Below are 72,089 nucleotides of genomic sequence, written 5' to 3'. Positions count from 1 at the left end.
AAAAGAGACATTAAATATTTACTAATTGCATATTATTGCACTTGGGGTATTTTCCCCACAATGAGGTTTAAAGAGACTATTCAGAATTGTGGGGAGTGAAAGCAAAGGACTGTAGGTAAAAAAATCTTAAAATAAGACATGAGAGAGAGTTGTATTGGTTGGCTTTACATACTTTTATCAGTATGTCATACTGCTGTTATGATAAGCAGGGAAGAGAGAGGGAGAGAGGGAGGTGCTTTCCTTCACAATGCAAATGAGTACTGAAGTCAGGTGTCTGTTCTGATCTTCTTTCTGGAGAAGCCCTTCTCCTTCCCTGACTCCACAGAGCCCCTCATGAATTTCACTCTGCATCTGAATTTGGTGCTTAAACTGGTGTCTAAAGATGCATGTTGGAAATATTTCTTTACCAGGGACCACCAAGAATACTGAAGATATCAGAACAATGAAAATCTATGCTATTCTTGAAACACAGAATTAAAGACATAGAATTGATACCTTTCATCTGGTTTTGTGTATATATGAATTTTACACTCCTACCATTGATTTAGATGAATCCCTCAAAAATAATACACGAAGTTAATGTAATTATTATATTTTGGCTAGTAACTATCCAATATGTATTGCTAGCTTTTAGCAGCAAAACAAGTTATGTTCTGTTGCGTTGCTAAGTAGGGACTGGTAACATGGTTGGAGCTCAGGGAATGGCTGGGCTTTAGTTGTTTGGTGGGGAGCAACTGTTTTCATTTGTGTCACTTGTTTTTCTTGGGCTTTATTCTATCTTTGTTGTTTTCATTTTTCTTGCAATATTATTTTCATCATTATTATGAAAATATTAAAATTCTTATCTCAACCCATGAGTTTTCTCACTTTTAAACTTTCAATTCTCTTCCCCTATCCCAGTGAAAGGGAGTGAGCAATGTGAGTGGCTTTCTGGTGTTTAGTTGCCAGCTGGGGTTAAACCATGGAAAAAGAAATATTGCAATCAGCCTTATGCAAAAGGAAAGGTTATGCTTACTGATCATCTATGTATGATGACACAGGGGAAAAGAAGTCTGCAAAAGTGGGAAAGTGTATTTATATTAAGTAGATTCAGCTACAGAGAAGCAATTTTGGATTGTACAAGTTCTTGTAGAAAGCTGTGTGAATATTTTCATTCATCAGAGTTGCTACAGAGGTTCCTGTTAATTTTTCAAATATCTACATTAATGTAAATGATGGCATGCTAGGATTAGGAAAAAAAGTGGCTACAAGTGAGAAAGTAAGGAAAAGAGATTGTATTTTCCTACTTTTGCATGAAATTTTCAGAAACTCATTATTTCTGTGTTCTAAAATGTATTGTCTGGACTTTGGATGTGGAATGTGTAGAGAAAATATTGTGCAATATAAACCTTATGGCAAAAGGAACAAAACCCCAAAATAGTAGCAAGATTGAATTGAGAGACTGAAATTTTGAAATTGGAAGAAAACCCATGCCTCATCATTGCTTGTCATGAGAATTTTATCTGAAGCAACTCTTGAGGGATCAAGGATGAATTCAGTCTTTCTGATATTTTTGCTTTGTATCCAGCATTGTATCTGACATGCACAGGTACAAATTAGAGAAGAACTACAAGTTTTATCATGTAAATGATAAGAGCATATCAGAAGAGATCTTCAAAAGAATTTTGCCAGATCTCACTTGGAGTACTTTTGATCTATGGAATATCTTTTATAATTTCCTTTAAAAATATTAATCAAAAATAATTATTTTCTGAAACGCTTCTGTCTTTGTGGGTTTATTATTTTTTCCAGCTTTCTTTCAGCATTCTATGCAGGACTCACTTTCTCCTTAAAAGATAAATGCAGAGTTTGCTTACTCTGAGAACTACTAGAAACAGATTGATTTGCTCCCATCATAGCTTAATTTTCGAAAAACAACATTTTCATTGGCCTCAAATTAGTCCAACTTTTTTTTTTTTTTTTGTAAAATTTGTGCATAAAATTACAAGCTTTCTGTTTTAGTTTCACAGAGATTATAGAATAATTACAGCTTTTATCAGTCATTAGTGGCCATTTTCTTACATCAGTGACTACTTTCTGTTTGCAAATTGATAAAATGGAAGCGCAGCGCTATCTACTTTGGGAAGCTGGGTTAGGGTCCCTTCAGGATTTTGGATCATAATTTAAGTGCTGTTTCTTTTTTACTGTCAAGAAATGGAGTTCCTCTGCATTGTATGGGTGGTAGCAGTAAAGCCATAATCCAAAGCATATTTGGAATTAAGAGGATTGTGTATTTTTCCAGGAGAATAATTCTTAGGCGTACAATAAATACTAATAATCTGCAAAAGAACACAAACCATGTTTCTTGCTTCCAGCTCTACTGAAATGTGTGCTTGGAAACAAGTTATTGTTATTCAAAAAAGCAGGAATTAAGATCTCAGGTTGTGAATATATGAAATGGATTTTTTTCTAGTTAGTTGGACTACTTATATATGCATATTTTGCGATAATCTGTTAGTGATACAAATATGCGTTTGTGTCTTTCAGTAACTTTTAGTACTTCAGAAAAGGGGGTGAATAAAATTATGGTTTGTACTAGTTCATGCATTACCAGCAGTTGCTGATTTAATTCTTCAATTCTTGGTATGTTGAATCATCCAACAATAAGCTACTTTGAATTAGAATTCTAGGTTCAGATTTTGGAGCTACCTTTTATTTATTTTTCATGAATACACGAAACATAATACCATAATTTGACATTATTGAAACACAATTGATATGTAACTCTTCATTAACATTTTAACTGGAATTTTAGAAGGCAAAACAACTATTTCAAAGTTTCCTTTCTTACACAGTTTGGTAGTGTTTACTCACAATACTTTTGTACAAAAGCCTTCTTCTAGAACTTCAATTAGAATCAGCTTTATAAAATTATTTTCCCTCCACCTGCTTCTTTCCCACTTTTTCATTTCAGATGCTATCATGAAATCAGACTCATTTGTAATCACTTTGATTTCTTTGTGACAGAGATTTGTCTTTGTTTGACAAATTGTTCATATTAAACTTCCTACTCATTTATGCCTGAAATATACATTTTGTTCATCTTTTGAAAGGACTAGCAATTTTGAGGGGGAAAAAATCAGGGTTAAGTTTAGTTACTCAGATGCTTTTTCAAAACAAATGTCAGAATTTGGTTTAATTTAATGTAGGGCTTCATACAAAGGCAAGGTAAACCATATAGAGAACAAAACAAAAATCTTTTATTTATATGTCTGTAGTTAAGTTTTGGAAAAGTAAGTTTCTTGTGCTTGTATACATGTAAACTCTCAAGGACACTTTAAAGATTTAGTGGTAATCATACAAGAGCCAGTGATAAAAAAATACATAGAAATAATACATATTTTTTCCAACTCTATACACTTAGTTATTGGCAAAGATTTCAAAAGCATCCTATCTAGACATCTTTTCAGACAACATCAATAAATAACAGTATTTAACAGCCTCTTTCTTTTTGTATACACTGGAATCTATCAAGTATAACTTTTCCACTTACATATTTAAAATAATGTTTCTCTTTGAAATTGGAATTTCCAAATATTTTTACATGTTCAGACACAAATATAATGCAATTTGAAAACTTTTAAATATAACTCAAACTTGAAAACTTTTGTTTCACATATGATTCATAATCTACACAAATTCAAGCTATTAGTTAATTTCCACTGATATATATTTAAGTAGGACAAATCTTATTATATGCAGCTTCTGAATGATGAGAAATGTTCAGATTCTGTAATATCTTTACAACACGGAAATGAATTGTGATAGCAAGCCCTGGAATAACCTATTTTTATTTGTAAGGTATAAGTGAATATATTTAGATGACAGAACAACAGCCTACAATGCATAGCACTTAAGGACAGTTTCCAGTTAGACCATAGGCCTGATTTAAATAATTCTATAAAGTTGAGAATAAATTATGTAAGCAAATCTGTTTTATAAACCAACCTGTTTCAGCAGAACCAATATGCACCATGCCTGTTTAATCAGGTATGTTTACTTGCACATGTACAGCTCTTTGAGAAAGGGGAAAAAAAGGTTTTAACAGCAAATGTCCTACTTTTACCCTCTCCTCCCTCTATGCTAAGTTTGTAACAGGTTTACAACTGGCAAGGATGAGCTTCAAAAGAATGATGCTGAGGACAAATTCTGTGACTATGTGCCTTGTTCCGTCCCCACACCTCCAACCTCCACACATCCTCTTCCAGCACATCTGGATTGACTATGTCCAGGATATTATCACTTCCCTATCAAAGGAGGCCTATGATCAGGGTATACATCCAACACTGTACACAATGATACAACTGGGTTATAACAAAGTTACATACTAATAAAGATACTCTGTACAGTAACCAAATGTTTGATTTCTTTCAGTTCTCATACACTCTCTCCCCCAATCCACACCTGTATGGTATCAATAGGGTTTTTACTTTCTTCAAGGTCCTGCCTAAATGGCTTCCAAAACTCAGCCTGCAAAGACATTTTTCTATTACTGATGGTGGTTGGTGAAGGAATATTAGGCATGTTCAGTCTTACAAATGGAGGGGGAAAGGGAAAAAAGCTGATAGTCTCAGGTCCTTTGACATCAATATAGTCCTTGATGATCCACATGCAGAGACAGTGGGAGAGCTCCATCCTCCACAGCAATGGCCACCATGAAACCTGGGACCATGATGCCCAAAGACCTGTCAATGGGACTGTGTTGTACTTTTGTGTCACCTGTAGCACCACTGCCACTGTGGCAGCTCAGATACTGCATGATCCTCCAGATGTAAATATTGTTCTCTTCCACATCTAGTAGCTTTGAGTACATTTTCTGGATAAGTTAATGAGTTGTCAGGTATTGTATTGTTTTTTCTCCATAAGGTACCTACTTTATCTGCTGCTGCATGCCCTCAAGGAAGGGTATCCTAGGAATGGGTACCCTGGCAGCCATCTTTGCCTTTCTCTTGCCACAGCAGAGAAGGACTGAGAGTGGAACTGACAAATAAGGAGGTTTTGTCACTACCAGAAAATCACTGTAAAAAAATGAAAGTAAGTATTTAAATTCTTGAGAGCTTCTAGATGTTTTTCGACACTGTGAGTTTCCGTTAGCCATTCCTCTCACAACCCCTGATACAGTTGCATGATAGAAATCATCCTGCACCTTTCACTTGCTTAATGGGCCCTGTCTGATACTTTTCTCCCACAGTCTGCCTCTTTCACATTTCATCTACTAGAAGGAGCCTTACAGTAGTTCACAGGACCCTGGAGACCTGCTTGTGCCCTGGAAATCAGCAGAGAAGGGCTGTGCTCCTGGTAAACCTTGCTTGCAGTAGGGTTAGAGCAGACAGTTAAGGACTAAGATTAGTGTCATCTCTGTGGCTGGAGATGGAGTTACTGGTTAAGGTAGATGGATTTGTATAATGGAATGGTTTCTAAGAGGTATAAGGGAAGAAACTGGATGAATGAATGGCCAATTTACAGAGTGGTTTCCTCTTAGCAACCTCTTGCCCTGCTAAGTTTGGGGATTCAAACCTGCTAGCTAGCTGAATCCTCACATATCCTCACATGATAAACTAATCAGCCTTCATATAGTGACAAGATAGACAAGCAGATCCTGGTATCTCGTAACTTTTCCTGATCTTCAGAAGTATCACTACCTTCAGCTCTAAGATTTAAGAATCTCTTCTTCACCATCCTGGTTGCCCACCTACCAAAATGACCAGAAAAGGAACAGAAAATCTTTTAACCTTCTGCTAATTGGCTATGTGCTGATCTATCTTGAGATGCAGGGACTAGCAGGTCCTCCTACCATGTCTACCCAAGAACTCAATCAGAACTGGATTTTCATTTTGTATTTGCATGAATAGAAGATTTCAGATTTGTATTAACATTATTCAAGAACCAAAATCACATGGAGTGAATGGGGATAAAGAGCTCAGATATTCAAAGTATTTCTTTTTCAGGATGTACAGAGCCCTAAGATGAGAATTTAAAGTATGAAACACCTTAGGCAAAAGAAATTTAACTATTTGAACAAATAAGTCATTTAACTTTTGTCTTGTGCACACAGATTTCCCACTTCCTAGGCTGTATGTAAAACCTCAGGACATGGTAGATTAAAAAAAAAAATGTACAAATACTATTGCATTTTTTAGGATTAATGGAAGGTGTTCAAGATTTGCTAATTAAAGCCCATTAGTCTTTTGTAATAGTTAGATATATTTAAAATAAAGGTGCTTCCAAACAGTATACTTCATGCCAACAAATTCAAAATCTGGTACTTTCAACAATATACTTATTCCAAATAAATTGTAAACTGATGATTGCATGCAATACTATTTTTCTTGGCTGAAAGAACATGCCCATAAGAGCTGTCTCACACTATGAACACGGCATATGAAATATCACACATTACATCATTTTAAAGAGTCCTTGTTCACTTTCTATGGCTTCGATCTCTGCTAAAGGGCAATCTTCTGAGACAACAGATTGAGTTCAGATTGAAAATGAATAGTACCAAAGCAATATCCTGACCAGTTAAAACATAGACATGGTTTTTTGAAAAGGGTGATTTTACAGAGTTGAAAACAGTTAGGGACAAAATCAAGTGGGAGGAAATACTGAAACATAAAAGCATGAATTATGATTGGGAATTATTTAAAAATACTATATGAAATGTCAAAGCGTCCCACAAGTTTATAGTCATGAAAGAGTACTGCAGTAAAATAACCACCTTAGTTAAAATTAGATGTGAAAAATGGCAATAAAATAATTTTTTTTCAAAATTACAACATGCAGAAAAAAGAGAAGCATTCAGAAGAGAACAAAAATTCTGGAATGCAGCATTACAGTCTATGTATATCCTTTATAATTAAGAATGATAAGAACAAATTTTATAAATTTACTGAGAACAAATTAAATGTAAAATCTGCAATAACAAAAGCTGATACTAACAAAAAGTGCTAAAATTACTACGCAAAATTCACAAGTCATACAAATATTACATAAATATTCTACTTTAGTCCTTAAAAACATACAGAAAAGGAAAAGCTAATGTCTAAGTTTTAAGAAAGGTGTAATTTCTAAAAGCTGAGAGAGCTGATAGCCAGCAATATCAAGAAAATGGGACATAGGTCTCCATTCATTAAGTATGTAGGTACCTGACTCTGGCAGCTCTGAAAAAAGCAACTAAGCTCTCTATTGAGAGCAAAAGAATGGGTCAGTCATCATGGAATAGAAATCAGACAAGCTTTACGTTTGAATGATTGGCTGCCTTAAATAAAGTAATAGAAACTGTTTACCTCAGCAACCTGAGATAAAAAATACACAGCCTCAGTCAGATCCTCTGGCACATCAAGGTTCTGCCCAACACCATTGAAAAATGCCTTAGATTTCACTAAAATAGTGTCAGGGTGAAGTTTGGGGTAGTTTTTGACATATTTTTGACATATTTTTCAAGACCCTGGAAAGCAGCTTTATTTTTAAATCATGCTTGGAGGAGTGACCATAGTAAGAGTTAGGTGGCAATATATGACTACTTTCCAAACTGTGTGCATGTTTTCTATAATGACAGTTTAGTGTCACAACTACAAATTATTTCTGTAAGGAAGCTTGGATTAAGGATCTCCCTCCTTTTTGGTAAACATTCTAATCATTAGGGTACCATTTTTTGTAATTTTTCTCTCTTCTTACTGCCCAATTGACCTGTCATTATTTTGTGCAAAGATGTTACAATCAACTTGACCTCAGTGTAATTTCTAAAGTAATTATAAGGGTTTTTTTCTTTACAGAAGGAATAATGTTTACTGTTTTGGGGGAAGAAAGCTTTGTCTAGGCCTATAGTGCTTAATAAAATAGGCTCAAAAAAGAATGCCTGACTCCCAAGGCTCAGTGAGTGTATTGAACTCACATCCACAAGATCGCTTTCACCTTCCTTGCCTCCAAAAGCTCCAAAGCATTTATGGCTCAATGGATGGGCTTTTTATCTGTGTGGACACAAGTTTACACCATGCACAGCTTTCGTGCAGTGTGCATAGGTCAGCACCCACAAAGAACATAATTCCTTGTTATTCTCCATTTAGCTCCTCGCATAGCAGATTGGTGCTGGTACTTCTGTCATTTTTGTGACTTCTTTCATTTTTGTCACCTCTACATTTGCTGGTAATGTTCATGGCAGAGACAGCTTTTGATGCTAGTACTGGCCTGCTCATTGGATGTAGGGATCTCAGGGTCTTCTTTTGCAGATAATACCCATGACAGGCTGCCTGGAGGAATGATCTGGGCACAATCTGGCGAATGTCTCCCAAGTTTTAAGGACTGATGGTTCTCTGAGGGCAGGTCCACATCAGAAAACAGATTTATCTTGACAGCACTTTGTTTTGGGTTTGGAAGAGGGTCAGTGTGCACAGTTTGCTTTGTAAGAAAAACACTAATATCATGACACTTCTTTGCCATGTTTCCTGCAGCCTGCAGTGTAGGGGTTGTGGGTTCTGTCTGCCTGCATATTAGAAGACGTTCTGCTATGTGGTGTTGCTGCCCAGACACACAGAGATATAGCGATATCCTCTGCCATTGTTACTGAGATGTTACCTGATGCTTCTGCTGAAGCATGGCCATCTGAGTTGCTGTACATTGGGTGCCCAGTACTGAGTGGGTGTTCACCAGATCGCCATGAAAGCCAGTCTCTTACTACAAATTCAAACTGTAGAGAAACCTTGAAGCTGAACACCTGTGTCCTGAATTCCACCTGTTCATTAAGAGCCAAGAAATTGGCAGGTGCAAGGGGACAGGAGGCTGCTACTTCATGGGTAAACATGAGTGGAGCTGATATTGAAGGTTAAGGATATTAGGAGAGTTGGGAAGTTTTGGGGGAGAATATGTAACAGGTATTTGCCACTTAAGACAATCAAAATCCACTCTTAAGAGCATATCTTCCATTCCAGCACTGTGTGGTAGAAAGTGTTTCTCTCCTGTGCAGCAGCTTATGTGCCCTCAGATGGATCCAGAAATGATCATGGACCCCTCTGTAGCCGTGTATGGCAGGAATATTCCTACTTGGAGGGATGTATGTGCAAGCTGCACAGGGAAAGGTGTGTGAAAAATAGAGATAAAAGAGAGTGACTACTTTTTTCTGAACCCAATAATATCAGTATCATAGCTAATGTGATCATGTTCCCCAGAGATATACTGGGAAAACATTTCTGTTGGTGATGAGTCTTTTTTCGAGAGTGAAGGCTCAGTGACAGTGACAGTGACAGGTGGTAAATGGAAGTAAGATGACATATAAATAGACATGGAGGGAGATTTTTGGCAGACAAGATAATTAACCACTCAAACAATTGTGCTGGAACATACCATAGATTTTTTAAACACTCTTCAATGAACTACATCTTTAAACAACTATGAGCCTCATACAGAATCTTCTAGATAAGGTGGTCCAGCATGTAATAGGCAATTAAGCTGAATATATGACCCTAAAGGTTCATTTAGGTTGTAAAAGCTAGGAAGGTGCCTCTTGAAACTCCTTACTTGCATCCAGTGGTCAATTTTCATCATTCCTGTCAGTCAGTGAAGGTGGAAAATTAAAAACTGCCCCATTATGAGAGTTTTTTTTCTTAATACCTCATCAGAATTTTATACATTAGGATTGTTGGCTTCTCTACAGTCTCCTTGTTCTCTCTTTTATATCAGAGCTTGATAAAAGGATAGGTAATGCTGCTCCATCTCACTTTGACCCCATTATCACAGTCTAAAATCATTCTTGCCAGTCTGGAGGATTAGCAGTGTTCAGCATTTTTGTGGCTTGCATCAGTTGAAACAACACACATTTAACTCCTTCCTTGTATTTTTTTTCCATAAATATTCTCACTTTTATTAAAAAAAAATGTTAAACTGACTTAAAGCTACTGAATGTGATAATCTCTTCCTTTTGGATCATAATTAGGCTGGTAAGGTTAATAGAAAAATTATTCCTTGCATTTCAGTTTCAGTCTTTATTCAGAGTTTGTGCATGGAAACTTCTGTTAGGTATCTAAATGTCCCCTTCCTGAGCAGATAAGTTATTTTAAAGGTTTGTAGATGCTTAGGATACATTCATTCTTTTAAGCTGTCCTTTTCAGTATGCAGAATGATATGAAATACAAGGTATTTTCCAAGGTTCAAATAGGAGCCCACTATATACAGTATAACAAATTCTTCTTAACCTTCTGACTGTGATTTCATGGCTTTACACTTATGGAGGCCAATATTATGTTTCTTTCTGAAATAAAAGTCAATTACAGGTGTGGTTGTCAGCATAACAACTTTCTTCAGGAGAAAAGCAGATCATGCATTTTTTTGAGTATAAATTCAAATTAAAACTCCTCATCTATCATCTCTTCAGCTGAGGGCTTCAGATCACTTAATGACTGCTCCACTCTCCATATTCTTCAGTCAGCCACCATAGTTTGGATGCAGTTCTGGAAGCCTAGTTTGTAAAGAGAAAAGATCACAACACGAGATTTCCAGAAACAAGTTCAGGACAGAAGTTATTGCTGCAGCTTCTTTTGTCTCTCTGTTCTGTTTATCTGTGTGAAACAGGTGGCTGAAAACCATTTTCTAGTGTGGTAAGACAAATACCTAGCAACAGCTTCAGTGCTGTAAACTCACTGTAGTGTAAATATAACATTGTTCAACTTGTTTTCTGGTAGTACAATGATGTTTTCTACCTCAAGGTGCCTGGTGTCTTCTGGTAACCCAGACTAAATCTCAATGAATTTTTGAAATCATTATCTTTTTACATTAACAGAGGTTAACTCTCGAGGCAGTTCTCACGTGTACACACGGCTAAGTTTTACTGCTGAATAAATTCAAGTGTATAGCAAGTGCAGGCCTTGAGAATGAACTTAAGGGATTATTCATTAGAGTAGTGGTCAGAAACTCTAATCATCTGTGTCTCTGTCTTGTTCACAGACTCCAAGTTCAAAGGCAGCTATTGGTCTGTAGGGAATAATCAAATGCTGCATTGGAATCATAGTGGCTGAAGAGGTGCATTTTCTTCTCGCCTGTTACTATTGCTAATGCAAATTCATTAAAGCATTCAAGACTGAAGTGAGAACACCCTACCTACCCACAGAAGTTGTGTTCTGGTGTCTTTTATAAAACTGACCTGTAAGAACTGTGTCTCAAGTCAAATCATGGAACCATGCAGAACTTACTGTATCTGCTTTATTTTTGTAAATACATACTTTCTTAAGGTAAGGGATAGAGAATATTTTAAACTATTCAATATATTGAATATTTGAGCCATTTCCGAAGGGCTGATACCTAAGCAATTCCCCCATACTTACATTTCTCCCATCCTGGATTAAGATTGCATTGTTTGCAAATTCTCTGATCATGATTCGACATTATGCAAATTTGATAGCTGAAAAAAATATGGACGAAAAGCCACAGACATACTTGAAGAAAATAAAACTTATTCTCTTACACACTGCTCCATAGTATGAAATATTAATCTTGTAGGTTTTTTATAATATAAATTGTTTGTATTTCTTCTATTCTTCTCATAACAATAGACTTACTTTTTAAGTAAGTCCACTCATGATTCTGAACATCTATTTTCCATTTTACTGCTGTTCTCAATTTTCTCTGCAGGCATCTACAAGGCATGCCACACATTTTCTGTTTTCTTCTATGAGAAGTAAACATGAACAAAAAACTATGGCACAATTGTTCTGTATTACTGATCTTTGCATGATTTTTTTAAGCAAAACTGACTTGAAAAATGCAATGAGATTTGTATACTATAAAAATTACAACATATTCATTTTCAATATTAAATTGTTGTTTATAACATGTTGTTTCTAACATGCTAAACACTTGCTAAGATATCTAGTAGTCTTGCTAGGAACTTAGTAGTTAATATAGCTTACTCTCTTTGGTTAGCAAAAATAATTTTTCAGTTAAAAAAATAAATTTGTTCCATTTATTTGCACACTTAAGGGCAAAAGCCAGCTTGAAATTGTATTTTGGTATTTTATCTACCTATGTGAATTGCACAGCCTGCAACTCAAAAGTTAATGAACCACACAGGGCAGTTAGAAACCAATGGTCCATAGGAACTTTAATATATTGTACATATAACCCTACAGTTCCTCCTAATTCATTTATTTTTTGTTCTCTCAAGTGAGATATTTCTGCATTAAACAGAATCTAAATCAGCTGTGTATACACAAACTTGAAAATATATTTTCAAGTAAAATAATTAAATAGATGCAGCATAGCTAGATGTTAAAAACATGCAGATGTGAATTCAGAAGCATGCAAAAAGTTAATGTATTGATATGATACAAAAATTCTTTTCTATTTGTGTACTTCTCTTCTGTCGTAAGAATCAAACATCCAACAACAAGCTATGTTGAGCAATATGTCCCAAAACAAGGATATCTCTCTGAATGCCACAAAGGGCTGGAATGAAACTGAACTGCTAATAGCTGATGGCAGCTGTTTGCCTGCAGGTTTAATAAATCCCTGAATAGATGTTTCTCGGTGTCTGCTTCAAAACCTACTTGGCCTTCAGAGCTGACAGAGTAGCATCAATGGGAATATTACAATTTTGAAAAAAAGCAGTTCCAGCATACTAAACCAGACTTAATAAATCTCATTTCAGCAAAAGAAAGCCTTGCTTTTGAGTTACAATGAAATCCTGCAAAAAATTCAGAGATAACTTGTTTTTAATACAAAACAATTTTGAGTCTGGAAGGTTCTGAATGATCACCAAGTTTTTAGTTATGCCCATTAAGCACATGCAACTTAAAATACTTTAAAAATTCTATCATATGTCTATCAGTATGTGTGAGCTTAGTGAGAGAAGCAATGGAATTAATGTTCAGAATAAACGAGTGCTGTGAAAATACAAAGAATTCAAAACTTCCTGATTAAAAAAATCTAGTTATAATCCAAATGACAAAAACAGAGGAAAAGTATAATAATTTTGTGAGCCAAGATATTAGGATTTTTAGACCATAAAATTTTAAGTGAATTCTTACAAAACTACCAGAGTAAATAGCTAATAACAACATAATAACAAAAAAAACACAGTATAAAAAAACAAATATAGTGAAGTACTATGCAACAGATTTCTAGAAAGCATTTTGACACATTTTGTAGAAAAGTATTACATGTTTTAGCAGCTAACAATTGCTGCAAAAATTGTTGAGCCAACACAGAATGAAAAAGAATGAATCAGAAGTAGTGTTATGGCTGATTTTAGGAAAGACAATGCTGAACATTACATGCAATTTTATACAGAAATATAGTAAAGAGATATTTCTTTGCTACCACAAAATTAGGTCATTCTCAAAGTAAAAAAAAAAAAATATATATATATATATTAAAAAAGGTATTTTAGTAGCATTTCCAGTCCAGGGAATGTTTAATTCAAATATTGGCTGCCACCACCACTACATTGTTCTTAATTTAGTTCCTGTTGAATCTCTGGGACAAAGCTTTAACTATGACACAGAGTGAGAGTTCTCTGACTTACATCATCGGACACATTAGTGCACTTTTGCTCAAGTTTTCATTTCTTTGCAATTAGTAGTTAGCAATTAATAGTAGAGGCAATTTTTCATTTTCAGCAAAAAGGACAGCATTTTTGTAGAGTCCAACCTAAGTATAAACAGAACACTCAGCTGTTCTGTATTTTTTACTTTCATTTTTGAAAAATGTAAGGAACTTAGATTCTCAATGCCTTGTCTTTCATTTGCATCCTATTCTTTCAGTTATTTTACACTTCAAAATAAACCCAAGTGAATATAGTACAACAATTCACAAGCAGAAATATATGGAATCTCGTGAGAGTTGTCTGAGTGAGGACAAATATTATTGTCTGCATATTTTGCTTGATGAGTGAAGTACAGAGAGATGAAACTATCTGGCAGTAGTTCTGAATAGCAATAGCAGTCTGAACTCAAATATGACTTGCAGTATAGAGACTTTTAGACTGAAAATACTTTTGAAGAAATGCCTTACATAGAATATTCTTTAAATTTAAAGATTATCTGTTACTTTTAGAAACAGAGTCAAAGATAAAGATTGAAGTGGTTCGTGGAGAGTTTCAAAGAGGAAACAAAGACTCAATAAATTTAGGTGCTGACATTCTACTTTAGGAACCAATTGTAATACTGATTTTAGTTCTGAGTTTGTGACTAGAGCAGGAATGCAGTTTTCACAAAAATGTTGAAATATGAAATTGAGACTGAAATTGCTATCTGATTTTCTTCTAGATATTTGCTCATACAGTGCAAAGACAATGTGATAGACTGAAATGTTGGTGGTTAATGTCACAAGCAATTGGCCATTTTCAAAGCAAGAAAGTGCTTTGCTGATGATGTGCAAGGTAGCATCCAGGTGCAGAGGGGATGTGCACTCACCACTGAAGCTGCAAGCTGGGTTTTGAGGCAGATAAGGGAAGAGGAAGATAAGACACAGATCCTGCAAAATGAGATAGTGCTTTTTATGAAGCCAGTGTTCTCCCTTACAAAAGTGGCTCCCTGTAAATCTCACTGTACACCCCAGGGGAGGTAATAGGACATTTATACATAGGCTTGAGGGTGTTCATCCCTTCTGATGGGGCACGACTGGCTAGACTATGCAGGTAGTGGTCATGTCTTACAAGGGTCATAACCCATCACAACAAAAAATCCCTGATTATACACACTTATCTGGGCCCTTACACCAGAGGACTGTGCATGATCCACACTGTTGTAACAGACAGTGTTAAACTCCCCTCTTCAGGTGTTCCCACATGAGCATGAGCATTTATTAACCCACTGAACTTTGTGTTTCATGGACTTCTCCCACCCCTAGTCTTTGACCATCAATTTGACCAACTGACATAGAAATTGCAACAATCGAGTCTTGTCTTTAGGTCCACAGGTGATGATATCTTTCCTCTTTTCTATCCTTTGACTCTTATCCTTTCTTTCTTTCTCTCTTTCACTTCCTTATATATTTTCTTAATTGTTATTTTTGTGTTTCTATATTGCTATATTTCTACAGATAACAACAAAAAGGGCTACATACCTCATTTTCATTGCAACCAAATTGTTCTAAAATAGACCCTACATGTATATATATACCCATGTTTATATAAAGACACTGTTTCATTCAGCATCATATCACTCTAATCTGCCTCAAGGGATCTATTAACAAGCTCAGCTGCCCATGCCATCAGGGGTAGGTCATAACACATAAGAATTTTGACTCTAAAAATCAGGAAGAGCAGGACAAGGAAAATATAGTTCCTTTGAATTTATGTATATATCAAGGTTTTCTTCAACACAAATATACTCAAGTCCACTGAGAAGATAGAGGCCACAAGTTGCTTACTTGTGGAAGGATTAGGTGAGTTAAATCTGGTCTAATACTGCTTGATTTCATTTTGCTTGTCTGCATATGAAAATAAAGATATTTTTTTTCTTACAGTAGTACACACATTGGGTATTTCATAATATTAAAAAATGTCCAATCCTCTTATTTTTGACCAATGAAAAATTACAGGGATGTAAGATGACCAAGGCAAACTAAAACCAACAGAATTTCTACTGTTTTGACTGGGTGTCAATCATTAGTAATTTGTGTTTAAAAATCCAATCATGCCATAGTTACATTTTAAGCATAGTGTTTCATTACGATGATGATGATTTCATGACATGAACTTTCTGATGGTTATGCAATAAGAATGATCCACTAACATAGTAGAAAAGCTTTTCCCCACTTTTGCTCCCAAATCTGGCCCAGACTCCCAGTTTTCTAAGAGAAAAGGGAAAACTGGCACATGATACCAGCCTCCCTCCTGTGTCTATGCTGGGAAACAGAACTTAGGAAAAAAAAATATCAACTTCAGACTCTCTTTTAGTGGATACTACATTTTCTTAGATGGGAGATTCATCCTCAATGAAGCACACAGGACTACAGCAAACTTCTTGACCTACTGACAAAAATAGGTGAAGAGGTGCAGCATGTATGTCAATTAAAAAGGAGGAGAAACATTACCCTGCTGACCAGTGCAAAAGGGCACATCAGTGGATTACTCAATCCTCAGCCTGTCAGTCCATTAAGGTCACTAGGTTTTGAAGTGCTGTTCACTGCATTAAAGAGTACAAGGCTTACATGCACTTGCTCACTACTTCAGATACAAAGGTACAAGGACATCCTTCTAGTTCTTTTCAGGTTTCATATCCACATTTTCTTCAGTTTTCGTATCCACGCTTAGTCACAGTCCTGCCTCCAGCTGAAATATCCAAATTCATGAAACTAGATATAAGGGTTCTAATAGCTAAAACCCCACAAGGAGAAAGAAATATACAAAAATTACTGCTGCTACATAGCTGAAAGCATTGCATCGTTGCTGACAATCCCTGGGTTGAAGAGGCTAGCCTGCAATTCCATGAATTGAGACTTGATGATTATCATGTCCATTTCAATCTTTTTTTTTCAATCTTTTATCTTGTCAATGGCACCAAAGATTGTTTTTGTTCTTCAGAACAGGCAAAAAAAAACTCCTTCACATCTTTGCCAAGTAGGCAGCATTCAGAAATAAGAAGGGTAAAGCATTAGACATACTGCAATGAAGTAGGGAAACTTTCTCTTAATGCCTACCTCATTGTTGACTTTTTGAGTTTAGTATTCCAAAGGGCGGGATTTAACAATTATATCTCAAGAGGCAATTTTAAATATTACATGGATGGAGTTACATCCAAGATAAGAAGAAACATAAATGCTCTGGATGAACTTGGTTTCTTTGAAGAAAAAAATTTTGCATCCTTTTCCCAAGCTATTTAGTAATTATCTTGGAATAGTTTTTTCCTCAGTAGTCAATTTCTAAGGAAAATCAGTTGCTGATTTTCAGTCTTTTTAATTAAAAAACTTCAGGTGAAAGTCATAATTGCTAAATATGTTTTCATTGTTTTCATTTTTTATCATTTTCTAGAAATAAAGCTGAAGGTCCCTTGAAAAGTATACTATAGAATAGGAAAATATGGGGGAAAATTAGCTCATTTTCCAAGGCCTTTTCATGGTAATATGACCCTCCAAGCTAATTGTCTCGAAAGTAAAAAAAAAAAAGAAACTATTTAATTTATGAGACTAAATAAGATGTTATAATCAATGTCAAGAGAATGGACTGATTTAAACTTTCTTGATATACAAAGTGGATAAAGAATATGAAAAGATAGATAAGCCAATATATTTGACTTACATGGAGGATGTCTGTATATATGTATTAAATAACAGTTTTACATTATTATTCTATCCTATGAAATGGAAACCTCTTTCTGCCCTTGACACCAGTGCTACAATTTACATGGGTTCAGACCTTGAAGACTTTTTTTTCTTGGCATGAAATCCTACCTGCATAGGTATCTTCAACAAAGTTTTCATTGCTTTAAACTATTTGAATGTATGTGCATTACAAAATTAAGGAAATGTATTCTGGAAATACCATAAGGATCTCAGGGAAAAAAAAATATCCTAATAGTACTGGACCCTTGAGATAAGTGATAGGTGATTTGGGTTTTTTGTATGCTTGTGTGCAATTATGCCTGAAGAACTATTTTTATTATTTTTAGAATCCATTTTGATGATCACCTTATCTGTCAGACTGATCTGTCCAACAATGCTCAAACAAACCGTAAGTTTGTTTTGTATTCCTTAATCTTTGTATAGATGTAGAAATAATACAAATAACATCAATTCTTTTGACGATTGTGGAAAAGTGTCAAAAAGTGTAGCTGTATGTTTCAAAGTTTAGATATAAGTACTCTGAAATTTAACTTTTCCTTAACTTTCCTCAACTTTTCATTTGTGTATGTATCTAATAAATATTTTCAGGTGAACAGAGTTTTTTTTTAAATTTTCTGCTTAAATAGCATAAAAAACCTACAATGTTGGATCTTTCTTTTTAAGTTTTTTTTGGCTTGCAAAGAATTTTTAAAAGAGCATTTGTTGTCTACATGAGCATATTCTTTTTTGTTGTTAAATCAGCTGAAATGATATTCAATTACACAAGAACTTAAATTTCAACACTGACGAAGCTGATTAAAACCTATTCAATCAGGCTGTAGTGTGATCAAATATGGTCTGAAAGGTCAGGGCGAAAATAGCTTCCTATTTCTCCATCTGATGTTTATAATGTCTTAGGTTAAATCCATCTGAGAGAGATTTTGCTTAGACAGAATGATATGCATATGGAATGAAGAGGGTGGTAGATTTGCTTTTATGAGGAAATGCAAAGAAAGGGGTTTGGAGTATGATTTTGTTCTTCAAGATATGCAGAGCAAGTGAAAGGGAGAAAAAAAGCTGAGATACTGGGCAGGGGTGGGAAGAAAAGAATAAAACTGAAAAAGAGGGATAGAAATTACAGAAGTAAAGACAGCTGGTCAGACCAGTTATTTGCAATATGCCAGCATTTTATTTTTGTATTTTATTTCTTTTTTTTTTATTTGAAATAATCTGTTTTTCTTTATATGCTTCATGAATATTCCACCATTTCTCCCTTTTTTTTTTTTTTTCTTTTTTTTTTACTTCTGCATTTTTCATGCCTTTTGTCAAAATCTATGTCATTTTGGGAGAAAAGAGAATCTAGTTATGCACCTTATTCTTCCTGCCTAAATGAGAAGTTCCTGGAAATTGAACTTCTTGAGGGTCTTGAATGGTTTGAACCTTTCTGTGATCACTAATATTGGAAACATACTTTGATTTAGCACTGAGTATTAACCTAGTAATTTACCTTCTAGGAATAACAGTTTGACCATTAAGGACAGGAAAGATATTTTCTCCCCCTTTTGTTCAGTGTAAATATCAGTATTTTCCATGTTTTTTTCTGCATTTTTAATTTTTGGAATGGCTCATTGTTATACCTACATCAATTTCTACCTTTCCTGGAAAAATTTTTTCCTCTCCTCTCCTCTCCTCTCCTCTCCTCTCCTCTCCTCTCCTCTCCTCTCCTCTCCTCTCCTCTCCTCTCCTCTCCTCTCCTCTCCTCTCCTCTCCTCTCCTCTCCTCTCCTCTCCTCTCCTCTCCTCTCCTCTCCTCTCCTCTCCTCTCCTCTCCTCTCCTCTCCTCTCCTCTCCTCTCCTCTCCTCTCCTCTCCTCTCCTCTCCTCTCCTCTCCTCTCTTCTTCTCCTTTGAAAGGAAGAAAAAAACATTGACACAAATTACACAAAAAAAATTTAAAGAATAGATATTTCCTATATTGTCATATCTGGTTTTGTCTGCAGTGAAATTTTTAACTTTATCCACAAGTATAATTGCAATTCTCCTGTCTATGTTGATCAGAAACTACAGGCAGTATGATTGTGAGATGTTTTAATGTTTTCATTTGCATGTCAGTTTTGTAATTGAGTATTTGTAAATTCACACTGAATACTTTTAGAATTAGGGTCAGGAATGCTCTCGCTAAGCTATATGGCTCCAGTTCCCACCCTGGAGGGATCGCTACACGTCAGAGAAGTCTGTTAACAACAGCTGAGCAGAACCACAGGACTCCTCTGCTTTGCCAGTAGCTTAATCCCCTGTGCAACGTCTCTATCTGGATTTATGTGAGAGACCACTATTTAGCATTCAGTAAGTAGACAAGGCTGTTCTCCTACAGCGATGACCTCGCCGACCTACTAGAGGAAACCAAAAATTACACTGATCCATTAGAAAGATTAAGACAAAGACAATAATAGCCGTTGTGATTTATCTTTCTGTTTTTATGAGAAGTTCACAAGTTTGCCAAAAATGACAGACAGGAATAGATAATCTCTGCTTTTTATCACTCAGATCAGACAACCTTAATGTTGCCAATGAAAAGACAAATGCTATGCTTCTATTTGTGGAGGCCGAACAAAGAACAGATCATTCTTTTTCCCCTAGGAAACATAAAGTTAAAATTCTTTACTTTGAGGACCAAAGTAATAATTCAAGTGACATTTGGCAAGGTGAAACAAATAGACAGTTATTATTACTAATGTACATTTGTTTCAGTATTTGACACTGACAAGGTCAGAGAGCACTGACCATTTCTTCTACAGAACTTCTGCAGTCAATCAGGGTATGTGACTTTCAGTGAAATCTCTATTGATACAGGGATTTTGTAGGTGATATTAACATCAAAATTAGATGGAGCTTTATTTTTTTATAATTTGCTGGAAATTGATTCATCATTCTGTCAAATCAACGGAGTCTGATTATAGAATTATTTGCTGCAATCATTCCACATTTGAGGAATATCAAGGCTGGGTAATTAAAAATAGTAAAGCTCTGCAAATAATTTACCAATAAAGGTGAAATGGTGAGGTTTTGTTTTAACCCATATAGCAAAGAGGTTAAAAAAAAGTGAAGAGATGGTTTGGGATTTTTAAGGGGGACGTTGCTGAGTTTCTTGGGGGGAGGTTGCTGGGGTTTTTTTGGGGTTGTGTTTGTCTTTATTTTTAATTTGCTGCAGAGCTATGAATTTACATAGCTCAACCCTCCATGATGGAAGGATGGAGGAAGGAAAAGTTAATATTAAAAATGAAGTTTCATGTAGTTCCAATCCAATTCTTGTCAGGACTACATGGGAACAAGGAAATATTTTTTGTGGTAATTTTTTTAGCGTTAGAAATAATCTTTCAGGTTCTGTCAGAGGACCGTGTATAAATCTATTGCTCTTTTTTTAAAATGTTAGAGCCTATAGTTGTTCAACAAAATAATGTGTTTGAGTATGTCACTATGTAAATGTTTTTCATGCACTGTTCACCATGATAATTTACAATACTAATACTTAAACTGCTGAATAAATGAGGTTGGGAAGTCTAGTCTAACCCCTCTGCTCAAGATCAGCTAGAGCAGATTGCCCAGGACCATGTTAAGTTGTTCTTTAAATATTATTAAACCTAAGACTCCAAAATCTCTCCAGACAACTTATTCCACATATTTTTGGATATCAGCACATATAATACCCTAACTGATTAAAATCTGTACTCCTACAATGTGACTGAGATGGATCTGTGCCTGAATCCCCTTTTTTCATTTTGGTACTGGACACCTACTTTAAGGAACACTAAGAAATTTCAGAAATACCTCAGTTAATAGTAAGACGACTACAAAAGAAGAGCATTTAGTAGCATAGTAAAAAATTTGAGGACATTCTAAATTTTATTTTTATAAAATAATACCACTGTAATGTTCTATGTGCATATATATATCTGTATTGGTGTTTCTTTTTTGCAGAAAAAAACAAAACAAAACACAATACCCAGTAACAGATCATGGAGAACTAGCTTACAAGTCACTTGCATTTGTTGTTGCACAAAAATGAACATAGTTGACCATCATAACTTTAGGCAAAGACATTTTAAAATATTATCCTTTTGACTACTTGTGTCCTCGTTTGACCATTTTTTGAACATGAAATATGACTTAATAGGATGTGAATAATTCATAGAGTCACAGGATTGTAGAATGTCTTGTGTTGGAAGGAACCTTAAAAATCTTTTAATTCAAACCCCTCTTCCATGGGCAAGGATATCTTCCACTAGATCAGGTAGGTGGTGCAGGGACCCATCCAAGCTGGCCTTAAAGACTTCCAGGAATGGGGCATTCACAGTTTCTCTGGGCAACCTGTTCCAGTGCCTCGCCACCGTCACAGTAAAAATTTCCTCCTGATAACTAACATAAACCTACCCCCTTTTGATTCAAAGCCTTCATCACTTCTCCTATCACTACATGAACTTGTAAAAAGTCCCTCTCCACTTTTTTTTTATAGCTCTTCTTTAGGTACTGGAAGGTGCTCTAAGGTCTCCCCGGAGCCTTCTCTTCTTCAGGCCAAACAGCCCCAATACTCTCAGCCTGTCTTTATAGGTGAGGTAATTGCACTAAGCATTCTAAGAGGAGTAAGTTGAAAGGAAAAAAAAGCAACTTCTGAGTAACATTCTGTGATTTCTACCCAATTATTCTCAACTGAGTTCATAAAGATACTCTCCTGTGCATCATTGAACTTATTTGTTTGAGGAAGAAGCAATAAGAAACAGTAAGAATTACAGATTTTGAATATTGGTTTTAAGACAAAATGCAAAGATTAAAAAACTCTAATGAATTCTCTGAAGACTCCACTGTGCACTTTTTCTTTATTTAATCTTCCACAGCCAAGAAAATTGACAGAAATAGCAACCCAAAACTACTTTTGTATAAAAAGACCCCCTGAATAACATTTCTATTATAAATTTTCACTTACAGAACCATAAATAACATGAATACATACTGTGCGTTACACAGAATTGGTTTGCAATTTCTTATTCTTCTTACTACATCATGTAGGAAAAAAATCCTCACCTTGGACAAATAATGTAAAGCTTTTAGCACTCAAAAGTCAGAGTGATTTCTCACTTCTGGGAGCAAAATAATTCTGAATTGTTTAACACTCCAGAAATATCTTTTTACTTTATGATGATAGTACTTTAAAACAAGAGAGTGGGGGAGGCATGAACTTGATTCCAGACATGTTTGTCATAATTTAGAGGAGTTGCATGTAAGTCCAAAGGCTGCATGGAAAAAAATCGTGAAGGATTTGGGGTTTTTCTTTTCCTGAGTCCATGGTCTTGGAAAAAAAAAAATAACAAGTCTGTACTTGTTTGGCCTGTTAATCATAGTACAGGAAACCAAAGAGCTAAACCATCTCCTGCAAGGCACTTTTATTCAGTCTGAGACATATATAGCAGGTAGTTCCTGTCTGTACAAACAAGGAAGAAAGTTCTATTTGAAGCACTAACTGTTCTCATGATCCCAGTTTTCAATCTCTCAATTCACACCAGAGACAGACAAATTTTCTGTATCCTAATAATAATTCTGCAGAATGTCATAAGGATTTTTTGGTTCAGACCCTGCTAACTTTTACACACACTCATTCAATCAGAAAGATTTCTTCCTGTCCTACTACACAATGTGTTCTTGATCATAAATGAGCAATCACTGAAAGCATTGAACAAATCTTTCCAGGGAGGGTGTACTTCAGTGTTGCCAATGAACCATGCTAGAGAACCACTATTATATTTTTGAAAACTTTATGACTGCTGCTAGAGAAATCAGAGCTGTAAGGCATCACTGAGTTAAGTTAAAACATCCATCCTTATGAAAGGAAAAGAATGGGGGGAATAAAGGCCTAGCCAGTGTGTACCACAGAAACAGCTTTGAATCCTTTGAAGCTGGAACATCTCTGACACTTACCCTGGTTCTCAGTGATAATGAGTATCACAAACATGCCAAGGTTCTAGGGAACACAGAGAATGGAATATTATTCTATTTTTCACAACATTATACTTCTTGTTTTTCTGTATGTGGAATGTGGGATTAGCCAGCAATGTAGACTTTTTCTGTCCTTTGGCATAAACACATCATTCATCAGTGTGGGCACTGCACAAATGTAACACAGCTGTACATGCCTTCCCCTCCCTTAGCAGGATTAATGGCCAACCCTGAACAACTGGAATGTGCAGGCAACCTGACTACAGACTGACTACATTTGTAAATAGTTTGTACGCAAGGTAAACTATAGGGTTCTCAAATTATTTCTGAGAACTTTGTATTGTGCCTCCAAAAGACACTACTGAAACTTCTTGAACTATTCTGTCCCCTATGCATGTTCTCCAGGTGACCATATATTTTTCTCGTCTTTTCAAAATCTTTTCTTCCTATGTTCTTCATACCAGCAGTAAAGAGTGAAGATGAAGGATGATATCTGAATTAATGCCACTATTGAAGACTATGTGAAGAGCTGTGAAAGAGACTTGTTCAAAGTATGAAATACAAAACCTAGAAGATAATTTAAGTGACAAGCTCCAACTTTTATGGAGACAAATGGTTTCCTTAGCTTTTCATATAATGAAATGGTCTTTTATTAAAAACAAAAGATACATAATCTCAGATATTTTTCTAATTGGGCCATGCAGTCTAGACAGTTGCTTTGATTTCCTTCTTTGAATGCAGGGAATAGGTTGAAAGCGGTGTCAGAATAATTTAGGTTCTATTACATGATATGATTCATTTGAGACAAGTTCTGTTTACAATCTATTTTTCTCCTAAGAACTCAATTTTTTCACTATAAGCTTAAAAAAATCAGTATTGGGACAAGTACAGTTTAATCTATTAGTCAATGACAAAGATAATGGAATCAAGTGCTTACTTAGCAATTTGTCAGGTGACTCCAAACTGAGTGGGGCAGTTGACACATCTAAGTGATAGGATGCCATCCAGAGGGATGTGGACAAAATCAAGAAGTGGGTTCAAAGGGAATTTCATTTGGTTTAACAAGACAAAATGCAAGGTGCCACACCTGGGTCAAGGCAACCCCCACTATCAACACAGGTGTGGGGTTGAATGGATCAGAACAGAAAATACTTGCGTATCATAAATGCTAGACTACAAGGTTTCACCTGGTTTTGTCTTTGTTCTAGAAGTCATTTTTATTTTATGAAAAATAAAGCCATGCGTAGAACATACGTTGTCTTTTTCTCCTGACTCCTACATTAAGCTAAATAGGCCTCAAGCTGACTTTTTTTTTTTTTAAGGTAATCCCTTTAGATGAGCATTGTTAGCTTCCCAACATTGACTGACTGAAGATTCTCAAGCAACCTTGGCAGTTCAGTTTAAGGAAGTTTAAGCTACAATGCCTGCACCAGATATCTGGAACAGATAAAGGGATTTATAGCAATAAAGATTTTTCTGATATCCTCATCCTGACTCTTTGTAAGCACAAAAACTTACTTTTTATTTTAAAAAGAAAAAAAAAAAAAAAGATGTTTGAAGACACAAAAGATGCATTACACTTGCAGTGTCCTGTAAGCTGCAGTTTCTTATCACAAAAAGATTTATATCCCATGATCTCAAAGATGCATTGCTTTTTACAGATGCTCTTGCAGCTGGGGAGAAGGGAATGGTAAATGGTCTTCCACTTCTATAAAAGAGAGATAACTGGTTTGCTAAGTATTTTTGTGTGCAAAGTAATGGATCATATTAATCACATCCACACTCAAAGTAGAAATTTAAGAGGACTTTCACCTAATATATCTTCAACTGTACTTTGTCATTGAGTGGTAGGACATACACTAACATGAATTTGTGTGTGTGTCTAAGCGTGTATGTGTTCACACACACATTCACACATGGATTTGGAAGCAAGTGGGTTAGGGAAAGAGGAAAGTAACTTGAGACCTCTCTTCCAAGCTTTTTTATTCTATTCTTTAAGAAAATGTTCACCTGTAAATTGCTCTCTGAAAACACTGAATCATTTTAACTGGGACAGAGTCTTGCAATATATTTACTACATGCTCAGCATCAAGTCTCATTCAGCCTTGGGAATGATATAGGGTTATTATGAAATCCTTCCTTTCAGCACTGTGCAAGCTTTCTGTGGTTATTTTTTTCCTGTAAACAGAGTTTCAAAATTGAAATTAGTTATATTTAGACAGCAATAATATGATTATGCTGTCATGATTTTAAAGGGTTTAACCCCAACAAGAGCATCTTTCCAGAGGCAAAGGGCTTTCTGCAATTACCAGTGGAGCCTGCATAAAATTTGGGAGAGTGGAATACTGTCATTGAACTCTAAATTCTGATGCTGGCAGTTTTCTCAGCTTTTTGGGGAGTCAGTCTTATTCATGGCTATACTGCAGAAATTCACCTTAAAAGTGGTAAATAGCCAAGATCAAGACTGAGAGGCAAGAGGAGGACACAATGGAGATATGCCAGACTCAATGGAAATGGAAAGGTGTTTTTTACTTAATATCACTATCCAGATATCTGCAAGAGAGATGAGTCAGATAAGTGAACTGAAGTTTTAAACTACTTTGACACCTAAAGTTTAGATGTTCCTGCAGGATAGAAATTCTCTTTCTGCTAAAACTTCAAAATGTTTTACTAGGCCTCAAAGAAAGCTGTCTGTCAATAATTTCAGATACTTCCTTCTCAATTAGCTGCAGAGGTGTTTTGGCTGGGTTTTGTTTGGTTTGTATGGTTTTGGTTTTTTATTTGCAACACTGAAGTAATTAAGGAATAGGTTCAGGGATGTTCACCTGATTATCTGAAAGTAAAGAAGAGTTGTCCTGCTGTCACTATAACTTCCAAGAAGATTTAAGAATAGAAAGAGATTTGGGATCTTTGGAGAAACAAATAAACATTTCAGCTATGAGACTTCATTTATTCTACTTCCCTCCTATGACAAAATAGGTCTCTTCTGTGGTGTTGCCAGAAAAAAAATGCAACTATTCCCATCAATTGAGCAATCTTTACAGTCATCTTAGATTAAGGAACACTGCCTCAAACTGCTTTTAGAAAGTGAGATTTGTAGCACCTAACTGAAACCTTCAAGGGAGACTTAACTGGAATAATGCTTTTTCAGATGGTACATCACGTATTTTACATTTCTCACATATTTTGCATTTTCAGATTTCCCATATATAAAGAACCACATTTTATACTAAAATACAAAGGTTTACTCTAAAAGTGGCTTGATCTAACTTTCATAAGAAACTAAGCATAAAGCCTGCTGCTACCAACTTTTCCTATTTTTTGTCTTCTCTTCCCCTCAGACCCACACTGGAGTTCTGTATATTTATATGGCTATATATAGTGCTTTCATGGGTGATTTTTTTCTCTTCCTCCATATCCAGTCACTAGCTTTTCAATTAAAAATGCACAAATAGATACATAGAAGCTGTGAGTCAGAGCTTTGTCTAAGTACAGCTGAAAACTAATGTTGTCAAAACTGCCCCTAAACAGAAGCATAGAAAATAAGATTAGGTTCAGAATACTTTGTTTCAAAATAGCTCTTTATGTTTCAGGAGACTGGAGTGGGGGAATATTTATTACTTTCTTTCTTTCCAGAAGTATAATTTATATTTCTATAGAGACAAGACAGCAAAGACCTGTAGAAGATAAGCAAGTGACATTTCAAAATAAGGAATAAATTTGAACAAAAGGGAAAAAATATAAAAAATAGGGAATTAGCCTTTTAAAACAGTTTGACTTACTAAGAAGAGAATATAAAATACATTGGAGCAAATGTCAAAGCTTAGCTGAACAAGAAATATCTTATGTGAGCTTGATAGTATGACCCTCTCAGTTGTTAAAGTCCCTCTTAGGAACAATATCATACTTTGTTGTAGTGATATAGCCAAGTAAGGACCAATCAAAAGTACAGTAGTGATGTAAAAAGATGATTAATCTCTGTCTAAGGTTTGTGATCTATTTCTATATGCAGAATTTGAAACCTACATTCCTCATAGCAATATTGTTGCTTCCAATTACAGATTTACAAACTGTATTTGACAAAGTTACATGATGAAAAGCAACAGAATGTGTTTGAATCCATCACACACCATGTCATGCTACTGAATCATCCCTGTACTATCATAGTATTAAAGCTACTGTTTTAATTATTAATTATTGATTACATTAACAGCTTCTGCTTGCTGAAATAAATCCCTAATATAGTAAATGTTTAAAAATTGGTTGTCTTGAGAGGTTTCCTTTCCACATTTTGTTGTGTTTACAACCTTTGCCTCTGTCAGGATCAGACACACTAGTTACACCTTCCACTTTGAATATAAATAGTATCCAATCATAAAATAAATATTATGGATTTCTTTCTATTATTGAGATCCTTATACAGCTACGTCTAAAATTAGTCTTATTCTGAGGCTGAGGGCTTTGCTTGGATTGGTTTTTTCTATGGTTTTTAGTTTGTTTGTTGATTTTTGTTTTTATTTTATCTTTTTGGGTTTTTTTGAGGGAGGGTAATGGGGTAGGATAGTTTTCGGCATAATTTTATCATTATTACTTACTGAAATAAATTGGACTGTAGAGTTGTTATTATATACTTCAACATTAAGTTTACAGGAACATCACCCATACCATTGGCTTCTGCTTTTGCAGATACAAATACTTGCAATGTACATTGTTCTAGGCACAAAATTCATCCAAGGGACCAACCAGAGGTTTGAGTTAAGCACATACATTATATTTCCAATGCTCTACACATACATAATGAAGATTCTTAGATACAATTTTATACAAAATTTTTTTGTTTGAACTGTGACTTTATACTCTTAGTACGATGTGTTTAGCGAGAAAATGCTACCATGTGTCATGAAGAGGTTGCGGAAACATTTTCATGGTAAAAATGCAAAAACATTTTCATGTTAAATTTTTCATGCTCATAACTTACTTAAACATTCAATTTTTTGAGTTAAATTTATGCATTGCTTGAAGGAAATAAGGGAAAGATGGTTGAGATGCTGTATATTTCATTAGAATGAAAGAAAAACATATTCTCTGGGCATGCCATGCAATAACCATAAATTCAGGAGTGGGGCTTTTAGTACTTTTGACCCCAGGTTACCTGAAGAAAGTGATGTTTAAATAGCTTTTGGTATTTTAAAAAAAGATTATTCTAAATCGTGCCATGAAGGTGCACAGTTGATTATGCATACTGATTAATTACATTGACTAATTTATTTAAAACATAATCAGGAATTATGTTTTAATACTTCTTTATTGTAAAGATAGCTTGTGGGACAGGTTATCTGTGGTTCTTAGAATCCAAATAAGTGTTCACATTCCTTCTGACTCAAAATGTACCTTTCTAAAACATTTTCCAATCTTTTTATATTTTTTACAAAGAAATATCTGCCAGTGTTTATGTCTGCTGAGAATCAAGAATAACATTAGAGCTTTATACTCAACAGATTTCATTTCACTGCCGCTTGGTATCCTAACTAAATTCAGTACAGCAAATTGCAAGCATCTTCTTCTCTTTATACCTTAGCTTTTCTCACCTGTGAAGAACAAACATTAAAGCGTTTCTACAAGACATGTGAAAGTACTACCTGTGATAGCGCACACGGAAGTACTTAGATATTTGAGTGCTGTTTATTCAAATCACACTCCTGTAGATGAAAATAGATCCATAAATTTAACTATTCTGAAAATCTTTAAACAAAGTTATTAAGTATTTAGATTATTTCAGAATACATAGAACTTACTAAAAGGTCACAAAATATAGATATGACCTACAGTCAAAATATTTCAAAAATCAGAGTTCACAACACTGAGAAGATAATTTCTGTTTAAGGAACGCTTGGAGCAAAACTGTCTTCTCCCCAACAATAAAGGAAATCATAAGGCAAGATAGTAAAAAGGAAAGATACCCATATAGCTGGAAATATTATAGTGAATTACTAAAAGAATGGACTGAAAGTAAGTTTTTAGGAAACCAGTCCTAGCACTATCACTAACAGGAGAAACATTTGTTGATCAGCAAGTGCTAATTAATCTGTGGAAAAACAAACCTTCAATTGGATTATGCAGCATAATCTCTATGACTCTTTAGGAACAGGTAGATATGTTTAGCAGAGACATCTCTACTTCTTTAAGTTTTATAAGATTGTCTGTTTCTGATCTTCTCTGGTCCCTTCTGATGGCATATTTATGTGTTTGGCCTTTTGTTCTAAAGATCTTTAAGTACGTTGGCAAAGAGAGGATTTCTCTGTGGTTTTAGTGGGTGGAGGGAAGGTTTTTCTGATCCTAAGGGTGAGATTTATCTTGTCTAAAATGCCTAAAAGCCTCTGAAGCTTAATATTTAATCCAAGTCAGTAATTAAATCAGTAATTAAGTAATTAAAATTATCTTTTATTGTTAGAGGTGAGAGATTCACCTGATTTTAGACAAGGTTCTGAAACTGGATAGGTAACTTAGATTCCGGAGATCTTACTTGCTCGTTGACCAAAGATGATTGTGATTAGATGGCATTTTAGAGTAGATCCTTAACTTTCCAGTATTTGAAATTATGACATTGTGAATTTGGACTGAGATTAAGAAAGTCTTTCAGCGGAGCTGTCTGAATAGCTATTTGGGATCACAAAGGAACAGACTGAGTGTCAACATCCATACCAAGAAGCTAAATGTGTCATGAAATGACCTCTCTGTCTGAAGTCTTCTGATGCAGAAGAATCTGTACTCATACGAGGCACTAACAAAGGGACTAACACAGAGAGAGATTTTATGCCAGAATTAGTGCTCAAAAACCCACCAGCCCACATTTCTCTAACTCTTCCTATAACCCTGTCTTCTGCTGCTGACAGTAGACATCGTCACACTGCATCACTACCAGCACTCAACACAGACATAGTGGTGCAGGTGAATTATAATCAAGTAATAGTTGAACTTGGAAGGAAGCTCAGGTGATGGAAAGCGTATCCACAGCTAAGAGTACAGCCTTGGTTTCCAGCTTGGAAAGTCAGCTGATTGAACCTCTTTGTTCAAGCAGGGCCATGTAGAGCAGGACCATGCCCAGATGGTTTTTGTATATAATTAAAGATGGAGACTCAACATCCTCTCTGGGCAACTTGTGCTGGTGATCTCTCACCATCACAGTGAAAAAGTGTTTTCTTGTGGTCAGAGACATCCTCTTGTTTCTGGTTCAAGACCTTTGCAAATGGTTCTGTCACTGGGCACCCCTGAAAAGAGTTGGGATCTATCTTCTTTGCACCATCCTTTCAGGTATTTATGAACATTTATAAAAATCTTTGAGTCCGTTTCTTTAGATGCGACAAATAAATCACTCAAATGAAAGAAAGCTCAGAGGAGGTGGGAAAGGGTGATGATCCCACGAAGATCAGGAAATGTGTGACTGACCGCAGCTTTGTATGACCACATACAAAGGAGACAATGTTTTTGCAATACAAAGGGCACCAAAACAGCTATAACATTTGAGTGGATCAACAAGTGATACAAATATTTCTCCCTGAATTCATTATAACAGTGTGAATATCTCCCTGAGTTACCACGACCAGTATGAGAGGAAGAGTATATTCCTTTCTGGTGAAAGACATCCAGCATTGTGGTGAAGAGTATATTCTATGATACATTATTGAGAGTCACATTTGCATTGTGATTGAATTCTGTATTGCAATTGCTGTCATTTTCTGTGTGTAATTTAAATTTATATTGTATTTTCACAAGTATTAAAACAGAAATCCTGGGTTAAAACAGAAATCCTGGGTTACATCAACATTCTTCAGATAGGTAAATCTCAAACATCATACTCTGCCTTTCTGAAATACCTAAAACAGGTAGAGGTTAGAGGGCTCTGACACTAGGCTAAACAGTCTTAGGTCTCTTACCCTTTCCTTACGTGAAAGGTTGTCTAATTCCTTAATCTATAAAAGTAGAAAACTACAGTGCAGTAACGGAGGCCAGGAGTTTCTCAATCAAATTTATATTTTGATGGTTGACTGCAGTGATAAGAATTGATCAGACAGGCTGGATCATACTCAATCAGTGCCTGATGCACAGCTTGAGCTGAGGACATTGACAAACCTTTTCATTAGCATTGGATGCAGCAGGCTCCTTCATGCTCCCTGGTATCTCTCCCATTTTGTGATCTGGTAACAGAGAAGGGAGAGACAAGAATTCCATGTTCTAGATACAGGTTGTTTGGGAAAGGCTTTGGCACAAAAAAGCGAGTTTACATTCATAGAAGTATTTTGTTGATTGGATTACGTTGAATTAGAATTAATGTAATGTACCAAAAAAATGCTACATTCTTTTAACTTATCTCATTTGATTTCTACATTGTACTAAGTTCCATTCCATTTTTATATAGTTATTTTCTGTAATTTAATCTCTAATTAGGCAAATTAGCTTTGCATATTTCTCTCATTTCTAAAGTAAGAAAAGCAACATAATTAAGTTATAGCTCCCTATAATAAATAAGTCAATCAACACACATATCACAGGAGTTTTAATACATTTTAGTCAGGTGAATGTTGCGACTTTTGAAAATGTGTATGTATGACTTATTCAACTCACAGGTATTTAACATTATGTATGATAAAAAAGTCAGATATTAGAGTTGAGATTAGATCACCCTAAAAATTATGATGTCTTGGTCTATGGGTCTACTTTCTATACTGTGATTACTGAAAGCCTGAAAAATATGTTTCCTGGGGAAAGTTACTCTCAATAGTACAAGACAAATTATCCAAAATTTAAATCCAAAAAGCAAATGCAATCAATGATTTATGCATTTTGCTTAGACACAAAACGAAATGGAATGGTGCATTGTTGGGGTAACAAGCGAAGCAGGGACCCCAGGCAGGTGCAAAGAAGTGCTCTTTATTGTCAAAAACCATGCCTTTTTAAGCAGTTAGCCTGTTACTAGTTTAAATACTTTTAAGGCACAACAATCCCAAGTCAACCAGCCACCATACATCACAATGTGGACATGCGGTTGTCGCACAGCACATCTCTCACGTCTCTCACATCTCTCATGTCTCTCATGTCTCTCTACCCCTATTCCAGCTGAGTCACTCTCCCATAGTTCCGCTCTACTTGGCCCAAGTTACAGGCCAGAGCCATGTTACAAGGCCTTCCCTTTATAAAGTCTTATCTATCAGCAACAATTCCCCCTTCTTTGTTTATGTGTTGCACAGCTAAAACTGTTTGCACTGGTAAAGCTATTATCTAATCAAGACTACTATTGCACACGAGATAAAATACATGGGATACATACTGCAATCATTAAGAACATACCAAAGATCACTATGCCATACATTACTAAGTGTTTAAGCCATGCACTGAAGCCGAGGTTGTCGAGCCATGAAGTTATCCCTCCTTAAATCCCATTCCCGATTGTATACTATATAACTGAAAATAGAAAAGGTAAGGTTGGAAGAAAAATAGTAAGATTTTTAAATGCAATTACTGTATCATTTTCCCACTAGCATGATGAGTTTCCAGTTTATGCCCATTAAATATCAACCTTCAAGAAACTTAAGTTTAGGAAATTTAAGAGAAGGACTCTCTGTAATTATTAAGAAAACTAGAATAATGTAGGTTCATTGTCCTGAACAGGGGGAGCAAGGGGTCTTACAACACTTGCTCCAGCACTCTGGTGCTACCCTGTATTAGTGCAACTGGACTGAAGTTACTTTCTTCCCTGTAGATTTTCTTCCCTGCACAAGACTGAGAACAACAGCTACTCTAAAAGATAAAAAAGGAAGTAGGATTTTTTTAAATTGCAAATTTAAATGTTTATGGCCAAGGTAACCATACAAAACTCAGATTTTTGGAAATTAAGAAGAATCTTGACTGGGATATGCAGTAGAATAGAGGACTGATAACGTGGAATGACTGAAAGGATGCTCAGAGAGGCTAAAAATGCTCCAGTTGCATGAGGAGCACACAGGGGCCAGAAGATTTACACATTAAATGCCAGAGAAGAGAGGGAAATGGAAGTTCAGAACTGTTTGTAAAACAAATGAAAAATGGGAAGAATGTCTCTGCTTTTTGAAAAAAATATCAGGACTGTCACATTAAATGGGCAGCCTAGTGTTTTGAACCATCTCTAAGTCAATCTGTAGCTTTGGGAAGATATTTTGTCTGTTGCAATACAGAAGGAACAAAATTTCAGGATATTCATCTTCAGCATCAAGGACAAATATATATTTGAAACTACTCAGCAAGACTTAAGAAAAAAAAGGCTTTTCCTTGTGTCATGGGCATTTCTCTCTATGTTCTTGTTTTCCGAAATAATAGTCTCATTTTTTACGTCTGATAAATCTCTGAACTATGTCAGATATTTTATGATAATAAACTTATTTGCTGAACTATCTGTCGTAGTGTACAGCATCTTTCCCCCTGAAGCTATTCCCATTGGATTTTACCTATAATGTATTCATACTGGGCATTGTTCTATTGGTTTCACCTTATCTCTTATTTTCCCTTATATAACCTGTAACTCAACCCCTGACCATGGTCACTTGTATGTGCGGCGTTCGAGCAAATACAACCTACTTTGGACTGCACAACAAGTGTCCAGTCTCTTGAGTCTCTTTATCCTGGTCTTGATCGCGCTCTCTAAATAGCTCTGCCTGTATCAAACGAACCCTCAAAGGTGTTTGTTGCTTCTCTCCGGCTGCTCCCGGAAGCGCCTGGCCAGTGCCCCGGGAAAGAGGAGCTGGGCGAAAACAAGGAAGTCGGAGAGTCAGTAGCAACAAGTGGCACCCAATGTGCGGCTCTGATGCGGCAGCTGTTTTTAAAGCACAACAGATAATGCTCCTGTTTGGGGCTTTTCCAGACGCTGATTTCCACCGCCGTCACCGCGGGAGACACGGCTGCTGATGCTGCCACCATTGAGCCGTCAGCACCAGAGTCTGCCCGGCGAGAAAAACCTCTTAGACCACAGCGAGCCCGAGGGGGCTTCCGCTCCTTCTGCTCAGCCCCGGCAGCACTATCACCGCTGAGAAACTGTTCCGGCTCCTGCCCGGTTCTGGGTTTCCAGCGGAGTGAAGACGCAGCTTCTGCACACCCCAGAAGACGACTTCAGACCAGGAACTGCTGCTGGCTTTTTTGTTTTCTAAGGGTCGATGGTTCGGTAAGATTCAATACTAATGCGGGAGGGCCCCGGTTAGTGGATCTGGGTGCAGGCACCCCTGTTCCCATGGAGGGAAAGGAGCATGCAGTGCGCAGCGTGTGGGGTGCCGCCGTCGGTTTTTAGACTTTTTTAGGTTTTTTCCTTTGTTTTTTCAGCAGCAGGCGGGTGAGGCTTGCTGGTGGGCAGAATGGGTGGGAAATTGTCCACACAGCAGAAAGAGATTTATAACCAAGTAAAAGTAACCCTGACAGAGTCAGGAGAAAGTTTTTCTAAAAGTTTTGTGAAAAAGTTTATAAAGTGGTTGATTTTAAGATTTCCAAATGTCTCAGCTCAGGATGTGAGGAAAATGGGTTTTTGGAAGCATGTTGGGGCAGTTTTAACAGAAGGCACCAAGAAGGGGGATCCTTCAGTGAAAAAAGGCTTCATGAGGATCTTTTTGTTAGTTTATGACATTGTTAAAGAAGGCGCAGACAGTCGGGAAACGTGGGAAACTGAAAAGAGCCCATCTGCTTTATTGCCCCCGTCTCCCCGACCCCCATGCTAATCGCTCTGTTGAAACTTCCGTTTCTAACCCTTCTTCTGATTCTTTTCACAATTGTGGCTGTTCCCAAAAATGCTGTACTCCTTCTAACCCCTTCCCTCACTCCTCAGGGGACAAACCGCCACAAGATGGTGGCGGCCGCGCGGCGGGGGCTTTTGTCTCATCACAAGATGGACAAAGAAGCGCGGCGGGAACTCCTCCTTCCCAGGTACCCCCCCCCCCCCACGAGTCCCTGACCCTCCTTCCCTTTGTCCTGACCCCTCCTCCCCTCTCTTGCGGCAGATGAAACCCCGCCCAAGTGCTATTGCAAGCCTCCACCCACAGCACCGCCCCTCCAGGTGGTTCCTTCTGCTCCACCCCTCAAGGTTCCATCACCCGATCTTGCCCCGCTCCACACGGCATCACCAACCTCAGCCACTCCCACAGAAACCTCCACCCCCGAGCCTCCGGACCCTGCCCCCCTCCTCCTGCTTCCCAAGGCCCAGCCTCTGGTTCCCATGGCAACGGGAAAGGTGGGGAAGCCGAAGCCAGGAAACAGAAAGCAGGCAAGGATTCAAATTCCTTGTTTCTCGCGCCAGTGTTGTACAACGCAAGAGGGCAAAACCCCAGATGGGAACCACTTTCATATGAAAGCATAAAGGAACTCTGCAAAACAAAACGTGAATTTGGGCAAAAAAGCAAATTTTTTAGGAGCATGTTAAAGGCAACTTTCAATTCTAACACCTTAGTTCCCACTGATTTAAAGTTCTTGTTCAGTTGCTTGCTCCCTCCATCAGCATACAGAATGTGGGAAAGAACTTGGAAAAGGTTTGCAGGAGACCTTCTTCCAGGAGTTTTGCAGAGTCCCGATTATGCAAAAGATATAGAAGGTGAGGAGATCACCCTCGAACATCTTGTGGGTGAGGGGAATTGGAACCAAGCTCAAAAACAAGCAGCAGGGATTCCAAGGCCACTGTTAGATCTCACAAAAGATGCAGCAGAACGGGCATTTCTTAGTATGCCCTCAAAAGAACCTATAATACCTTATATCGCTCTCAAGCAATCTGTTTCAGAGCCATTCATGGATTTTGTTGATCGAGTGAGAGACATGGTCGAGAAAAGGTGGAAGGGCAAGAAGCATGAGATGAAATCACGTTTGAAATTGTCACCACAAATGCAAATGATGCCTGTCGGCAAGTCATCATGGCTCTTCCAGCGTCACCTCCACCTACGCTGGATCGGCTCATCGAGGAGTGCACAAGAAAAGCCACACTGATGGCAGAGGACTTAGTAGAAAGTCCTCAGGAAAAAGTGGTTGCCCCTACATCAGCAACCCCAGAAACTCCAACATCGAGTTCTCCTCCTCCCAAATGCAGGTGTTTTTACTGCAATCAGGAAGGCCATTTCATCAGCCAGTGCCCCTTTCGGGGGACAGCACCTCGTCATGGGGGAAGGGAGTGGGGGGGAGAATTCTCCAACCAGCAAAAAAACTAATTGGGGAGCGCAGACCTATCCTGTGTGATGATACAAATGGGGTGGGTCAGGGGGGTGTTGGAGACCCCACAGATGACGCAGTTGCGTCAAACAGGAAACGCTGCAAGGGAGGAAGAGAACCCTAATTCCTGTTTTTCCTTTATACTGGTAGAATTTTTTATAGTTAATTTACCCTGTTGTATGATTTCATTTTTCTTTCAGACTAGCAGGATGTCAATTTCTACATTCCTGCTCCTCATTTGGCTCCAGAAAAGCAGGAGAATGAGGAATGTTCAAGGGCGTGTTTAAGGGCTGGGATCTTTCTGGGTGGGTGTTGTCCCTTCGAAAGGACATTTGTTATTTTGTAATTGCAATTTTTTTAGTTTTGCTATCATCTGGGATTTTTAAGAGAATAATTTTTAGCATTGCCTCCTCCAAGTTTGCAGCCTCCGCACCTGTTGTAGTTGCTGCTGCCACCACGGGAGGAGAATGGTGGGAAGATGGAAAACAAAACAACACTGCAGTTTGATAGCCGCAGTTTCTTCTTCCCCCAAAGCTCCGTTCATTTTATTAAACAAAAAAGAGGGAGATGTTGTAGTGTACAGCTACACAAACGGAGCAAAAAGGCTTTGTGAATTTGAAATGGGAGTTTCTGTTTCCTAAACCTAAAGCTGGAGTTTCTATTCTGTATTTTTACGTGTATTCATCCTTCCCCTGAAGCTATTCCCTTTGGATTTTACCTATAATGTATTCATACTGGGCATTGTTCTATTGGTTTCACCTTATCTCTTATTTTCCCTTATATAACCTGTAACTCAACCCCTGACCATGGTCACTTGTATGTGCGGCGTTCGAGCAAATACAACCTACTTTGGACTGCACAACAAGTGTCCAATCTCTTGAGTCTCTTTATCCTGGTCTTGATCGCACTCTCTAAATAGCTCTGCCTGTATCAAACGAACCCTCAAAGGTGTTTGCTGCTTCTCTCCGGCTGCTCCCGGAAGCACCTGGCCAGTGCCCCGGGAAAGAGGAGCTGGGCGAAAACAAGGAAGTCAGAGAGTCAGTAGCAACACTTATTTGCTGAACTATCTAGTAATTATTTCCAGGAATTACACAGCCAAATGGAACATTATTGACTCATATGACACAGAGTAACTCTACAGTCTTCTATCTTTGTTTAGTTCTGCTTCAAAAAGAAAAAAACAGACAATCAGAATAATCTCTGAGTTTCTTAAATTCCACATGTAATAAAATGATGAATGCAGTACTAAGATTCAGCTTTTTTAGTACTCAGCTTTCTGAAATGCTGATGCCCTAGATATCACTTCTGCTCTACTTTATTGCATCACTCTTTCTGTATGTGAGTATGGATTATTCATCAGATCCAATTTGGAATAACAAAAAACTCTTCCTTGTGGAAAAAGTGTCAATCTCTCTGAATTATATATAGAAAGAAACATTTTCTGATTTCAAGCTTACAGTTCCTCTTCGGAATTCCACTTACATGAAGAGGTTATAGTTTGTGTTTTGTTCTCTTGTTTCACTTTTCTAGCTACATAATTGTTCAAAAGCCAGATGCATACTGACCTGTAGGAAAAGAAAATAAATGTCTATAACACACAGTATATTGGGGGTTATTTGAGGAGAAATGTAACCCAGAAGTGCAAGATTAACATATTTAACTTGCTTCCCTGGTGGCTGGAAACAAACAAGGTAATCAAGGCAAAAAACAACCTTCATATTTGCAAACTATTCTATACCTAAAAATAGATGGGGTGGACACATACTTTTTCTTTCTCAGACAACTGAATTGGAAGTGAAAACTTTCTCAGAATTGTGATATGAAAGGGAAAAGGCATGTGTATTGCATTCCTGAGCAAAATGTATTTCTTCTGTATGTTCTCCTGAATTTTGCAAAAGGTTTCTACTTTAAGTTATTTAGTAGCTCATAAATTTGATAACTCCATATCTTTAGAGTAACATTAAATATTGTGCATTTTCAGTTTGTGGTTTACCATTAAATGTAGTATCAGCACAGCTTAAGGCCTTTCTAACTCACATTATTTTTACAGTTTACATTACAGCTCCAGTGAGTAGATATTGCAACTTGAGAAACTTATTGGTCTCTTCTTGAAATTATTTTTTTTTCCAGAAGGAAAAGAAACTTCAACAGAGAGAAGGAATCTGGTCTTCCTTTATTTCTGTTATGAATCAAACCAGCAAATTTATCAGAAATTTAATGTATGAAAGAACACTACGACATCAGAGACAGTACTCATTCCCAGACTATAGTGTTTGTAAGAGCTCAAAGTTCATCATTAAATGAACATTAAATACTTTGTAAGTGAGATCCTTAAGAAAAGTACATAAACCTAAAGGATCTCTTTGGGATTATTTTCATCATTCTTCTTTCAAGACACAGATATCATAAGAATTAGAATTGACCACTAACTTTGTATAAATCTGGTAGAAAACTGTCCCAAGAGAAATACTTGATCAGTTAGCTTAAGACTGAATGTGGAGACCTTGGAAAAATGATATTGGAAAGAGGAAAGGAAGACAGAAAAAAAAAGGTTTAGCTTGCACTGCCTGGGGTTTCTGCTGTTTCTCTGAGTAATGATGGATGTCATTTATGGGTAAGACTCAAGCTTTCTCAGCAGTCACAGATGTGTCCATACCAGAGGCTAAGGGCGAGGTGCTTTCTGTGACTTTCCCATTGCTTTCTGTGACTGATTCCTGTTCCTGTAAGATGCATGATGAATGTAGGCAGCTTCTAAGGGTGAGACATTAATTCCTGGGTCTGTCTGTCAGCTCCTCTTTAAATCAAGCCTACTGGATCCTCACAAGGAGTTCAATGGATCACTGCACTAGATTTTGGAAGAAAGTTTCTCCAGAAGACCTTATTGCAATATTCTGTGTGGCCTTTTTCTGTCTTGTTCTTGACATGCCCAGGGCTTATCTAGAAGATTTATGTTGTGATGCTGCAATTCTGGCAGATGATATTAGTGATTTAGGAAGGACCTGTTGGGGACGTAAAAGCTCTCCACTCTTAAACTGAAAAATCAATACTGGTGCAACTCTACTGGGGATTTCTGGATGATATATTCTTACTAATTACCAATGTTGGACCCTCTATTTCCTGTTGTTTCTGTGTTTCTGTGGTTAAGATTTCACCTAGCGTTTCCGCATATAGAAAAACATGACTAGGAGGAAAATAGCTAAATGTGATTTTGTCTACTTAGCATGCAAAGGATCTAAACAGCAAAGTGGAAAGATGAAACGTGCACACACAATAAAGACAATCCAAAAAATAATTTAAAGGACAGAAAATTAATATTTAACACTTCTCTAATTCTTAACCCTGACTCACTATGACTGTGTTCATACAGATGAACACCTCTCACTATCAGTCCATCTCACCCAATTTATAGGATATTAACTGAACATATCTTGTCAAAAACCATAGACAAAATGAAAAACAAATCAATATTTCTTAAAATTAATGGCAGCAGAATTTAAATTATTTAGAGAACAGTCATGCAGCTGAGTACTTTCTGATTCAATTTATTGAGTATTACATCAAAAATTATGTGCATTTTCAAAATTGTGTTGGAAAGTTATAACGTAATATAACATTTTTGTGAGGTTGGGTTTTTTCTTTTTTTCTTTTTTTTATTTTTTTTTTTTTTTCTTTTTCTTTTTTGGTCCAGGGACTGAAATCAAATAATTGACGGAGGGTTTTTTATTTAATTAATGATACAATATGCAGTTCCTGGAACAAAAATGTTCACATTGAAATACCTTATTGCAATAACTAAGATAAAAGCCTTGGAGTGCATATAATTTAATATTGTATTACATTTTTAAAAGACATCCATATGTACTTTTCTTTTAAGTGTCAATCTCTTTAACAAATAAACAGATTATTCACAGTTTTCTGGGAAAAATCAGAGGTGTCTTTCATTCTTTCTTGAAGATTGACTCAGTTGCATTTCCAAGTTATAATTGCACAGAACTGTGTGCTTAAGAGAAAAACTGCTAAGTTCACACATATGGGCACCCCGGACTGAGTCCCACAGGGTGACCCTCAGTTGGCTGCTCAACGGGTGCCTGGATAGCGTAATTAAAATCCCCACCAGGAAGACAGAAGGACTCTTGAGCTGCTGGAATCCGAGCGGGTTTATTGAGGGTTGATTGACGGAGTAGGGAGGCAGAAATAGGAGCAGGGAGACAACCACACTCGGGGAAGCAGACTCCAAAATGCCCCGGGGAAGGAGGGGCCAGAGTACATAACTGGGGAGGGAAGGAGTAACTAGGGTACAAATGATCCAATGGGAAGAGGGTGTAAGGGAGGAGCAGGGATGGGGTAAGATAAACTGGGCCAATGAAGGAAAAGGGAAGGAGTGGTTTACAGAGGGACCCATTAGTTACAACGAGAATGGGGAACTTTCCAGAACTTGGGGAGATGACAACCACAAACTGACAGGTGATGGGCATGTGCTCATTTGCATTGGGGGGTAGAGGACTCTGGGGAAATGCCTTATGCTAAATGACTGTAGTTTCCCATGGCATTCCCACACACACAGTCTAAACCAAGCAGGCAAATTTGACTTCAGGGTAGTAGTTCATGGGCCCTGATGAGGTGCAGCCATGAGTCCTGAGGGAGCTGGCTGATGTCATTGTAAGGCAACTCTCAATTATTTTTGAAGGCTCCAGGAGAGGTCCATGAGAACTAGAGGAAAGAAAATGTTACTCCTATCTTCAAGAAAGGCAAAAAAGGAGGATCCAGGGAACTACAAGCCAATCAGATTCATCTTGATTCCTGGGTAGGTGATGGAGCAGCTTATGTTGGAATTCATTTCTAGACAGATGAAGGTCAAGCAGGTGGTGAGGAGTAGTCAGCCTGGTTTTACCAGGGGGAAGTTATGCTTCACCAGCTTAATCATAGAATCATGGAATCATTTAGATTGGGAAAGGGTCATTGAGTCCAACTGTTAACCTAACACTTCCAAGCTCACCACAAAATCATTTCCCAAGCATCATGTCTACATGTCTTTTAAATATCTCCAAGGACTCTGACTCCCCACTTCCCTGGGCAGCCTGTTCCAATGCTTGATAACCCTTCCAGTGAATAAAATGTTCCTAATCTGCTATGCAGACCTCCTGTAGTGCAGCTTGAATCTATTTCCTCTTTACCTATATATAAAGAGACCATCCCCACCACACTGAAAACTACTTTCAGTTGTAGAGAGTGATAAAATCTCCCTGAGTATCCATTTTTGCAGGCTAAGCAACTTCAGCTCCCACAGATGTTCCTCATAAAATTTGTGCTCCAGACCCTTCACCCGCTCTATTGGCCCTCTCTGGAAACACTTCAACACCTTAATCTTCTTGTACTGAAGGGCTCAAAGCTGAACACAGAGTTTAAGGTGTGACCTTACCAGTGCTGAGTACAGAGGTTCTATTCCTGATGGCTGCACTAATTTTGATACAAACCAGGATGTCATTGTCCTTCTTGGCCACCTGGGCACACGCTGGCTCACATTCAGCAAGCTGTCGATCAGCACCATTTTCCTCTCAGCGTTTTTTCAGCCACTCTTCCTCAAACATATATTGTTGCTTGGGGTTGTTGTGACCCCAAGGATACTTGATAACCCCAAGGATACTTGATAACCTTCTATGAAAAAATTCCTGATAGGTGAGGGCAAAGAAGAGGATACTGTTTGCTTGGACTTCAGTCAGGCCTGTGACCCTGTCTGGTAAGATTCACTTAGAGAAAATGGCAAAATATGGGCAGGAGAGCAGTGAAGTTAATTGGAAACGATCTAAACAGGTAGAGCCTGCCTGTGGTTGGTGATTAGTGGCACAAAGTCTAGTTGGAGGCCATTTCTAGGTAGCCTCAGTACAAAAGAGACATGGACATACTGGAAAGAATCCAACAAAGGGCTACCAGGATCATTAGGGGACCTGAAGCATCTCACATATGAGGATAAGAAGAGACAGCTGGGAATGTTCACCCTGGAGAAGAGAAAGCTTAAGAGGATAAATCTCATCAATGTATTTAAATATCTTAGGTAAATACCTTAGAGAATGATGCAAGCAAGACAGACCTAAACTCTTTTCAGTGGTGCCCAAAGGCAACAGGCACAAACTGAAACACAAAGGGTTCCTTCTGAACACAGGAAACACTTTTTCACTTTGGCAGTGGTAGAACACCAGCACAGGTTGCCCAGAGAAGTGGAATCTCCATCTTCAGGGATATTCAAAAGCTATTTGAATGTGGTCCTGGGCAATCTGCTCTAGATGGCTCTGCTTGAGCAAGGGGTTCAACCCAGTGACCTACAGAGTTTCCTTCCAAATTTCATCATTATGTGATCCTGTGATGATGTGAAAGTAGTTTCTTGAATTATTAGCAGCACGTAATTGACAAGCAGTCTTTGCGGAAGAATTTCAAGATCAGTATCTGCAATATACTGATAACCAATACTACAGAACACTTAAATACCATTAGCAACCCCATTCAAGTTTCTGAATATTTATTGTAGATAATTCCCAAAAGCTCTAATCACATAGGCACACTCAGAGCTCTACACACTCACACATAAACACATTCACTGCAGCTGTGAGAACAGGCTCTTCCACCTTGGTAATTCCCTTGGAACTGTTTGATCATGCTGATGGTTGTCTTCCTCTTCAGCATTGTCAGCTTTGAGGACCACCATATATAGACAGTTTTGCAAGGTTAAATACAAAGGTAAGGTCCTGTTCTTGTCCTACCATCTGCTGGTACTGAGGCTATACATGCAAGATTGAAACATGACAACTACTGACAATGTTCATCCCTTATTGCATCTGTTTCTTAGCCTATCACAGCTTACAGTAAAGTGACTCAGTGAAGTAACTCTTCATACAGGTGTATAGTCCACAAATAAATCATGTGACAGCTTTCCTTTTTTTAATTAAAAAAAAAGTTTCTTTAGCAGAACACATAAAGTGTATGTACTAAACAGGACAATTGCTGGAATCAGTAAACAGGAGCAGGAGCAGTAGAGACAACAGCAGTAGTTTTCAGCTACCTGAGACTCATGTAGGTGAGGTCCAGGGTAATATGATTCCATTGTATTTTCTGAACTCCTGGGAGAAGAAAGAAGACCAATTCTCAAGGCCAAGGCAGAAGCAGCTTTGATCATCCCTCTCCATAATGAGGTTTTTAATGAAATATCCTATGAAAAAATGTGCCTAAAAAACCCTCTTATACTATATCCACTTTATCCCTACTATAAGCAGGGTTAAAAAATTCCTACTTGTACTTCAAGATCAAGCTTGTTTTCTTGTTGCCATTGCCTGACTTGTATCAAAGCCATGGAAATCAACAGCTGAGCCTCACCATGTACCCTTGATCAATAATCTCAAAAAGAATCTGAAAGCAGTCTATAGTGGTAATTTTTAACCAACCCACTGCAAACCCATCAAGGCCAAAATCCTATAGCTTGGGATCCAATCTACAGGACTGCTAGAAGTAAAAGTTATTTTTCTGTGCTGAAAGTCTTAACCATAAAGTGCCATAATCCTCAACTGCAGCTTTACTGACCCCTGTCCTGGAAGGCACGGGCTTTGTGTCCTTTGTCTGAAGGACACTATGGCCAACAAATTTAGTCACCTCCAAAAGAGATACATGAAGCCAGAGTGCTGGGCAGGAGACTGTGTGACTTGACACAGGCAGGCAGTTGGTGTGGTAGTCTGTTATTTTATCTTACCCCTCTCTGTCAAAGATAGCACACTCCTTTGGTTCTAGAGTGTTCCCTTTCATCCCTTCCTCGAAGCAGAAATGGGTTGTGGGGCTTGCTCCCTCCCCATGTTGGCTTCTATTGGGGAACCCTTACCCTGCACCCCTCCCCTAATGCCCTCCTATTGGTCAAAGGTTGTGTCCTCCCCATGTTCCCTCTACCCTATAAAAGTAGCCCCTTCAGGTTCAGATTTGTCACTTGCTCTGCCCCACTTCGAGATTAAATCTTTGGAGACTCAGACAAGTGTCCTTCCCTTATTCCTCTGCCTCGGTTTCCTCGTGCCCTGTGCCTCTGCTGTGCTACCCACGCCGCAGCAATCACCGCCACCCGCGACAGTCTCGGCAGAGACTCGGGAGTGGCCACGCGCGTGTCTGCCCTGCCGCCACAAGCGGGACAGCGAGCTGGCGAACCTCCATCCCGGCCGCTGAGAGCCAGGCGCAGTTAGAACAACCACAAAACCAGAGCTGAAATATAAAGAGCAAAGTTGTTTCACTACCCCACTACCCAGAGGATCCCAGCAGCAACACACAAATGGCAACACAGGCACCATCAGGCTCAGTCAATCCTGACGGGTGGTGGGCCTGCTGTTTGCACAAATTCATCAAAGGCCTACACACCTTACTGTGATATCCTCTGAGCCTTTTTATGATCTCTGAGCTTTGATCTTCTCTCTCCTAAGTCAGGGAGCTCAAGCATGTCTATGAGGGTGCCTCCAAGTCTCTCCAAACATCCATGTTATCTATACACAAAGATTTTACTTCTCAAAACAGACAGAGGCAGTAGGCATACTATATGGGGTTTTCCATACTGTTATTCTCCAGGCCTTGGCTTTCTCAGCTGCAAGGTCACTTGAATAAATCTACCATTTTCCTCACCACTCTTCTACTTTTAACCCCTTTCTGCCAACAGGGACAAAACAAGTATTCAGCAGTGAGAACTGGTGAGTACTTTCAATCTTACTGTTCTTGAGTACATGAACCTGCCTGGACTGAGAATGCAGCAGGCAAGACTTCCCTAGAAGTCCTTTTTTCCAACCCTCACAGAAGGTCTCTGGCAGATTTTTTTTTTTTAAAAGCCCTTATGTAAGACATGAAGACAATCTGTCTGTATTTGTTTTTTTTTCTCCCCACACAATGACAGAAGCAGTTATATTCACTCACTCAGGATATGAGACAGCCAGATATAATTACTTCTGCGAATTTCCAATGCTTGAATAGTTATAGATAGCAATAAAATATTATAGAATAGACATGGATATAAGAGGAGTAACAAAAGCCGTGACTGTAGGACTGCTCTGAAGGTGAAGAGACTGTCTGGTCTCTGCTACTATTAACATAGTGAAAATTAAGCATTCAGTAGAAGCAAACTCTGACTCCTCCCAGGCTCTCCTTTCCCCATCTGAGGCTTCAAATAAGATCCCTGGATGAGTAATTCCATGACTGCATATTTAGGCACTCCTATACCACCCTCATTCTCCAGGTCTACTGAAGTATCTCTGATGCTTCAAAGGATGTTGCAAAGGAAGGGGAGGCTGAGAAGTTACTCTGGGCTCTGAAAGCACATCTCTATATGTGGTTTTAAACTGCCAGTTTTTAAAACAAATTTAGTACTAAATCACTATCCCCTGGTCATAAAGTTTCTGAGGGCAAAGACAGATGTGCCAGTGAGTGACATGCTTTTATCCAAATTCTTCAAGTTCCTACATCAGAATTATGTACTTCTCACGCATGCATGTTCTGAAGAAATCAGATTCGTATGGGAAATATTCTTAAGCATCTCTAAAACCTGGAGACACAGTAGTAAAGCCTGTATGCCACTCATGCTTTGGCTTCGTCCCCATCAGATATCAGATATACAAAAAAAGCCTGACTAAATATATAGCATCAGAGAATAATAGCATTGCTTAAGTTGGAAAAGAACTTTAAGCTCACCCAGTACAACTGTTAACTCAGCACTGCCAAGTTCACCACTTAACCATGTCCCTGAGTGCCCCGTGTACACAAATACCTACAGGGATGGTGACTCATCAACTTCCTCAGGCTTGACAGCCCTTTTGGTGAAGAAACTTTTCCAAATAGCCAATCTAAATCGGTATTAAGCTATTTCTGGATCTCTCCCAAAGATGTTATACATAGCCTTATATTCCAGAGTCTACACCACTTCCAATAATATTTCATTACACAATGCCAAAATGGAGTTATGTAATCACAGATATGAATTTCATTTTAAAAGCTAAATGAAAGGTTGCACTGCAGTAGTCTGCAATTTGGAAAAATTTGCATGCCACTAGTAAAAAGATAATAGTGTTTGTTGAGAAGCATTAGGCTAATCTGATTAAACTTAACTTTATTGGTTTTAGGAAGTAACATAAATCATTTAATCTTTCTCAGTAAAATAATAGTGGTTAACCAAACACTGTTGTTGATGGCTTTCTAATCTATTGTTCACAGAAGCAAGTACAAAAAAAAGTAAAATTATTTTTTTTTAAGGATCCCTGTCTGAAGATATGTTTGAAAAATATCTAGGAAAGTAATCATCTAAATTCTGGAAAATATTAGGTAAGACTGATACTTTCCTTGCAGTTTAGATAAATATTTGCCACTTTATTACACTTCTGTCTGACAGTGGTACTGCACTGTAACAATGATGGATGATAGCTATCTGTTTATATATCCACTGGGAAATACAGACTTACCAAATTGTAGTCCTGGGACAGGGAAAGGAATAAAAATGAAAATTCAAGAACTTTGTCAAATGTCAGACTCAAAATTATGAATTCCAAAGCCTTTTTTTTTTTTTTACAACTCTACATTAGCATGGGACAAATAGCAAATGTATGAGCAAATTCAAAACACATATAATTTAAAAATATCTAGTTTTGTAATGTATGAGATCAATCTATCTGGAAATTTTCCCTTACAGAAAACATGCCAAGCACAATAGACTGTGGGAGGTGCCATGGCAGTGTGAGAAGTTCACACTCAAAGCATCACTGTAATGTTAAAACTTAGAATACAAAACTAAAACTGAAAAAAATTCCCCCCCTCCCCCCAACATCATGCCCAAAAACCTTTCAGGGCATTCAAAGAGACAGTAAACATCAACAAGCACAGGAGGGTTGTTGAAATAGGAAGAAATAGGAAGAAAAAGTTGGGAAAGCTCTGGACAACATATATGTCCCACTGGTATGTTGAATTTTTTATATACATAATAAAAGAGAAATCTGAGATGTTCTTTATGGCAAGATCCATTCCCAAAATTCTTGTATGCTAATTGGAAATGTTTTTAATTTGTACAAATTACTTCTATTTTCATTAAATTAGCAAGTACCCAGCATCAAGACCTCAACTGTTAACAGGAAAAGAAGGGTAGTTGTAAAACGAGACTCCTTTCCAGGTGAACAAAGGGCCCAACATGAAGACTGCACACAACTCACAGGGAAGTCTACTGTCTCCTAGGAGCATGGTTAAGGGACCCTGGAAAACACTCCAGTCTACCAAGGCCCTCTGATTACTATCCACTATTAGTTGTTCCAACTGGCAATGACGAAATAACAAAGACAAGATCAGGGGCAATCAAAAGAGACTTCAGGGCCATATAGTGATTGGTAGAGAGATCAGGAGCACAGGTAGTGATTTTCTCGATTCCTCCAGGAACAAGGAATAATATTGATAGGAATAGGCAGACCTATCCAGTCAATGCATGGCTCTGAGGTTGATGTCAATGGAAAAATTTTGGGTTTGTTGACCATGGAATGATTTATTTAACACCTGATTGACTGACATTTGAAAGGATGCACCTGTCTCAGAGGAGAAAGAGTTCTAGCACAGGAGCTAGCAGGGCTCATTGACTGCACTGTAAACTAGCTTGGAAGGGTGGAAGGGACAAAACCAGGCTTGCCAGTGATGAGTGATGGCATGGTGTGACAAAATCTAAGGAAGCAAGAACTCATGGGATCCCTCAATCTGTTTTACGAAGTGTTGGCTATGTTGACTACATAGTACCACACCTGAAATGTTTCTACACCAATTTGTGCAGCTTGGAGAACAAACAAGAGGAGGTCGTGGCTTTGGTCTGGTCCCAGAGTTATGATATCTTTAGCATAAGTGAAACCTGGTGGGATGAGTCCTGTGTCTGGAGTGCCCTGTTGAATAGTTACAAGTTCTTCAGGAGGGATAGGCAAGGTAGAAAAGGCAGAGGGGTGGCATTGTATGTAATAGAAAGGGTAGAATGTATGAAGCTCAAACTTGGCAATGGCATTGTTGAGAGCACCAGGATAAGAATGAAGGGACAAATAATACAGATGTTATTGTGGGAGTCTAGTATAGACCTCCTGGCCAGGACACTGATCCTGACAAATTATTCTTTAAGAAACCAAGGCACACTTCGAAGACAGTGGTCTTGGGAATCCAGAGCAGTCCCAGATAACTGGAAGATGGAAAACATTGTCCTGATTTTCAAGAAGGGCATGGAGGAGGACCCCAGAAACTACAGGTCTATTAGGCTTACTACAGCAGCTGGTAAACTTATGGAGAAGATTATTCTGGGAGGTATTGAAAAACACCTGAAAGACAATGCAGCCATTGATCACAGCCAGCTCAGCTTTGTCAGAGGAAAGCCCTGCTTATCAAACCTGATTTCTTTATATGACAAGGTAACCCACTTCAAGGGCAGCCAGTTGATGTAATGTAACTTTGGATTTCAATACTGTCTCCCATTGAGACAGAATGTCCATCGTGTAATGGGTGGGTGACTGGCTCAGGTCAGGTCAAACGGTTGTAGTGAACGGGCTGACATCACAATGGCAACCTGTCACTAGTGGGGTTCAGCAGGGCTCCATCTTCAGTCCTGTGCTTTTCAAGAACTTCATAAATGACATGGATGTAAGACTGGAATGGATATTAAGCAAGTTTGCAGGTGATGAAAGTTAGGAGGACCTGCTGACTCTCCTGAGGACAGGGAGACCCTGCAGAGAGACCTGGACAAATGAGAGGGCTGGGCAATTGCTGGCCATATGAAGTTTAACAAGGAAAGTTATTGATTTTGCGCCTGGGATGGGACAGCCCTGGATGTATGCTGGAGTGCAGCGTGGCAGAAACTGACCTGGGGGTCTTGGTTAAGGGAAATTTGACCATAAGTCAGCAGTGCCCTGGCAGTCAGGAGGGCCAGGTGTGTCCTGGGGGGGCATCAGGCACAGCATTGCCAGCCAGGCAAGGGAGGAGATTGTCCTGCCCTGCCCTGCTCTGCTCTGCACTGGGACAGCCTCACCTTGAGTGCTGTGTGCAGCTTTGGGTGCCACAATATAAAAAAGGCATTAGACTATTAGAGAGTGTCCAAAGGAGTGCAACAAAAATGGTGAAGAGCCTTGAGGGGAAGCTGTATGAGGAGCAGCTGAGGTCACTTGGTCTGTTCAGCCTGGAGGAGTCTGAAGGGAGACCTCATTGCAGTTACAACTTCCTCATGAGGGGAAGACAAGGGGCAGACACTGATCTCTTCTCTGCGGTGACCAGTGACAGGACCTGAGGGAATGGCCTGAAGCTGTGTCAGGGGAGGTTTAGGTTGGATATTAGGAAGAGATTCTTCTCCCAGCGTGTGGTTGGGCACTGGAACAGGTTCCCCTGTTGGGAAGTGGTCACAGCACCAGCAAGAGTTCAAGAAGCATTTGGACAATGCTCACAGCCACATGGTGTGATTTTGGGGATGGTGCTGTGCAGGGTCAGGAGCTGAATTTCAATAATCCTTGTGGGCCCCTTCCCACTCAGCTTATTCTGTGATTCTGTGATTCTACAACTTTGTGAATAAGCAACATGAGGGTTTTTTTTATATTTCCAGATGATGATGATGAATAAATGTTATAGCAGTACACACAAGAAGGGTATAGAAAAACATGGGGTTTGGTACAGTGTATAATGTTCGTAAATATAAAGTTTTATAAAATAAAAAGGCGATAAAAAGTTTTATAAAATAAAACTTTATAAAATATGAAATTTTCTCTTTTTCCTAACAGCACTGAGTTTATGGTATAAATTAATAACTGTTCCAAACTTCATCTTTTTTTGCTTCAACTTTGAGTCCACGGGTTTTTCAGAAATGTCACTACAAAGCATCCATGGAGTTTGAGAGTTCTGAACTATTCTAACTCCACTTGAAAACTTTATTAATAATTTCCTTTCCTAAAACCATTTTTGGTCTTATAAATCACTATTTTTCTTCTAATTAATGCCAGGCAATCTCCTTAAGTTCTTTGTTTTAATGTGTAAATTATTTGTCAGAGGTTTATTTTCCACTTATGCAGGATTTAAAAAAAAAATCCCTTTTAAGCATAATGAACTTATATAATCGGCTGTCACCTTAATTGACAAATTATAATTTTTAACATTGGTGTTCTTTAGGGAAAATTGTTTTGAAGTATCATTCTTGAAGAGAATATGTTTTAGTCCTGTCACATCTTCTGATTTATCATGGCAATTTTAAGTCTTGCATAATTGTTTTGTCCTAAAATTAGAAAAAATATGTTTATGTTTCCACTGACTAGACAGTATAGCAGTTCTTGCAATGTCACTATACATGTCTATATATACATAAATCACAGTAATTCTACTTTCCACTCTCTAATCATGTCTGGCTGGGGGTTTAAGATTACCATTAACATTTTAAAAGTGTATATATATATATATATATGTGTGTGTGTGTGTGTGTGTGTGTGTGTGTGTGTGTGTGTAGCTTTGTATTCAGAAATGAAATGCCACCATCCACAATCGGAAAGTCTAGAATCCTTCTAGATGTACTCACCTACAGACTTATGGGTAAAATAAAGAGGAAAAAGTAGAGAAAGAAGATATTAACATACTAGAAATGCATTTCTTGACATACCTGTGTCTTGACTTACCTCAAATAATTGGGTCAGGATAATGCTTTTTTGTACTGTTTTATTACCAAAGAAAACAACATTACCCATTCCCATTACCGCTTTACCTACAATCATATGTGTGTCTCATTTGCCTTTTTTCTGTTCTTTATGCCCCCTTGTATTTGCTAAATATGTTGATGGATATATTGTATACCATTAAAAATCATTGTCAACCTTTTTGTATACACATTCTGGCTGGTTATACTCTTTTCTTCCTTTTTTATTTCAGCTTTTTTGCTTTGTAAGCTCTTTAAAGAAGACCAATTAACTATTTGGAATTCAAACCTGTTTGAATTGGCACTGAAGTGCCAACATAATACTAATAACAACACCATAATATTCATCATGTCTTTACTATTAAGAGAGGGCTGAACAGAACAATGTGTATCTTTTTTTTTTTTTTTTCCATAGAGAAGTTAGTTTAAAAGAAGAAAGTAATATTTTAGGGTGAAAAATAATCTCACAAATAGAGACTTTTCAATTGTGCTGAAGATTTTTGTGGATACATTTGTTTATTTTGTTAGATTTCCGTCCTCAGACATATTGTGTAAGAAAAACACATAAAAGAATGTTAAAATACATTCAAATGCTATTTAATTTTTCAGTCAGGTTTTACTTGCACAATCTGTAACTGCTGGAATGTAATAACAGTTGTTTCCCACTAAGTTCCCTAGAACACAAACCCTTTCAAAAACAATCATTCCCAAAGATGTGTTACAACTTATTCTTTGTACAAAGGATTCTTTTTGTTGAGTTTATCAGAAGATCATTTAAAAGGTATAAACTGATACAGCATGTTAAAGATCTGAAATTAAGTTGGCAGACAGACCCCCTGTGAGGACTGTAAATGACTTCCAGATAGTTCTGCTTAACAGCTCTGTTACCAGTGGGATCTCAGTTAAGTCAGAATAAAACTTACCATTCTTTTTGTATTGTTCAGTAAGGAAACATAAAATAAGTTTTGCTTGATACTGTATGCTTATTTTTCTAAGATAACTTACTGGAGATTGGGAAAAAACTACAAGTTCAAATTTGAGCCTGATTTTTCTTATTTGCCCAAGGAAGAGGCTTTTGACCTATCCCAACCTGCAGTGCACAGGCTGAGCCATGAAATGGACCACAAGATAAAGTGGTCATCAGCAGTGAGGCAGCAACCAGTAGCTACCTGTATTCCAGGCTTTAGTGTTGTGGCTTCTTGACTAGTAGAGTTTGGACATTTCCATAAATTTCTTTCTTATTAAAGCTGTTGTACCAGACAGTAGAGCTAGATTATAGAGCAAGGCTTATTAGGTGAACACTTTATGTGGTCAGACCCAAAACATTTTTTGGGAACAAATTTGGCAGTAGCGAGGACCCTCCAAGCCATCATTTATCTACTAAAATGGGTCCTAGAAGCAGATTGTGGTCTCCTGTTTATCCTGTATGGGCATATATTAAAGCAGTACACTGTGGCTGCTACTCAGAACAAGAGTGGGCTGTTTTCCTCCTGTGAAGACTGGGGTGCAGGAAATACTCTGAGAGTAGTGCATATCACAGCATCCCAGAATCATTAGGGTTGGCAGGGAACCTCATCTAATGGACCTTAGAGATCATCTAATCCAACCCCCATGCCAAGGTAAGATAAAGACATTTCTCTTCATGCTGAGGTAGAACTACTTGTGTTTTAGTTTATGGTCATTGCTCCTCATCCTGTCCCTGCACACCACGGAGAAGTCTTGCACCATTCTCTTAACACTCACCTTCAAGACATTTATTTGCATTAATAAGACCCTTCTCTCTCTTCTCTAGACTAAACAGGCTCAGCTCCCTCCATCTTTTCTCATGTGAGAGATGCTCTAGATCCTTCACCATATTTGTGACCATCCACTGGACCCTCTCTCTTTAAGTCTTTTACTGAGGGGCCCAGAACTGGACATAATATTTCAGATGTGGCCTTATTCAGGCCAAGCAGAGGAACAAGCTCAACTCTCTCCACTTGCTGACCACCTGCTTCCTGCTGCACCCCAAGGTACCACTGGCCCTCCTGGCCACCAGGGCACTGCTAGATCATGATCAGCTTGCGACCCACCAAGACTCCCAGGTCCTTCTCTGCAAAGCTGCTCTCCAGCAGGCTGAGCCCCAACCTGTGCTGGTGCTTGGGCTTATTTCTCCCTAGGTGCAGGACCCTGCACTGGCCCTTGTTGAACCTCACTGGGTTTCTCTCTGCCCAGAAAATCAGCCTATCTAGGTCCTGGTGAATGGCAGCACAGCCTTCAAGTGTATGAGCCACTCCCCCCAGTTTTGTGCCATCAGCAAACATGCTCAGGTTCTATCTCTTTGTCCAGGTCATTGATAAACAACTTGAATAAGACTGGAGCGGTATTGATTCCTGGGAAACACCACTCACCACACACCTCCAACTGGATTTTGCTGTGTTGATCATGACACTCTGAGCTCTGTTCAGCCAGTTCTTGACCCACCTAACTCTCCTTCCATCTAATGGCATTTCCTGAGCTTACCTATGAGGATGTTATGGGTGACAGTGTCAAAAGCCTTGCTGAAGTTGAGGAGAAAATATATTGAGCTGTCTAATACAGATATAGCATGAAAAGCCACAGAAAGCACAAAGACTACCCAATAATTTCATAATAGTTTTGTTTTTTCCCTAAGGGTTTCAGTAAAATATCCTGCTCTTTGTAGCAGTGGTTTGTGAGACAGCAGAAATCTGGCTGAGATTGAGAATTTCAAATTGAAACATCAAATCAGAAAAAGTACCTCTATGCATTAGATTAAACACTATTCCATCCATCTCCGTGGCATATGCACTGTTTGTAGCCTCTTCCTCTCAAATGATGACTTTTAATTTGACATGTAGACGGTTGATTTTTTTTTCCAGCAAAGAGAGTCTAGCTTCATTATTCAAGGTAAAAGTCTTCATTAGGGAACAAGGGTTTTGTCAGGTGATGTGCAGTGGGCATCAACACATGTAAGAGCAAACTCAGGTTATAACCCTATGTTCTTAAAATAGTTCTAAACTCTGATTTAGTGCACAATAAGGAAATGGGTAAGACCAGATAATAACAAAGCTTGTTCAGTATGCATGTTATATTTGCATGGAATTCATGGGGAACAATTGGTCTAGGATGGTGACTTGGCTCAGTGGAGATGAATTTTTCAACATATATTTTTGTTTAACTCTTCTGATGACACTTAAAAATGTGGTTGTGCAGTTCTCCAGCAAAAAATAATTCATAAAAATTCTGAAGCACTTTTAGATCTGAATTACACATGTGACAGTCAATTTGGTTGTAGAATAACCCTGTTAATTCTTCTAATAGAAATTAGATGCGTAAAATGATGTGTAAAAGATCACAGCTTTTCACATCTACAGGGGAACGACACTTTGTGGAACTCCACTTTGTGGAACTCTTTAGCCAAGCTTTGCTTTCAAATTTTGTCATACCTATGTACTTAGCTAGCTTACCTATGGTTTCCTTAGTAATTTTGATAATCCAATGCATAATTGGTATTTTCACTTAGTATATTTCTTCCTTACTTTTAGCTAGAAACAAGATAAATCCAGAATTTCTCCTTCCAGCAATGCTATAGATTTCTGTGTAACCTTGAGAAAGAGATCTTTGTTTTTGGCTCATCCACTTGTGTAATAAATGTAATAAATATTACATATATTCAGGAGCAATTCAGGAAAACTAAATTGAAAAAAAATATTTTATTATTTTAAACTCAAAAAAAATTTAAATTATCAGTATTCTTTTTCTTCCTATGAGCTTGCAGTTCCATGAGTAATATGACATCTGAAACAGAAACATGGCTGTCATGAATAACAAGCAGCATGAAAATACATTTCTTGTATGATAAATTCAACTTTTAATGTTGAATTTGAAATTGACAATTTGACCCATCCCAAAGATCAGATAGCTTTTCATCTCATTCTGGATTATATTTCACTTACAGTAGCCAATGAGGATTGCAAACTGGAAATATGGAAATAAAATGCAATACACATTTTTTATAACATAAGTAATATAAATTTAAACAGTCTTAATTGCACATACAGTAGTAATGACTTGAATTTGATGTGAATGTTCTCTGCAGTAAAAAACATTTTTGTGAAGTACTCAGTGAATTATGTACATAATTGAGCATATTCTACAGTTTTGTGTTAATCTCCAGAACGACAAAAAAAATCAAGTCAGTTATTTCTTGTAAATCATTTGTTCAGATTATTTTCAGGCTTTCTAGAGATGCAAATTCTGATATTTTACAAGACAATATTTTTTTTTCAATATATTTTTATCTTTTAGTATTACATGGCATAGAAGGACTTCAAGCATATTACTTACAGTCCAAGTTGTAAATAAGAATGTGGAAATAAAATTGCAAATAGATAAGTGGGCAAGTACCACTCAAATTCATCCTATATACATAATGGATAAGTTGTGGGGTTTTCTTCCTTAAATCAGGTTAATGATGGATATTGAAGTGTACCTACAACCTTTAAAACTTTCTGTATTTATGCTGAAGTTACTAGGTATATATGCCTTGTTTATTCTTTTTCACTGGTTAAACAGACTTTCTGTTGGGCTCTAGAGTACCAACAAAGTACAGACACACTTTCTGATAATAATTAACAGATTCTTTGTGCTTTTCTTTCTGAATTCTTGAACAGTTGGGCAACACCTAAACCTCACTGCAGGTGCAGTTGCAGCGTGTCTCCAGTCCCCAGCTCTGAGATCTGGGTCTCTTCCAGAGCTACATACCATCATCTCATCCCTGAAGGAAAAAGTTTGCATAAGGATAGTGTGTAACTGTGTATTATCTTAATGTGGAATGGGGATGTGGCATCTGGCTTGGGGACAGAGAAGCAGACCCTTTATACCTCAAAGAACCTGCAGAATTTGAGAAGCAGAGGATAAAACTTTCACTTTGAAGAACCACATAAAACAATGGGGAAGAGCAAAATATAAGGACTGCTATTGCCATCAGGATTTATAATGTATGTTATACATAATTTATACATTTTTTAGATTACCCAGTATATACCTCTACATTTGTAACATATTAACCAGTACGTAGAAACAGCAAATGCCATGTTTCTTTGAAAATTTGTAGACTACTCAAATTCTTTTGCTAATTGATTGGTGTGACTATTTATTCAATTAAAGGCAGAAGAGTACCAAGAAAAGAAGAGGACAGACAATTATGTATATTACTTTATTTAAATAAAATCAGAGGGTTAAAAAAATATAAAGATACTGTATTAAAAATGACAGAGCTTGTCAGCTGACTTTTTTTTTTTTTGAGGGATAACATTTCTGTATAGAAAGGTATTTTTGTAAAACTCTGATAAGGTACATCATAGAGACAGAATTAAGCCATCCTTGTAATGAATGTGGACAGATTCTATATCTTTCTTTTGTTTTTACTGTTATCTAATACTTCAGAATAATTATAAAATGAGGTTCTGAAAATCCTTTATAGCTATTGCTTTCATCTCCCTTTTGTATTTAGAATGAAGCTGCCAGCTCAGAGTATGTTCCCTTTGTAAACCTTCTGTGTTTCCTTCATGGGAGTGCACAAGAGACAGATTTCAAAATTTCATATCTTACAGGGTAATTTTAATTAATGTTGCTGTAATTTGGGGCAGACACACAGTATTGGTAATTTGATTATAATTATTATTCCTTTATTTATTTGCCACTGAAATGCTGACAACATCTATCTCTTACTAAATGCACATGGCAAACACATCCTATCCCAAAAGGCAGCTTTTCATTTGAGCTCCTACCAGCTTTACTCACCCTGCACAGCACATTTATGCAAAAGGAGTCACCTTATTATGAAGTGATGCCTCATGGTAAGGATGCAGATGATGTTGAAAACTTGCAGCAGCTGAAAAGCCTGCTTGGTGAAGGAAAAATTGGAGACTCCTAACTCATGCTGTTCCCACTGTTGTTTTTGGTCTGCTTAGAGAGTAAGTAGTTTCCCTCTCCCTCAAAATGAGCTGCCCTCTATCCATTTCCCTTAGTCTTCCTCTAATGCCTACAATTTCCTGATAGCTGTGCAAGCAGCCTGGGAGCCCCGTGTGGCAGTGGGCACCACACATCCCACCTCCTTTGTGTAGCAGGGAAAATGGCCAGGCAGGCCCCCTCTGCCTGGCTGCAGCACCCAAAGCTCTCACCGATGGGGATATTTACACCAAAGTCAACCATTCTCTGAAGAAATTATCAGTGAGGAAGCTGACAATCAGCTGATGGCAGTGTGCAGCAACATGTGGGACCTCCGTCCCACAGTGTTTGGGGGAGCAGGAGCTTTCCCACCAGCATGTTGGTGGGTTCTGGCCAGCTGCAGGGGCCTATGCTAGGCTGGAGAGGCCTTGGAAGCAGGGCTAATGGGAAAATCCATCCTCTCTGGAGAAGGGACTGGGGCCTGTAAGCCATACCTGCAGTGAGGCTGTCTGTGTGCAAAGGGAATGCAGAGCTCTGAGTGCATCTGTTGGGTCAGAGCCTGGGTGGATTACTCCTAGAAGAATACTTAAAAAGTATGTTTACTAGCACTTTGTAGGAGTCTTGTGGTCTGGTTTATCTGTAAAATTGCAGAAATTTATTTTGAAACTATTGTTCACTGACTGCTTGCTAATTATGTGCTATTCATAGATGCAGAAATCGAGTTTTGATGTTGACTGGAGTCAAAGCATGTAAGCTTAACATTTTTTTCCTGAGATTCATGGCATCTCAGTGAATAACCTGTGATTTCTGTGACCGCTTTCTTTCTCTTCTTCACCAAGTCCTGCTGTTTTATTGAAGTCGTGTTAAAACTCTTTTTAACATTCTCTTTTTAAAATAATATGAGTTGAATGTACCATCAAAAGGACTTTTTGTTCAACTTGCACATACAAGTCCCTCCTGAGAATGCATGCAAGTGGATATCAATTTCCACATCTTCTAGAGACAGCTAGGATATTCTGTCTAAGAAGATGGTAGCTGAATCTCCCACCAGGTATCCTGTTCCTTTAAATGCTTTCTTTTTATTTTCCAAATGGAGCTCCATACTCCCTGAGATGATGCAAATGAGAGAAACATGGAGAAAGGAGTGTATGAGCTGAAATTTGGCAAAAGCTTTTAAGTATCACATTCTTGCATGACCTGATTATATAGCCACAGAAATGTCTTATGTCAGAGGTCTGCCTAAAAAGGTCAAAAAAAGCAAATAATTTCTTCTTGTGCGTGAGACAGGTACATGGCCACATTTGCAATTTTGTGTGCAACTTGGTAAAACTAGTCTGCAAGTACATGTTGCAAGTTGTTCTGCAAAATAGAACATACATACTTGCTCCAAATACACATTTAGCATTTAAAAATGAAACCTTTTCAATTTTGGTGTGTGAAAACTCCTCACTAGCTGTCTTTCCAATTGTACTCCTAGGATAACATTGCTTCTGGGTCAATCTTTTTATTTAAAGCACAGTCAATAATATGTATGCATATACTACAGTTCTCAGATCCCCAGACCTTGACAAACACATTTTCTTCCTAAAACAAAGCTGTAGTTTTTTCAGTGAGGCTTATGTCTGTGACAACTTTCAGCTGCCAGACCATGGCAGTTCCAGGAAATCATGCATAGCTTTAAATATTGAGATGTTTCTGTTATTTATCCATTTCTGTAATGAATCATATGTGCAGAAATTCCCAAAGGAAAAAAAAAAAGTAGGAAATGTCAGCCACATTTTCTGAAGTCCTCCACAAGGTTAAAAGTATCTGAAGAAGGTTTTAATAACAATTTTTGTCAATATTGCTATGGCACTTAAGAAAAACCCATGGAATATACACATCTAGCACATAAGCCCTGTGTTTTTCCAGGGATAATTTATCTCTATTTCTAGGAGTACTTCTATATTAGCAAAAGATTGGTCTTGTTAATGTGATCTACAACTGAGAATGTTACATGACAATTTATCACCAATGATGTATTAACTGGAGACTATAACCTGAAAATAATGAACACGGGAGTATAACTCCACTACTGTGTCATAAACTCTAGAAATTATTTTACTTTTCTCTGCAAGAATTGAGTGGCTTGTGAATTTAATTTCTATGCACTGGTTAGGCCTACATTTTATTTAACCTTTTTCACATATTTACCTTCACTGACTGCTTGCTGTGTTTTAATACTAAGACAACTATTCAATCCACTCAAATATTTCCATTAGATTCTAAGTGGCACTATGGATAATTACACCTCCTAGTAAGGCAGGTACTCATTGTTCGAACAATGTCTGTTGCCACTGGAGCACAAAATAGTCTGTATGGCTCATGAGTTGAGGCAGATTCAAAAAGATTTTTAATCGCATTGTAGTTCTTTAATGTTAATATTAAACATTTTTTCCATTACCTAAAATCTGATATAAATCCATTTCAATAAACTCACTGATACACTGAATAAGCTTAGAGTCAAATCTAATTTCTCTCTCTTTCTTTACTTGTTTGGATTTCTGATAGGTTTTTTGTGTTATTATTCTTTCTTTTGCAAGGTCCTTTATACATTTTCTGAATGCTGTTACCTAACAAAACAATCTTTAATTTGCAAAGCATATCTAGCATTTTTCTAGTGGTTTACTCTTCTTCTCACTTCTTTTATAGAAAGCTTTGGACCTCTTCAACATGAAAGAATTCAGTGCTGAAAAGTCTCTAGATGCCTAGTGATGATACAGCTGGCTTGTGATCTTAGACAAAATTTTCTCCTGCTCAATTGCCATATTGCAGACATCTCACACTGAGAAAATTAATACTTATGATGAGAAATAATATGGTTCTTTCTAACCAGATGTACTTCATGAAGGGAAGTAATTAATTACTAAAAAAAAATTGTGACTTCAACTTCACCCCAAGGGTCTACTCCTTCTTAGGTCATCTAAGAAAAATTATGTTTCCTAATAGTAGTGACATAAGGATGTCTGATCCTTTTCATTTCTAGAGGTTTCGAATGTTATTTTATCAGCTTTGAATACACTGAGTTTTTCTTTTCCCTTTTGAATTGGGCGGGTCAATCTGGCTTGATAGAAAATTGCAATGTCATAACAATATCTTTCCTGGGTTCTTTTCTGGTTTTGTTTTGGGGGGGTTATTTTTTTTTTTTTTTAATGCTGAATTACAGAAACTTTGTATGTTTTTACTTCTGAAAACACAGCACTGCCATTACATATTATTTTAAAAATTGAAGCCTCATAGTAGAAGGCTGTTGGAAACTAGTGCAGGCATAACACAGGTCACAACATAGAAACATTGCTGCAAGGTATGCACTATTGTGGGGTTTTTTTCAAATATATGAGAAAGGAAACAAAGGTAATCAGAAAGGGTGAAGTATGTTTTAGTGTAGGTGACAGATAATGAAGTTTTGCATTGGCTTTTCCATAATATGTTATTCCTTCTGGAGGATTGATGTATGATTATAATTACACCCCATGAGAAATGGTTTCAAGCTTGCAATCTAGTTTGCTTTGTGTTTGTCATTTTGCAGCTATAATTTTCAGAGGCTGTGTGTTTCTTGTGACTGTTACACTTAGACTAAATTACATAGGTGGAAGAGAGATGCACTGTCAGTGCTCCGTGAAGAGTAATTTGCCTGGTATGGGCTCACAAGGCATTATCTTACAATGTTGTAATTAATCAAGTACCTTTTGGCAAGTTAGTGCCAGCTGCAGAGCAAAAGACTTCTGTCACATCATGACTTGCTAGTCCTCATTAGCTGTATAATAACCTTTAAAATTGCAGGGGCAGGCTGACATTACTTAAACAACTTAGACTTTACCCCTGTGTGCACATGCTCAGCTAAGACCTCGTTGCTTCTATAAATAGATACTTTGCAGTATTAAGAAAAGATTCATAATCTGGCCCCTTAATTATTAGCTTTTTGTCCTGAAAGGCATGGTTGTTCATGAATTGCAAATTTTATTTCTCTTGTTTCAGAATATTTAAGTGCTTATTGGTGCAGAACAGCAAATTACTGAATGAAGTAATTGGAAGAAATATACCTGTTTTTTTACAAGAAAAAAGTGGTTTCATGACTCACCCACAATTTAAATGACTGCACAGTGCACAATAATATGTACTCAAGTCTGATTTCAGCTCAGTACAATAGATTACATCTGGCCTGGGGTACATTACTCCACAGCAAACCAGGGAGGGTTATTGACAGTAGATACAAAATGGTGAAAATCAATCACACCATGCAACAAATTCCCGTGAGGTGCATAGTAAGGGCAAACAGATTCTGCATCTGCATCTGAACAACACATCTGAAAGAGATGCACAGGATGAAAAAAAACCTGCATTAAAAAAATCACTGCCAGTGCTTCCTTCTTTTCTTGAGCAGAGAGAAGTAGCAATCACGCTGCAAGCTTTGAGCATCATAGCTTAGTCTTTGCTCTCTCTTTGATTTTGGATGCTTTCATTTTCTCATGCACAAATAAAAGCACCTTGAGGTGATCTAAGAGGCATATTAAGGGCTCTTTATGAGACAAAATGTTCAAGATTCTGAAAACATGGCCTTCTGAGGAATATTAAATTGGATCTCAAGAACAGAGATGTATGAAATCAGAAGATATTTTCCAAAACTTTTGTCAGTAATTTTCTTTAGTTGCCAGTTAATCACTAGAAGAATGTCTCATTTTTGCTTTCCAGGTGCTCTGTAAAGGGACAAAGAAAAAAAAAATAAAAAGAAGAGCAGTGTATTTTGTGAAGAGGAAAATGAGAAAATTAGATCACAGTGAGGTATGTGTGCCTAGTATTTGTTTTCTGATTCTCTTACATGCATCTGTGATAGCTCTTTCATTTTAATGAGCTTCATCTTTCCTGTTTTCCTATAGTCATCGACAGGATTTTTCCAGTGCAGTCTATGGGTCACTTGTAAGAAGCATGAAGAGTGGCACTCAGACCAGAAAATCGCCAGGACAAAAGAAGGTCTTTGCTACTTCACCTGAGGAAAGATGAGCGGTAATTGCCTTTCCACACCCACTTCAGACTCTTCCTTATGCTGTGTAGGTGAATGTGTGTGAGAGTGCCTGGGAGCCTCCCTCATTGTCTTTGAGGAGGTGATGTTGCAGCTCAATGACACCAGGACAGATATGGGAGCTCTGACATTGAAGATGACAGCATATTTTAATGGGATTTTTACATAAATATTTCAATTTGCAGTTCAACTCAAGCTTTCTAATAACAAGAACATCAGAAGGGTTTACACACACTAAAAAAAAATTAAAAAGCAGCTAACATCACAGTGCAATTCATAAATACTGTACAAAGCTGTTTTCTGAAACACCTCTTTCTGTAGATAAAAATAGCCCAGGTCTATCCTGAGAATCTAAACACTAGAGGTCAATTAAAATAACTCAAATTATTTCCCTTGTTATATGCTTTTAATTCCCTTGTTTATGCTTTTAAGACTGTTGTTCATATCATAGTTTTCAATGTTTGATGTTTGCAGTGTCGATCCTGAAGTATTATTAACTCTCAACACCACCGGGTGGCTAAGAGGTAAAGCAAGAACTGAGTGAAAGAGAAAAATAGAGTTGAAGGAGGAAACAGTGTTAGTATTCCTAAAACATGCCAATCAAGTAGCCAAGAGAGAGCCTTTCAGAGATCACAAGCTCGGTATATTTATTTTCTTCAAGCTTATATGTATATAATTGAGGTAGAAGAGAGTTAAGTACAGGGGCAAGGCAGGTTAGGAAAAAGGGCATAGGTCATCACTGACAGAAAGTATCTGGAACATTTTCAACCACTTTTCCTCATTTATTTCTAAGAAGAGAATGTATTTAAATTTTTATGTTCACTTTACAGTCTGGAGAGCATATAAGTACACATTGATGGTTACTTTTTCTCCTTTTCTGACAGAGTTTGTTTTTTTTGGTTTTTTTTTTGTTTTTTTTTTCCTCCATCAGCCCAAAGCAAAGGTTTGATTCTTATACAGGTTAGTTAAACAATTAATGCAAACATTTTTCATTTTTCATGACATAATATCTGTATTCTTCTTTGTTTTAGGAACCATTTGCTTGTTTCTCTTTTGTTCTCTCTTTTTAACTAGCCCTGATAACACATGGTGTTTCACTTGCTAGAGGACTAAATTCAGAAAAGTTTCTGAAATAATGTCAGTATAAATTCCTGAGTATATTTAGTAAATAGAATTGTTCATTTTTTCATCATAAAAATCTACAGAAGGAAAGAGAAGGAAATTATAAAGTATCAGGTGAGGAAGTGCTTTTGCATTCAAGTTATGAAGCTAATGTGATTTCATTCATAAACAAGACATAAAAACTTAAAAATCTCTACAGTTAATGAGCAAACGGAAGGGAGACCCCCCCATGGCACATAAACAAGTAACCAGTGATGTGAAGTTATCTTTGGGTTGTGAGGAATTTTTAATCTTTCTATGTATAGAGCATTTGTTCTGTATATAATACACATTACATCACAAATGGCTTGCAGTACCTAGATTTATGCAGGAGTTTTTAATTCCTGATGTCAAAAGTAAAAACTGTGGCAATCATGGGAATTTTATCACTGATCCTGTTATTCTGTGATCAACTCTTTTGGATGTCTTAATCCTTTTGCAAATTTTTCTGACTGGAGTTGGGTTTTTTTTTTCCCATTAATTTCTATAATTGTATATTAACATATTTGTACTCAGTTTGTAAAGTCTGATATGTTCAGTGTTGTGTTTACCTCAAAATCTGTGGACTTTTTCAGCATGCAGCACAGGTGGAAATTGCCCATTTTTTGTACATTAATATTATATGATACATGATATGATTACTGAAGCATTTCAAATTCTATCCTGAAGTTTTCAAATACATTGATGGTTTCTATGTTACTTCAAAGTAGGTATTAGCAAAAAGATTCTGACAATTCTATCTCAGTAGAAGCAAACCAAACACTAAAAAAAAAAAAAAAAAAAAAAAAAAATAGGTCATTTGCAACATTTATAGAAAACTTTGTATCACTGATTTAGCCATGAAATGAAAATGAAATTTCATGTCACTGTACAACAGAGCAAGACTATATACTTTGCTCACAAGATACTCTCAGGATGAGCCTTACTTTTCACATACACTTATGAAACAGTCTGCAACATCCCTCACCTGTGCATAGACTAACTTTGTATTTCATCAAGCTGAGTTGTAGTGGTCTGTGCTCTCTATGACAATGTTCAGTGTTCTCGTTTGATTCATTTCACCCACAGAGAGTAGCTAGGAAGGACTTGCCTGGCTAGAAGACTGAAGATCACTTTTAGCCCAATACCCTTCTGCAGAGATTTTAAATTCAATCTTGTCCTTTCCTTGATATTTCCATTCCTACTATGTCCCTTTCCTTTCCTTTCCTTTCCTTTCCTTTCCTTTCCTTTCCTTTCCTTTCCTTTCCTTTCCTTTCCTTTCCTTTCCTTTCCTTTCCTTTCCTTTCCTTTCCTTTCCTTTCCTTTCCTTTCCTTTCCTTTCCTTTCCTTTCCTTTCCTTTCCTTTCCTTTCCTTTCCTTTCCTTTCCTTTCCTTTCCTTTTCCTTTCCTTTCCTTTCCTTTCCTTTCCTTTCCTTTCCTTTCCTTTCCTTTCCTTTCCTTTCCTTTCCTTTCCTTCCCTTCCCTTCCCTTCCCTTCCCTTCCCTTCCCTTCCCTTCCCTTCCCTTCCCTTCCCTTCCCTTCCCTTCCCTTCCCTTCCCTTCCCTTCCCTTCCCTTCCCTTCCCTTCCCTTCCCTTCCCTTCCCCTTCCCTTCCCTTCCCTTCCCTTCCCTTCCCTTCCCTTCCCTCCCCCCTCCCCTTCCCCCTCCCCCTCCCCCTCCCCCTCCCCCTCCCCTTCCCCTCCCCCTCCCCCTCCCCCTCCCCCTCCCCCTCCCCCTCCCCCTTCCCCTTCCCCTTCCCCTTCCCCTTCCCCTTCCCCTTGTTAATGCTATGGGAGCTCCTTCTGTGTAGATTAAGACTAGTATTAATTTTATTCACTTTAGAATATTATGCAGGAAGATGGAAAGTTTAATTGAGATTAGGTTAGCTCAGAGACTGAGAAGTTTCAACCGATTACACAGAAACATTTTTTCAGTGACGGGCACCCTGGCTTTGGGCTGAATATTGTTTGCATGTCTAAACTGTAAATCTTATGCATATATAAGATCCTTCAGAAAGTCTAAATCCCTTTACTGATTCAGAACTACCCACAGTATTCAGACAGAGAAAATACCATGAAAAATATACTTGCTGCATGCTGTAACAGGTTGGTGACTTTAAAAGAGTGCAGTAGAAATCCACGGATTTGGAGGAACATCTGAATATATCTTGATGTTGCAGAAGCAGCTTTCTAGTATTTAGATGATAATTAAATAAAACATGCCATCCTTAATGTTGCCATTTTTTTCAATGTCTGACTGTAAATTTGCAGGGAAAGAGGATATATATGATTAAGTCATACAGGTAAGTGCCCATACCAATAACACACACAAACTCTAGTTTCATATTTATGTGATTAAACTATACCTGTGTACTACCTACATTTTATATAACATAGTCTTAAATATTATTAGTCTCTTTTTGCATCCTGGGTTGCGTTCAGATTAGTGGTTTTATAATGTTAGTCAGCCGGTTCTGTGTATCCCCGTATTCCCCCCGTGATGGTTCACTCCAGGTCACTCGCCACTGGAGCTTCCCCATGCCAGTCTTGTAACCACCCCCTGTTCGTTCCTGAAACTTCCGTGTCAGTTACCCCATCCCTGTATCCCTGTTCGTCCTGGACCCCTGTACACACCCCTGTCGTGTTGCCGCGGTCTACGTCACTCCCCCGTTGCCTGTCCCCATTGGGTGGGAGAGCTTCCACCCGAGTCTGCCCAGCCCTATAAAACCCCATGTGCCCCTGGTCCCATCACCATTTTGTCCATGCGGCACTAGGGAGAAGTCGCTGCTCTCCATCGCAGCACCACGTGACAATAAACCTTCTCCAGCCAACCACAAGGACAAGGTGTGCCTCCTTCACCTCTTTACCTCATCCCAGCGCCGGTTACAGAGCACCGCCAGCCCACGCCGGTGCGCTAAGCCAGAGTGCCCGGACCACGTGGCACCCAGGTCCAGCCAAGAAGCAACGCCTTTAGCCAGACTCCCCAGAGCTGCCCAGGATCGGGGAAAAGAACGCAAAGCCGCAGTCTCTTGCATACAAGTACTGTAGATAAATTAAAACAACTTCATAGTAAATTTGAATCAACTAGACATAATCACAGATACAAGGAGGATAGTATAGAGCTAAAGCAAAAGAAGACTGAGAAAATCCTCAGATTGAAATACAATTATATCAGAATTCCACACAGATTGTGAATATCCAAGCTGCCATTGTAGGTCAAGGTCATTGTTCTCACAGATTAGATAGATATTATTAGGACAGCTATTTTAAAATCGGTCTGCCTTATTAAAATATTAAAAGCTGAAGATAAAAATCCAGTAACTGGAAGTCAAAAATGAAATAGTTCTAGAGAACTGTAAGTATTACATATTCTAAGCACATATAACAAAAATAGGGCAGTAAGAATGCAATGCAGAGAACAAAACACATAATAGATTATCCATCTAACTTCTATTTAGATCTTATATAATTTAACCATTTTGTTATGAAGTCAGGAATTAAAGTATGACAAAATAAACTGCTATATTTCTTCTGTTGCCATTATCTGCAAATCAATATCTTGGCACTGCAAAGTAATGAAAACCTCAAATCCCCTTGATTCCACCATGACTAGAAAGCAGTTCCCACTTACATCAGTGGTTGCCTGTTCATTAAATGTTTTCATGCAGTGCTCCTGAACCTAGCCAAACCGGAGGCTAAACTCAGCACCAAGGTGAAATTTCCCCCATCAGATTGTCTAAATAGGCAGCTGTACAATCTGCCTCTTGTGAGACTTGAAATCTTTAAAAAACATGCCTACATGTCCAAGACAGATTTGTATGTTTTAAAATATTGATTTATCAAAAAAAAAAAACCAAAAAAAAAACAAAACAGCTTTCAAGATCTATACCATATCAAAGAATGGATGACTGTTCTGAGATCTCATAATTGCTTCTGTTGCATTTTTGAGCCTATATGTAACTGCATCTGAAGAAGGGATAGTAGACTGGAAACAATATTTTTCTGATTTCTGATCTTGGTTCTTTATAGGGCCTGAGGAGATGGAAAGCTGTTAGTTTCAGGACTGAAACTAGGAATGATAATGTTTTCTTGTAAGTGTCTTTACCAAGCTTGAAGGATAAATGCAGCCAGTCAAATGATCTTTTGTGCATCACATAAGCTTTGCATGCTACTCTAGATGGGGAGAAAGACACTCATGGGTGGTAGAACAGGTTCCATCTCTTTTGGCTCAAAATGTAGATTCTCAGTCAAGTATTGAATTTCATTTTAATGGTGGAGAGATATTTCCTCCAAACAAATTAAGGAGAGTACATGACATAATGGTTATGAAAAATAACTCCTCTGGAAAGTGTAGGATGTCATACAAGTAATAAAAAGTCCCAATCTGATCTGCTGCAGCATTAGGCATATTATTATCATTAGGCACATTATTATCAGAGTAGTTATTCTTAGTGTAGTGGAAACTACAGGAAAGCTTAATCTCTTTAAGCAGGTCTATGGGACTTCAACAAATTTGTGTAATGCATAATTTCCTGGAGGAGAAAATCTAAAAATCTAATTGTTTTGCTAAATTCTTTTCCAATAGTCCGGTTTTGGCATTTCCAATGTTCTGTTCAATAACAAGATACCATTTAATGATACCAGAAGAAATATAAAGCATTTTTTAAGCAAACACAAAGAAAACTGTTTTCCTTTTCTAAAATTTACTTGAACTAGCTATGTTTGATCAATACATTCTTTTTTTCAGTAACTGCAAGCAGTCAAAATCAAGTATTCACTTGCCACTACCCAGCTCAAATCAAATATTTCTTCCATGACTTGTAGGATATTGGCACATTAGCAGTTGCAATGCTATTTCATATTGATTACATTTGAGTGAATAATTTACAAAGAATATAGTATTCCTCTGAGTTACTTTCTTGCCCTTCTGTAACATGTCCATATCCTTGTTGTTCAGATGTATTTTTCATCTGAATACATTTTAATATATCCATATGCAATTGAGCACCTTCACTTTGAATTAGTCATTGAAAGCTGACCTGCAGATACTCTTGAAGACTTTAAGAGAACCAGTCTTAAAGTTTTGATGTGTTCATTACGTGGTCATGGGAGCACTTACCTGCTAACTGATCAATAACTTTGTCTCCTATTTTTCCACTAATCCAACTTCAGAAAACTCAGATTTCTAATTAAATGTAGAATGGCCCTTTCTCACTTAACATTGCCCTGTTTGTTTTATATGATCTCAATGGGCCAAGAGTTTGTGAAGCACCCGAAGAACCAAACCGAAGGACGTTCTTAGATTCATAAACTTAACCTTCCTTTCCCATGAGACAGTCCAACCCCATCAGGTGTTTAAAATATATCCATAGATTTAAAATATACAAATCGAGCCATTGATTTAAAGGAAGAACATCTTTGTTTTTCCTGTTTCTCATGATGGAGCTAACAGTATTTTCTCTCAAAAGCACCTGTGTCATGGTTGGACACTGGCGCAATGCCAGCGTCCCCATGAAAATGCATCTTTTCTAAATAAATGCTGTGAGATGTTATCAGGAACAGAGCAGAGCAGGCCCAAGCTTAATAACAAAGAAAAAAAACTTTATTAAACTACTACTAATACAGAAAACACATAAACTAAATCCAGGATGAAGACCTTTTAAACCACCCCTCCTCCTCCCAATTCCAAAAACACCCAGCATGAAACATCACCCGGGATTCCTGATCAAATTACCACCCTTCAGATAATCAATATTCAAACTATCAAGGGAGAGAGAAGTCTCTCTTGTACCACAGACCCCCCAGGAAACACAGCTGCCCCCCTGTGTTTCCCTGTCACACATGGCAACCGCCCGGAAAAAAAATCTGCCAGTGTGACACTCTCCATTCCATGTCACAGTGCTCTCACCACCGTGCATGGACAGACTGCTCATAGGGCTCCTTTAAGGATGCTTTGCCACGGACCCAAAAATACAACAGTTCAGTTTCTCATCCTGGGACTACAGTCCCCCCCATTTTCCCCTGGGGCCAAGGGGTCCAAACAGGACTCATCTTCTTCCCGAAGACAGAGGGTACCACCATTCCCTCTTCAGCTTTCTTCGTTTCTTGCCATTCTTGTGCTGTTCGAAGCTGAAACAGGTCTCCCTGGGTCACCACTGCATCCCCCTAAAATGCAGTCTCTATTGCAGGAGATTTTGGTTCAGTCCATGGCTAACAAGAAAAGTCCAGCCAAAAGCTACTTCATCATCTCTTCCCACCTAAATATTTCTTCTTCTAACATCTCAGTTCCCGGACTATCTCTCTTCCACTACAAATCAAGGAGGAGTAATACTTTTAAAAAGCCCTCATTTCCTGGAAAGGGTTAAAAGTTCAGACTCCCTGGACGGCTGATATCTCGGTCCGGCATTTCGCCTCCCACGCTGGGCATTCCCCCCCCTTCTCCTTCTCCTCTGCTGGCAAATTTCCAGGTGCCGCCAGGCTCTCTGTCTCTTTCCCTCTTGCAGGGGGGGGGAACAAAGGCATCTCCACTCCTCTCCACCCTTCCGTCCAGGAGCTGGCTCGGTTCCAGACCCTCAGCCCCTCGGCCTACCTAGACAAGGCCGCGTGGCTTCCCCTCCCCCACCCAGCCTGTAGGTGGGCAGGGGAGCGTCTTGCACTCTCTGACGACCGGAACCAAAAGAGACAGTTCTCCTGGGAGTTCTTGCTTTTAACCCCCTGTGTTCTCAGAGGCGTGTCCATACTTTCAGTGGTCACTCCAGGTGCCAATATCCAAACCTGACCACTGATTGGTTTGACCCAACTTCCTGGAAAAAATTCACTTCCATGTCAAACCACGACAACCTGTTTCTTCCTTCAAATTTAATACAACTCTAGACTTTCATTCTATGCACTAAACAAGCTAAAATGTTGGGGTAAGCCAGGATAACTGTGGAAACTGGACATTGCTCAATAACTGGAAACTCAGAAGTATCAGAAAAAGAACATGATAGAAAAAAATCAGCGTTCAGAGCAATGCTTGTTCTGTATTCTCAACACCAATCTTCTTGTTTTCCTAGTTTGAATCATCTTGGTAAAAGATGGGGGTATTTTATAAAAAACATTCCTTGCTTGAATACTGTTTTTTAACCTGAAACAAAACCCTGGAACAATGTCAAGCCAGCATTCACTGTGAGTGCAAAATTGTTCATCTCACTTCTTTTTGCCATTAAAAGAAAATAGACTTGCAGCCATCTGTGGGGGGAAAATAATGTTTTTTTTTTCATAGATAGAGGCATTTTTTCATAAATGCCTCTTTCCATAGACAGAGAGAGCACTCTGTAAGAGAGGTGAAGCTACCAGAGGTCAAGCAAAGTGCGACATGAACAACTGCTTTTGATTTCCTAAAGTATGCTTCTATAGTGCTAACAGAAAGATTTCTTGGCTTACAGCATTTTATTACATCTGACAGTCCTTCCTTTGAGTAGTAAGACATTACAACCATATTCTTTACAGGTATAAAAAATATTTACACTATTAAAATCTTAAAAAGAAAAATCAGTTCTAAACATCTGTTTTAATAGTGCTAGCCTTTGACTCCACTAGCCTTCAATATGCCTTTACTTCCCAAGTTCCACTTGATATTTTACAAGCTGCATTCATATGCATAACTTTTGACTGAGAGTGCGTGATTTAGACACCATAAATCCTTTCTGCATTTCCCTGGTGAGTCAATAGACTTATTTTCTGCCAAGTGACAATTTTCTTTAAGCACAAACAAAATGGAAATGTTATTTAATGAAATAAATATTGATGACAAAAAAAAAAAAAAAAAAAACCAAGATAAACAAAAAAACCTGAAGCCAAAACAAATGAACAGATGAAAATATAAATTAATAATTTAATAATTGCCTACTAGATGAAGACTGACACTTTCTCAAGGTTTAGTTAAAGGAGAAATTAATCTCCAGTACTGCAAAAAGGACAAGCCCCAGTTATGCTGGTTTCTAAGAAACTTCCCCTCTCAAAGTGAACCCAGAGATAGAGAGAGAATAGCCCTTCCATTCAGAGAAAATTGTATCAAAGGTCTCAGCACTCAATGTCATCCCTCCCAATTTTGACTATTCAAACCTGTAGCATATTTTACGATCGAGTCAACGTCTTTTACTCAAGTCAAATCTCCAAAAGTGAATGTCAATATCTCCAAATGATCAGAACTGCACACTGCTCATTGCAGGGCAGGCTTTGAATCCCTTCTCAGCACATCACCTGGACATCTGTTTGCTTGAGTTTGGTGGTAAATTTTTGAAAGCATGGAGGAAGACAGATCTTCCATTGGAAGTTCAGTGTTAATTTTATTCTTATTGGTTATTTAGTTATGAAATAGCTATTAATGGCCACAGCCTCCTGTCTCATTTTATAAAGGGTTAGGAAAAGCCTTCAAGCCTTATATTACATTTTTCATGGTAAACATATTATACAAATGAAAAACATGCAATAAGCAACTTACAGAAATGGCAATCTTTTACCCTGCATCTCATGTTAACCTATGTTTTGTTTCCCACAGTTTTAGGATTCTGTTTTGTTTAATTAACTCTAACATTAAATAGCTCATGCATTTTCTTATATTTTTTCAGAAATATCAACAGTATTTCTGTTTTGAACCAGACTTGAATATTTTTTACTTTGACTGAAGATAGTAATGACTATTTTAATCTTTTATATGAAGCTTTGTTTCAATTAAACCTGAGATGTGAAAAGAATTGTGAAATTTATTGCATACAGTTTCAATAAAGGCAAAAATTTTTTGTTATGTC

The 72,089-nt window shown here is 37.7% G+C and overlaps 1 long non-coding RNA gene across 1 annotated transcript; it reads right to left on the bottom strand.

Annotated features, from left to right (window-relative positions):
• Positions 1 to 43,393: 43,393 nt before the first annotated feature.
• LOC128820275 (uncharacterized) lies at positions 43,394 to 44,957 on the bottom strand. Its single transcript, XR_008440868.1, has 2 exons — positions 44,865 to 44,957; positions 43,394 to 43,589 (listed from the first exon to the last, which is right to left on the bottom strand). It is a non-coding gene; the product is annotated as an uncharacterized LOC128820275 (long non-coding RNA).
• Between the last annotated feature and the right edge of the window lie 27,132 nt (positions 44,958 to 72,089).

This window comes from Vidua macroura, chromosome 1, assembly GCF_024509145.1.
Source record: "Vidua macroura isolate BioBank_ID:100142 chromosome 1, ASM2450914v1, whole genome shotgun sequence".
Classification (NCBI taxonomy): domain Eukaryota; kingdom Metazoa; phylum Chordata; class Aves; order Passeriformes; family Viduidae; genus Vidua; species Vidua macroura.
The sequence above is the reverse complement of the archived record's forward strand: the minus strand, read 5'-3'. Positions and strand labels throughout refer to the sequence as shown.